Genomic DNA, 72,089 nt, shown 5'->3' on the forward strand with positions numbered 1-72,089 from the left:
TTACCTAGTTTATGTGCTTAAGTGTAACAAATATATTATAGTTTGTTACAAAAAACTCCAAAACTATTATGACAAAAGGTTAAAGGGTTATAGGCTTTTTTCTACATAAAATAATTGTACGAATGTACCCCACGTATTGGTATGGTAGGGGTACGTTCGTACAGTAAATGCGGTAAATTCGTACGCCATGGTGTAGATTCATACAGGGTAATTAAAAAGCCAATTAAAATCGTTAAATTTTTATTAATTATTACAAAAATATTTATTTATCAAAGAACTAACTTAATAATATGTGACTTGACTAATAGTCGATAACTCTTGAAAAGTAAAAATTAACAATTGCATCCCACGACACTCGCGCCCCACCCTTATGCTAACTTGTCTATGTGTGCGTAGACGATTCGAGAAATTATAAGACTCGGCTCGAAATAAAAACTGACGTGCTCCCACCTTGGGCTCTGGGGAGGGACTGAAAATTTATTGACAGCGATGTCGAATAATAAGTCAAAACCGTCAAATGATTTTCTCCATACTAAAAAGTATGGACGACGAATGCCAAAAAGTAAGCAATATTTAAATAAAAATTACTACAATATTATGTGATATAATAGAAATTTAACACGGTGAACTTATTATTTACACTTTTGTGTCCCCATTTAACCAAAAATACATGTATAAACTTGCAGCTAAATAGCTTAAAAAATGATAATAGAAAAGGTCGATTTCAGTGTTTGGAGTGATGTTGACAATGAATTTACTGAGTTATTAATACAAATTTTATAAATATCATGCGGTGAAACTTGAGATCTATCTATTAAGATACTGAATGTTTTTTTTCATCCATAATCAATGCTCCAGTTTTAAGATATTTCGAAAACAGTAAGCGCTATTTAGGCGTTCCGCAAGGACTGTCCTCTTAAGTTATTGTAATACTCATAACATCACACTGAATTTAAAAACAAAACGTTATGGTACGTTTGTGTGCACAGGGTATTTATACAATAGACGACCTCCGTGGTCGAGTAGTGTGTACACCGGTTTTCATGGGTACGCCACTCCGAGGTCCCGGGTTCGATTCCCGGCCGAGTCGATGTAGAAAGAGTTTAGTTTTCTATGTTGTCTTGGGTCTGAGTGTTTGTGGTACCGTCGTTACTTCTGATTTTCCATAACACAAGTACTTTAGCTACTTACATTGGGATCAGAGTAATGTATGTGATGTTGTCCAATATTTATTTATTTATTTATTTATTTATACAATGAGTTCCTAGATAAAAGCACAGGGAATAACTTGGCAGAGCACACTCTTTAAGTTAATTTAACTGATAAGAATAATTTCAGTAAGATCTCCTCGGTTAAAGTACATCAGATAAAGTAAAAAAAACGATTTTTGTATTTCTAGTTTTTATTCTACGACTTGGGATACTTTGTGCATTTCTTCATGCAGACCATGCATATCCAAGAGGGTTCTTCTGTGGTCGTCATCATTGTGGTAGGGGCTGGTGTAGTAGTGGTAGTGGTAGGCTTCGGTGGCTTACAGAAGTAGTACGGATCGAAATGGTGGGGGATAAACTCGTGTTCATGCCAGTTGTCTATAGGTATAAATGGTGGTGGTTCATCGACGTAAATAAGGGATGATGCATCTGAAATGATAATTAAAATAAAAAATTGTATATCTGTTCATGTTATAAGGAAAAACAAAAGAAAACCACAGGCAATCAAACGGACGTGACGTCACACCAGCGAAACGAAACACATAAATGATCTGGAGTTAAGACAAGTATGCGATCATCGACAATACGATTTTTTTTTATGAAATAGCTAGACGGACAGAGGCAAATGGGCTACTTGAAGTTGTCTGTGAAATGGTCACCACCGCCCATAGACATTGTTGCAGTGAGAAATTTTAATCATTCCCTACACCTCCAATACGCCACCGACCTTGGGAACTAAGTAGTCCCTTATACCTGTTAAGCTATCTCACTCACCCTCCAGACCGGATCACAACAATGTAAAGTATTCCTGCTTGGAGAATATATGATGAGTGAGTGGTACTACGATGTTTGTGGATTATAAGAAATACACGTTCAATTGCCTGTTAGTTTACTCAAGAGAGGATGTTGCCCATAGCAACCCCCAATAACAATAAGTACGACTGTTACTCATAGCAACACGAATTACTTATATCACAGGTACCCGACCAGACGGGCTTGTCCAAAGCCCTAACATCAAGTAAATGATAAAATGTTTTCGTGTCAGCCCTTAGCCTTGATGCAATTAAGGAATAGATCAAGAAGATGAGATCGACTCATGCAATAAATACGCTTCTGTGTTTGTCCTACATTCGTGGCAGTTTAACGGATCCCTGATCTTGTTCCTGAATCTTTTTCATAGCGATAATTTGTAACATTGGCTTTTTGTGGAAAAAAATTACGACTGTAAAGTACTTTATCTGTAAAAGTAGAAATAGAAAATCTGTAAATCTAGCGACATTTTAAATTTACTTATAAAACATGAACAAGATCATAAAAGTTACCGAGCTTGTTCTTAAGACGTTATTATTCTTTGCCATACTTTAGAAAAGATTTTTAAAAGAAATTGTATCCTAAATACCTACGATGACAGCATTTGAAGTATACGCATGACATTTTGAACATCTCAGTATTTTGAAAAAATAAATAAAAAGTCAAACTTAAAACGTTTTCACAACAATCAGAACTACGATTCAGCGATACGAGTAATAATCTGTACAGGAACCAATAAAAGGAATCGTAAAGCTGTACTGTTATATACTTCCTGTCAAAACAATTAACGTCAATCTACATTGTAAGGTATTGTCTTAACATTCGATCTTTAAAAATTACACAATATTTAAAATACTACATGTTCATAGAAAAAAAAATCTATCCGATCTTATATCTTGCTATCGATTATTATTTATCTGTGGTAAATAGGCTGGCAACACACGTCAGAGCCGTTTTTGGGCAGCGGCAGCTCGAAAAGATTTTCATCCAAGCTCTCGCTTGCATCACATAGCCCATTTGCAGTCTATCAATAAAATTAACTTTTTTGTCAACATAACCTTAAATGATTCGATTCTAGTAGATTAATATTTCAGATAGCTTAGCCAATTTTATTTGTATAATTAATTTAATTACATTTTATTTATAAAGATATTACATATTACATAATTTATAAATAATAAGCGATGATCTTTTTAACGAATTCTCGTCATGAAATAAATTATGATTGAAAATACAAAACACGAATGAGAAATGAGGTTCATTTACATAACGATGAATTCCATAACAAATACTTTACAATTAACAACTTCTTGATATATATTTTTATCCAATAAAATCGTATTTATATTTTCTCGCATCCGATTTACCTTTACAAAAGTTTAAATAAAATAAAATTGGAATTGCGATATGAAATATTAATCTACTAGAAATCAAAATTACCATGTTTTACATTTAATATTAGTAGAATTTAATAAAGACTAATTATTCAATTAAAATTGTTTGAAAAGATTAAAAATATATTATATTAAAGTATAAAACGTCGTAACCACAAATAACATTTTCTTACCCTCGTCATGTCTTCGTGGGGAGCAGTACAATGGACAGACCTTTATGCAGAACAACACTGGCTCTTGATTATCTGTGAAATTTAATTATTGCAACGTTATTATTGTATTTCCATAAAACGACGTTTATTTTAATTACCTACAATTTCATAATCCTTTAAACATCAATTTAAGTATGATAAAGGGGATAAGTTTGGAGCTTATCCCACGCTGCTCAATTTCGAGTCGATTGTTACCCATGAGGCAGAATCTCATCCAAGTTAAGCAAGTGTATCCGTGACGTTTTCATTCACCGCCGATTATAAGAATAATTATTTAACACAATATATGTAAAAAATTGCTTTACTTATATATATATATATAAACTGATACTCGTAATCTAGAATTATATCAGCCAATAAACATCTCAATCATTAATTATATTTATCATCGCAGAAATCTCAACCAATCGTTAATAATATTAGAAGTAACATATCGTCCTGTTCCGTAACATGTTGATATGTTACTCCGTACTTCCGTGATATGTTACTACTATTTTAGCATAAAAAGATCCGTGTCTGTTTATGCTAAAATGGTAGACAAAAATACTCAGTCTCGTCCTATACCTTCTCATCAATCTCTTTAGTATTTACAAATGAAATAAAATGATTTAATATAAATATATCTGTATTTACACTTGAGTGCGAGAACTACAAAAAATTATTTAATATTAAAAAAAAAAAACTAGTGTTTTTAAGCTTTTCTGAAATTTATTCCGCCCGCGTTTTAGGCTCAACGAATTCTAGATACGATGTGTTTTATATTACGTTTATCAAAGAAAAATATATGTATAATTTATTCTTGCCCGGAGTTACGAAATAAAATATGGTCTTGCCGTGACTTTGACTTTTATAGAGAGAAAAATACGCCTTTATGTGCGGACATTATAAAACAAGAGACAGAAAAATGATATCCTGAATTTTTTTCCTCTTAAGTATTTGATTAATATCTATCAAACATTTTTTGCGTAAAAAGTAAAAATCTGTAAGTCCAACTGCTGAACAAAGACCTTTTTCCCTTCAAGGTATTAGAACTCTTTCGACACGTTGCTCCAATGCAGGCAGGTGAATGCCTATGTAGCCAATATAGCTGCCCGTCTCGACTTCGTATGAGTAATCATACAAACGTCATGAGGAACTTCATGATTAAGAAATTTAGAAAAATGTATTCGATTGATGTTTAAATTCCAAGTTTAAAGTCAGCGTCTACTTTACGGAAGGAGTACCTATCTAAGAAATTCCAAGTCAGTCGGCAATATAGTTTCGAGATCTCGTGATATATGTAATTTCGAAACATACCGGTTTCCTCACAATGTTTTCTTTCACCGCACTAGATTAAATAAACATATGAACATGAACTCCGGTTTAAGCCCGCAAAGGTTATAGACTACATAACATCACGTCTGAGTCTGTTTGATGAGTTCAACGAGTTTTTAACCGCGTAGAGCACTATGTCCACTAGTAAATTAGTCTTGAATAATTCATAAATTTAACCTAAAGCTATTTTCCAAAAAATAACAAGATAGATCTGGTATAACAAAATCAAATACAAGTCTTTGGAACTTTCACAAACAATAAAGTTCTTCTGAAAATATAATAAACATTGTGTTGGTGTAAAAGTTACCTCCAAGCAAGAAAAATGCCCGAGCTAGCGATATCAAACTCAGATAAAGTATGCAAAAACTTGAGTACATTTTTGTTTTTTAAAAAATTTTTTTTACGATGAATTTTTTCCACTTCACGCACCTTTCACTTGAAAATAACGACAGCTTTCCTCGAATACGAGCCGCAGTCTTTATACAAAGGCACTTATCGACTTTTATACTTATTACGTATCGCGATAGCAATCTTCGATCAATACATTTTATTTATTTGAATTGTATAACTTTTATCTCAATCGTGAGAACAAAGATAAACGTATTTTTTTTAACTTTTTGTATGAGCTAATTATTTCAAAAGAAAGAATTATTTTCAAAAGAAAAATCTTTCAAGATACACACATTTAAAAAAAATCCTTTAAAACGACCTGTATTTATTTTATTTTTTAGGACAAAGTAAAGGAGTAGTTGTAAAAGCTCTCCAAACGTTTCATAAATCGTTGCTTAATCACATTAGCTACCATTGCCTCAGATGTACTTTCTCTTTTAGAATAAACAGCCTTTATTAAAGTTATCCATAAAAAATTGAGAAGATTCCCGCCAAATAAGATTTATAAAATAGGAAAAATAAACTTGTCAATTATATTTATTTATTTATTAACTCTTTATTGCACCCAAACATAAAACTAAAAATTACAATTTTGTTACACAAAAGTTGCATCGCTAAGCAGCGATCTCTTCCAGGCAACCTTTGGTCAGAGGACCATAATATTTACATACATGGGAAGGGTACAGTAATTTTAATTCAGTTTGCCTATAGTATAAATACATAATATAGTAGTACACAATACACAGATAACAATAAATATATATAATATAAATATACATATATGTATACTATAATAAATACATACCCAAATATATAATTATTTGGTATATATAATACATATGTATTTATTAAACTTATATATATGTATTTTGTTATATATTATTTGTATTATTTAAAGATTAATTTTTAGTTGTTTAAGAATAAAACATGCTTGTTTGCACCATCCCGTTTCCCACAGACAAATTCTTACTCTAAAGGGTTGTCTGTAAGAGATTGCTTTAAGCAATAAGACCGCCTTTGCACGCTTCTCTTTTTTGTTATATGTTCTTGTAATGTTATGTACACTGTATCTTTTGTCTTTTGTGTGCAATAAAGTGTTTATAAATAAATAAATAAATAAATAAATAAATACATACATTAAATATATGTAAGAAAAATAGGTGATATAACAAAACAAAAAATTAACAACGACGACTGCTTAGTATTAATAATAATAATAATAATAAAGTTGTTTAAATCTTATTCCTATAACGAAGACCCTAGGAAATCTAAATGATAAAGTAACATACATACTTATATATATTATACACTATGTTTTTTTAACTAAAGAATGAAATGTAATTCTTATAATAATTCTAACAAATACAAGCATTGCTTGGGAAGGCACAGGCCCCTAAGATATGGGGGTCTCCTAGTTAAGAGGTTCGGACCCTTTTCGTGTATGTAATGTATGGTAAACTAAACAATAAAATCAATATAAATAATATTATATACGTCTTCATTATATTGCAATAACATAATGAACACATTTGTTCTCCAAAAGTATCTGTTGGTATTCAGGTGGGGTAGGGAAATGGGATCTGTAGATAAGGGTGAGTAGCCACTCCTTACTGATATGTCTATTCTATATCAAAACTTAGATATCCAAATTAATCTAAACTATTTTTGAAGTAACAAGAATACTTTTAGGGGCAATTTCTTTATAATTTTAATTAAAAATAAAAATGTATCTGAAGGAACTGACTTCTGACGCATTTTTCATACTAGTTTAGAAGTGAGAGCTGTTTTATTAAGATTTCTAAGAATAAGGTTCACAATATACGTATTAAAGAAAACAAAAAATAAATAAATTACACTTACTTTCAATGACATTAATTTCATTCTTATTAGTAAACAAATCTTATTTCTAATATTTCAATGTTAATCAAAGAAACATAAAAGTAATATTCAATAGCAACAATGTCATAGCAATTCCTTTACCCATACGTAATGATGCCACAGATATTAAAACTAGGAAACATCGCCCATAATTTATGCACTGACCACCAGTTTTATTCACCAGTACATAGTTCCAGACTCCTTACATAAGACACTTATAGGAACTTGTTGTAGACGTTTTAAAACAACACGATAAAAAAGATTACACGAGACATATTCGGTATTTCATATAAAATTAATTAAATTAATATTATTATACGTTGTACTTATAAAGTATGACCAATGTTTAATATCTATGAAAGCATGCTTTTGTTAGTTAAGATTAAAGCCGCGAGATTAAAACCTTGCGGTAATGAATAACAAATATAATTTATATATATTTTTATTTGTTAGAATTATTGAATAACTACACCGAAATAAATACTTAACAGTACCATGTATACTGCTTATAATAAATATTTATCATTTTTTACTGATTTTGATTAACTTAACAAGCAATCATAAATTAACTAAAGCAATGGTAATTTGATTTTGAAATCTATAAAATGGTATAATATCAAATTTAAAAAAAAAATCAAATTTCGAAAGCACAGACATACAGTTTAATTTTATTTATTTCATTGTCAAAATAATGAGCAGTGCCTGGCAGATATAAAACATCGAAATTATTAGAGAGACGCAGGCGCATGGCGACCTTTCACCGCACCGAATTTGAACTTTCATAAGGCTTTATAAAGGCACAGATACTTACCAGACATTTAAATTGCATATGTGTACCGTATACAGATAAAAACAACTTCAAAACTTAAATTGTAATGCTGTCTGTTAATAAAAACAGGGAACACAAAAAAAATACAAATTAAATATAAAATACACCAAAAGCACGGACAACATGTCCTTAGAACTAAAAAATTAATAAAAAAAAAATCAAACTATCATAACGTGTGGCGACGCGTTGCTATTATTATGTTCCTTTTTGTAATAGTTTTTGTATAAGATATTAATAAGTGTTATGTACTCTAGTGTAGTCTATAAAAATAACATAAAATATTACATTTAATAAATAGTATAGTTTAATTTTAAAATTATACGTCACGAAGAAAATGGAGTCCCTGCAAAGGGCAGCTATAAATAGCTACAGAAAAGAAAAACGATCACTTACCCCGAAGGCCTTTTGGGATCATCATGAATATGAATAAGCTTTTCGATCTAAAAGGAGTGTTAAATAAAGCAAAAAGAGGATATATAAAAAAAGATTGTTATAATTTACTTTTATTTGCTTTTAATGCATTTTTATATTTTCATAGAATCGATATGGCCCAGTGGTTAGAACTCGTGAATATAGACCGGAGATTGCGGGTTCACATCCGAATGAGGACTGAGTTTTAATGTTCTTAATTTATACTTATAATTTCATCACGTGTTTGCCACTGGAGGAAATCATTGTGAGATCACCAGCATGTGTCAGGTGAAATAATGCCACATAAACCTCCACACAAATGGAATATGCAATTTAAAGTATTTACATAACTTGAAAAAATTAATCAAAAAGTTTACTTAACTTGCGATTTCGGTACGATAATATTAAGAACAAATAACTGTCGCGGGCTCTTAAATCTATTCACAGCCTTAATGTTGCGTATACATTTTATAGTCAATATTTATATTTAGATCTTGATATCAACAGTTTGTACAATAATTTAACGCTAACTCGGGTAATTTTCACTAAAATAAACAACAATAGACTGAAACTCGTGCGACATGACATATCCACCTTGAGACAAATTTACACTTTAGTGAATTAATTGTTATTTTACCTTGTAACATTATGGTTTGCTTGTTAATATATAAGAAACAAATTTATTTTTCTTTATTTGACATATTTTCGTTTGTATTTTGTTATTTTTAACATACCTATATGTATTATCCAAGTGTTTTCTGATATATTTTTGTTAACGTTAATATACTCGGTCGTTGCGGGCTGCACAAGTCCGGTCGTTGTGGCGATCTTTGGAGAGGGCCGATGTCCAGCAGTGGACGTCCTTCGGCTGAGATAGAGAGAGAATTTTATCTAAACAAAAAAATAATTATCAAAACCTAAAATGTATTCCTTTTACTATCTGTTAATTTGGTGTCAGTAGTCTGTGTAAATCGTACTTAAATCTACTATAAGTTAAATAACAAAAGAATTCGTATCTAAAAGCAATTTGATTACAATACAACCTGGCGGTAGGTTTTGTGCAAACCCGTCTGAGTATGTACTACCTACTCATCATGTATTCTACCGCCAAGCAGCAATGCTTTGTGTTGTTCTATTCTGGTTTAAATTATGAGTGAGTCAGTGTAACTACAGACACAAGGGGCATAACATCTTAGCTCCCAAGTCCCAACGTTGGTGGCGCAATTATATCTATGATTAATTTCTTGCAGTGCTTATTTCTATGGGTGGTGGTGACCACTTATCATCAGGTGGTCAATCTGCCTGTACGCTTACTCATATAATAAAAAAGAAATGTACATTAAATATTCCAAATAATAATAAAGTGACATGTTCAACTTATTTCCTCCGTGAATTTAAAATATTAGCTCTTTTGTGACGTACACGTATAAGACGAGGTAACTCGACTGCACTTCCCTTTGCCTTTGACGTGTACAAAACAATTTTCAGCAAAGTTAGGAACGAAGATGGAAGGCTGTAATTTTATCCTCAAGTAGACATTCGCATAAAATAAGCCATTTTATTTGCTCATTGCGACTAGGGACTACAACTTCATTCGCGTTCACTTAAAACATGTTTTGCCCCAGATATTTGCCCAGAAAAATATTATATTTATAATTATATATATTGATATTATATAAAAGACAGGTTCTTTGTTTATTTGTACCTATGGATATCCATAAGTTTAAAACAAATGTATATAACGAGGGGTCAGGCGTCAACTTGTTATCAGACATGATCATCATCATCATCAGCAGCCCACACTTGTCCACTGCTGGACATAGGCCTCTCCATTTGCACGCCACTGTGATCTATCTTCGGCTACTCGCATCCAGCTTCTGCCAGCCGTCTTGCGCAAATCGTCACTCCACCGAGCCTGAGGACGTCCTACACTACGTTTGCCGAGACGCGGTCTCCACTCTAGAACACGTTCATGATGATTTTCGAAATGAAAGTCTAATCGTTCCCGTTAGTAATATATTTTTCGATATTCACTTCAACTCGTCACGTGATCTTCGCAGAACGTTGCCATTGTATGATGATTCCTAATTAAACTTATTGATGCTTCGACATATGTATAATATATACATGTTCATAAAATAATATGTACATTCTCAATTTAGAAATAAATTAATTGATTACTTATTTAAATGTTTCTTTTTTTTTTATATTCTACAAACGTTCGTGTAATCGGTGTCATTTTTCAATTTTAGGTGTAGACTTAGAAGTTATTAGCGTGGAACGAGAAAATTATTTTTCCTTAGTTTATAAGCTAAGTTTATTTATATCTTCAAGGATTTGCTAATAGTAATATTAAACTTGTAAAAAATACCATTTCAATTTGTAATTTAGAAAACAAATTACTTATACAACATTTCTAATGATCTATCCAGCCTTAACTACTATATTACACAACTTATTGAAAATACCAAGTGTTTTATTTACATGTGTTTATTAAAATCACTAAAATAACTACCTAAATTTGTATATGAGACTAATCAATCAGCGTCTACCAAACCAGCGATCCGTACTCAACGTAAGCATCCGTCTTTTTTTCTTAACCGTATTTTTTATTTTTAGAATTCATAATTCTATTTATAAATTAATAAGTTTAATAATGGGTTTGTCACGTGGATATTCCACGTGACAAACCCTGTGAAAAGTTATTTGACGTGAAGGTATTGTGGATCAGGCGGAAAGTTTGTTGCATTACCATCAAACAATTAAGAAACTATTATTTATTTATTTATTTAACTCTTTATTGCACACCAAATATACAAAAAGATACAAAATATATTTTCTTTAAAAGAAAATTGGCCAAGCAAAAGGCGGTCTTATGGCTTATAAGCCATTTCTTCCAGACAACCTTTGGGTTAGAAGGATAATGTGTATGGAAGACGGCAATATGGTGGTGCAGTAAAAACTTACATTATGAAATAATAACGAATACAACTCAATAAATATAGCAAATACATAAATACAAAAAAATACTAATAAATAGAATATAAAGCAGATTATAGATATTTATAAATAAATCAACCGATTTCGATAAAAACAATGCAATAAAACTGATAGACACGTTATTTTAACATTCAAAAATCGTGAAATTCATTCAATGATCAAAATCAAAATATATTTTATTCAAGTAGGATTTTACAAGTACAATTTTCAATCGTCATTTTACAAAACTATATTAAGTGAAGCTACCACCGGTTCGGAATGTAACTCAGAATGAAACTCAGTAGATACTCTGTAGACTATATACTATAGACTTATAAATACGGTACTCATGGATTAAAATAATAAAAATTTGATTTCTGTCCCATTGTGTTGTGTCAAATCAAAGTGAGACTATGTGAGTGAAAAAAAGAAGGTATATCTGTGTTCGAGCACACACTTTCACATCTGCACAGATATAATGTCGGTTTAGCTGCCTTGGCCGGAATTTATTCAGGAGGACATTAAAATTTTAATCTTATTTAATACTAAAATAGGATATGTACCAATAATGCTTTTTAAAAAAAAACATTAACGACGGTGTACGATATTTTAATAATAACATGAAATAGTAAATCATCTACATCGTGGATGACGCACTTTGCAGTGTTCACTCTAACAATCTCGTATGAATAGTTCGACTATCTAGCATAGTCAAAAGGCACCTGGCATAACTTGGCACTTCTCTTCATTGGCCCAATGATGGATAGTTGGCAACACGATTGATTTAATATCCTCCTACCTGATATCACTTAAGCCTAAGAGTCTCTCAAACTTCGAACTAATGAGTTTCCAATTCGTTATCTGCATGTATTTACACAACACGATAAAACATCGTTACGATATTTGAATAGCCTTAGAATCAATTGAACTTTTGAATGTATATAAAAAAAATGCTATTTATATACCTACATAAATAGCATTTTTTTAAGTTTTTGTACGAAATACTCGCGTTTTAGTGGTTGGTTGTCAAGTGTTAGACATAAAAAAGCCTATGTCCTTAATTGGAATTCAAGCTTTCTTATATCAAATTCGGTTTAGTTAAAAGAGCAACATACAGTCAAAGCTACTTTCGCTTTTATAACCATAGTTTAGATATAACATTTACGCCTGTTATAAAACAACAGCTTTGTTGGTACAGTAGCTTTAAAGGCTACAGAAGCCGAGGTTCTAGGTTCAACATCCAGGTCTGCTAATTGAAAGGTAATCGTTTCCCCGTTCGAAAAATTCGTCATGTCAGGAACTCGGCAGTGCTTACACTCCAATGTCTGAGAAAACACTTAAAATTGTTGGTTTTGCGTCTGAGCCCTTTCATCGATCGTATCGGATTTTTTACGTGCGAATAGAGTGTGTTAGTGCAGTGGTATTTGCGTGCAAACTTGAGCACTATAATATGTACTGCGCAGTTTGCTCATCGATCATAAGTGCAGGATGATCATCAAGGTCACTCATATAATAGTCCAATTTATCTCATCGAATTAATATACTTCAGTTTAATAATAAACTTCCTCATTAACATGCTATGTCATGTCCAAATTCTAGTCAAATTTATCTATATTAACTTGTACTAAAATGGCTAATATGTTGGTTTTTATAAAATCGATTGAGATGTAAAATTACATATAAATAAAAGTTACCTTCCATTCTTTACGCTCCTCTTAAAACATTTATAAACAACCTTTTACGTGGCGGCCATATTAGCCTTAAGTTTACGCTACATAGTCTGCTAAATTGTATTGTCTCCAGCGTCGAAAGAATACATTACATTACACGTTCACTTCCCAAAGAAAACACAGTCAACTGATTTCAAAAGTAAGGTTAATTACCTCAAATTTACCTTTAAGATTTTATATATATCTGAGATTTACATTCATAATATGTAAGAATTATATAATCAACATTATCTAAGAATTTTACATTTAAACTTTTACGCTTTTAATATATTCAGTACCATTTATTTTAGTTGAGGCACCAACCTTGAGAACTAAGATGATATGTCTCTTGTGTCTGTAGTTACTATCGCTCACTCACCCTTCAAACCGGAACACACAAATACTGATTACTGCTTTTTAGCGGTAGAATATCTGATGAATGGGTGGTACGTACCCAGACGGGATTGCACAAGGCCCTACCACCAAGTAAACCAAGTAAATGTTGACTTAAATAGAATAGGATCTTCGAGACGCAAATACCTCGAGATAAAAACAAAAAAAGACTCATTTTTTATTAAAATAAAACATGTATGATGTTCAAATTTACTGTATGAATGAACGAGTATTTTATTTGATAAATTAAGGATTAATAATTAACTAATTGAAGGAATGCAGATTTCATCGTAAAATATAACACGTTTAAACACGAAAAAACCTGAAAGATAATAATACTTATTAACTCTCACTTCGAATGAAAATGTGACACTATATTTTTCGCTTTATTGGCAGAGAGAACCGTCAGTTTGTATCAGTGTAATCTACCTAGTGTTTAAAAAGTAACAATTTTTGCTGAAGAAGAGTTTTTCCAATATTAGCGGCCAAAACAATTTTTAGGGTAAATGAAGCCCGCCAAAACTACTTATCCCTTTTTCCACAGAGAATAAAATAAGTCAAAAGTCGATTAAAAAAAATTAACGTTCGATTACATTAACATACTTTAATTTTTATAACGGACATGCCAATTTAAATTTAAGAGATTATACTTTCCGATTCGATTGACTTTTGAAGTCACCATCAGACAATCTTTAGAATTGTGCGTAGATCTAGATACGAATAATTATGTATAACTTATTCTAAAGTTGATAAATGAAGTTATATGAAATCTCTCCTCTCTTTTCCGTCTATCTACACTGACCCTCGGCAATGTATAGCTAGTTTTTAATATGTACAAGATATATACAATTTAAGATATATATATATATTATATTTTTAAATATTGTCTTTAGTAAACAAAAGACAAAAGTATCAAATGCCTATTTATAACTTAAAACTACATGGTTACTGAATAACCCTTAAATGTTAAGTTACCATAATTGTTGACAAAAATTAAAGAGATTTAAGTTAAGTAAACAAAAGCAATTAAAGTAACTGAGTGGCTTAAATAACTGCATAACTTAAATCGCTCGGCTTTTAAGATATTCATGAAAACTTTAGTTATGTCATAATAGCTTATCTTGAAATTTAAATGTCATCTCAAGGTACTGGAAAACAGAGTACAGCTCATTATTTTAAATTGACTTAATTGATACTTCAATTTTACTTACAAAATATTCTTCTAAATTTGAAATAAGAAATAGCAATAGAAACATCTCTTTTTTATATTAAAAAAAAATATAACTCTTGTCTGAAAATAAATTTTGATGAAATGTTTTTTTATTTTTGCGAAGGAGTAACTTAATTGGCATTTAACTCTTCGTCAATTATTTAGAGAGACTGAGACTTATAATAAGCTTTGCCAATTAATTTTAATTGTTTATTAATTAACACTAATATATAAGACATATTTCTACATAAACACTATATGTTACGACAACATAGATGATAAAAATGCGTGAAGTTACATCTTCTTGACTTTAAGATGTATGTATAAATTTAATTATACTTCATTGACATAACTTTGCACTTGAAGTGTTGAAAAAGAGCAAATACTAAATTTCTTGTCTGTTCTTCTTGGCAAAATTTACATTCCGAACAGCCTAAATATTTATATAATTCATTTAAATTACGATTGAAAATTGCTAGTAAAAGCGTACCTTAATAAAGAATAATTTGACTTGATTACATTTGATTTGACTTATAATTTTTATTTAAAAATACCTTTTTTTTAAACTTTTAAAATAATCTAATACTCAAAGAATACATAAATACATAATCAGCCTGTAAATTTCCCACTGCTGGGCTAAGGCCTCCTCTCCCGTTTGAGGAGAAGGTATGGAGCATATTCCACCACGCTGCTCCAATGCGGGTTGGTGGAATACACATGTGGCAGAATTTCGTTGAAATTAGACACATGTAGGTTTCCTCACGATGTTTTCCTTCACCGCCGAGCACGAGATGAATTATAAACACAAATTAAGCACATGAAAACTCAGTGGTGCCTGCCTGGGTTTGAACCCGAAATCATCGGTTAAGATGCACGCGTTCTAACCACTGGGCCATCTCGGCTCTTACTCAAAGAATATTTCCTCCAAACGTTAACTGGATAAAAGTAAAATACGGAATACCGATACTAATTATAACAATACCCCCAAAAACTGCCTCTAAATACCGGCACATACATTTCCTTCACCGTCAAGCATGAGATCATAAATAAGAAAGTAGTGCCTGAAAATTAATCGGTTAAAATTCACATATTATAGCAACCGGGCCTTCACGGCTAACAGCGATTTTTTGATAGTATTGCTTTTTTAATATAAGTAATGTAATTATTGTATTTTTAATACCAGTGTTCATGTTGTACTTGTTTTTTTATCAAGTTTGTGGTTACTTTTCAAGCAGTACGTTAGTACTCACTTCACTCAAAATGGGTAAGTTTATTTGTTGAATATTTTGAATAATTATAACTGTGTGAAATTCCAAGGCCACGCTAATTTAATTTTGTTTTTGTGTTTAAAAAACCTGTCAGTCTGTTGTCTTTGTAATTGTTGATTTTGTTAATTAAGGAAATTGTCAGAATAAAATAGGAATGAAAAATTATAAACTTTGTAATTATTAGTTTTGACAGTTTCGGTTAAAATAATTTTGAGCAAAAGGCATTCAAGAAGATATCAAAGGCCCTGATTTGTTGTTGAATATTGTTATTTTTTTTTAGCAAAGCGAAGCAACTTTCCTGTCCTTCATAACTCTGAGAAGTGAGAAAACCAACTACAAGCTACCATAAAACATGAAATACGTAAAAGACATAAAAAAATAGAAAATAGAGTAACTGAAACAGAAACAGTTCGAAAAATCGAAAATACGTGTTCAGGCTGCGCTAACATATTTACAAATTATTTAGAAAATGATCTCAGAAATGAGAATTTTTCGCGCCTATTATATGAAGATTCTATTAATATAATATACCACAATTCTACTCGGTACAATTTACTATACTGCTACTCCCCTTCTAAATACTTATTAATTTTCGCAATTAATATATTCTAATCGCTACACTCAAGATTACTACCAAGAAGTTTCATTGTAATGCCACCCTCCTCCTAAAAGTTTTTTTTAATGTTATGAGTATTTGTAATGTTTATTCATAAATCAAACACAAAAAATATTGACAGCTGCAGCATTTTTCGCATTTAAATTTTTTATAATTCCTTATTCCGTACAAAATGTCTTAATTCTAAAATCAAATATAGTTGTAAATTTAATTTTATTTATTTAAATATACACTATACTTGGTCTACTAAATTACTTATCTTGATAAAGTAATACTATCGGAAATTACTGGCTATCGATAGCACAAAACTGTCGATACTATCGATAGTTTAGGTTAAAAGTAATGGTATATGCAAAACTATCAATAGTATCAATAGTATTACTCATGGGGAGCTATCGATATTATCGATACTATCGATAATATCGCTTACACCTTAACTTTCGATAGTCTATCGATAGTCTATCGATATGCAACACTAACATATATATACGTAAATATTATTGTATTTACGTCAACATATATCTTGGTCAATGTAATATATCTCTATTACCTTAATACATGTGTATGTAATATAAACTAAAAGTCAATAAAATAATATTGTTATTACCGAACTTAGATGTCACTGACTGAAAATTCTAATATCCGATTACAAATACTTGTCCGATATGATTTAAGTGATTGGCAAGGCTAATGGTATTCCATATGTAACGTTTATCAAATTAACGTTTGGAGGGAATATTCTTCGAGATTCTTCGAGATATATTATTCTTCGTAAAGAAAATTGACAGATGATTTGATTATTCTATACCACCAAAATTCCTAATTAATACAGTAACATTGCACTGACCAATGATAGAAGTTATACGGTTCTACAGTATAACTTCTAAGAAGCCGTAGCTAGCAATTTTCAAATGATCTATTTTTAGAATTCAATGATTAGTTTGAAGCCAGAGAGGAATACGCCATGTATGTCTATGAAGTTATTATTGGCACAATTCATTTGTTTTACTATAAATTAATACTACTAGTTAACTAAAATCTACGGTGAACAATTTCAAGTAAGTATTCAATTTAAATATTTTAAATATCACGTATATGATCAATCATATAAATTTTAAAAATATTGACATACACGTAAAGATCAAAATGGCGGACGATCATTAAGTTTTCATGTGCTTAATTTGTGGTATAATGAATATCATGCTCAACGGTGAAGGAAAAAATGTTAAGGAAACGCGTGCTGTCTCGCGATGCCACCGTCTAACTTTAACATCAATTCCATCGCGTACAAATAGAATCGACAACTCTTTTCAATGTCGCACACGTTTTCCTCTCCTCTTACAACTTAGGTTCCCTCAAACGAGGCGTGAAGAGGCACCTTGCCGGGGATGGCTAGGGCGACTAGGGCAATTCATTCTCCCTGACTGTACTGACCTGGTCTTCGCGTTTGGACTCCACTAACACTAACACTCAGGTGGAGTGGACTCATAGTCATATGCCTACCTTTGATAAAATTCTGTCACATGTGCAGCTACAAAACTGCATTGGAGCTGCGTAGCGAAATATACTTCACTTGAAAATGAAAGGAAGTCTTAGCCCAGTAGTAGATCATTTACCGTTGTTACTTTAATTTACTTTATGTGAATACCATCCGATTTTTGAACTTCTATCATCTAGTCTTCAATCCGTTGCCCACTCATATGCAATGCACGGATGTCTCAGTGTATACATGTTTGAGTGTGTGTATTTATAGCGTCGATGTTACTTCCGCTTAAACCCGTATGTATATTTGGACTTCACAGAAACAACTTGATCGATTCTCGTTGACATTGCAATTGGTTATTATTAAAAATATATTATAAAAAATATACAAATAAAAGTAATATAATAAAAACAAAGTATCGTTTATAAAATTAATATGATTTTCTTATTGTTATATCCGAATATAGCAACGGAGTATACGCCACGCACACACGAGTTAAAGAAGAAATACGTATATCAAAGATTAGAATGTCATAAAAGCTACTAAACTTTAATTCCAGCGTGGATATTTTATTCAAGAGTCTGTCGCTATCAATGAACAATCCACCAGGGTTTCTCTTTGAAATTACACAGATATTCAGCGTAACTGCAATACCACATAGATATCATTATACTGTCCCCTAAGCTTACTCCGTTAATTACGAAGTTTTAGTCACCGATATTAAGTCCTCCGGTTGAAGTAAATGGCCTTTGTGCTAATGATCGTTACTAAAAGTAGATAGTTATTATATTAATAAAAAAGGGAAATTATATTTAACTAACATTACCGTATTTTTAGATTTTGAAACAGATTAATTACTCAGTTTCTTGCCGGTTCTTCTCGGTGGAATCTACATTCCGAACCGATGGTAGCTTTACTTTAAATAGTTTGTTAAATGACGATTCAAAAGTGCTTGTAAAAGCCTACTTGAATAAAGTATGTTTTGATTTTGATTTTGAAACAATGCATACATTATTATTAAAAAAAAAATATTTTAATGTTTTATCACGAGTTCAAAGATAAAAACAATTATTAATTTTAATGTAATAACAATAAAAAAGCCTTTTTTAACCTTAACATACATATAAATGTAAATTAGAATTATTTATTTAGAATTATTCTGTCAATGACAATTTTAATATACATAACACAATTATGTCTGTTAGTATTGACGTGTTCCAAATCAATTGTGATCTAGTGTTGTAAAAAAAACATGAAAATATCTTATAGCCCATGATTTGTGGAGCATTGTGTAAGAAGGGATACCATGAATAACCATAACAATATCACAACATAAATGTTTGAGAGAAATAACGACAAACATTGTATAAACACGAGAATTAATATTAAACTTGTAACACCAAGAATTTCGACTTAATAAAGTTAAAGATCCTTCCTGACACGGGGTAATCAATTGCATAGCAAATATCTGCAAACCAATTTATATTAACCAATAAATTTAAACTTGATGTTATAGAATATTAATAAAGTACACTTATTATATTATTGACGTTTTTCCAAATGCCAAGAAACTAGAATTAAGCAAATAAATAATGTTTTATTTTAAATATATATTCCGAAGCTGTAAAAAAAAATTGTTGTGCTGTGATTATTTTTCTTAGTTGTCTTATATAAGAATCAACGAAAAAACTTTAACTCCAAGCTCTGTCATAAAATGTCATCAAACTTAATCTAAGTATTTAACAGATTGAACAAATGCAACGAAGTGCTAGACAAAGTTCAAAGTCAACGTTTATCAAATCTCACTATTTACAAGGATATATATATATATACATGTCTAATAACTTTTCCAATGTGTTCGCTTGTCGAGTCAGAATCATTTGACGCTCGGCGGAGCGCGACAGATCTCTGATGGAATGCGCGCCCGGCCGTAATAATCGACATTACTTACGATATTAACAACCTTATTCGGTAAACACATTTGTATCCGAATGAGGATATATTCAACTTAATTTATTTAACTATTGGAAAAACTTTTTATTGTAATTTTTTTTTATAATAAAATATTTATAATTATTTTAGACTATTTTGCTTTCGCTCTGAATTCTGTATTGATATATTATATTAATTAATTCAATGACAAGAAATAAAATTGTTATTAAATATCCCGCCCAATTACAGAAAAACAGTTTAAATAACTTTTTATTAAATCGTATATAATAGAGACACAGAAATAAAAGGAAATTGTCGCCTGGAAGAGGCATAACGCTTATTCGTTATTTGACGACGTAAGTCGCGTGAAAAGACCTTCGTTCGAAAAATATGTTAGTTACGTCTCATATTCAATAGTGTGAGTGTCAATGAACATAGAAATAGGAAGAGATTACACTAGTCAATAATATTTACATTATTCTAATGAGAATATTACCAATCGACCAAAAAGTGCCCCAAATGAAAGGGATTAAAAGACACGACTCTTACTTAAAATTTAAAAAAGGACAAGACAAATGTTCTACAAGCAGATTCGTGGAACTAAATTCAATAAAGACATCCCTGTTACGGCAGCCATAAATAATTTTATAAGACTGGCAACTGTGCTGGCAATATTATAACAAAAAAGTATATGCGCAAACATAGATGTAATCTTTCTTCTCTCATTCTCATAAGCCTATGGAACGATCTTACACGAACGTTCTTTCCGAGGCATAGTAGTGCAAATAACTATGCCTCGGATAAAAAAAACATTCAACTTCCAAACTCCGCTCTGCTACTGCGAGTTTCCCGAAAAACCCAATAATTTTAAATGGTCATTAAAAGTTATACGGCACAAAAAAGTTTTCACTCCTATTTAACAGGTTAAGGTTATAGGTTAACCTATATATTATGGAATACACTTATCGATATCGATAATTCAATAAAAGTGAAACTACAATAATAATTCTTTCGAAAGAATTCCAAGACAATAAAATAAAATAACTACATTTTCGAAATTTATTTTTTTAGAAACCAGCTTTTACCACATAATATAAAATATAAAGTAGCTTTCAGTGACGAACGACACAAGATGATATCCATAAAACAGTAAAGCCCTTATTTTGCTAACTTAATTAAATATTCAAGGGCACTCTGATCTGAGCCTTGTTAATTGATCACGAGATACTTGAATCTTTTGGATTGTAGCAAAATTTGCCAACTCTAAATTTTTCAACACTCGATAAAACAATTTGATTAAATTGAAATTGAAATATAATGTCCCTAGGAAGATAATCATTGCAATGAAATTAGAAATATATTAGTAACATAATTATTTGATTTAAAAGAAATTCGACATGCTGATAGCGAATAAATTAGTCAAAGTATATAATTGTAATATATTATGCACAAATCTTAGAATTTCCTTTGGTATCTCGGACAAAAAATACATTCGATAAACTTCCACAAAAACGAAAAAATATGAGAAGGAAATGTTTCATTCTGAGTTTTTCACGTGATCGTGCGCAGAAAAGTTTTTTTTTGTTTTGTCAATATTACATTACAGGACGGACTGGTTGATACAATAACATTTATATTCGCCAAATATTAAAAAATAAATAAAAAGAAAAGAATATTGCACTACATCACATACATTACTCTGATCCCAATGTAAGTAGCTAAAGCACTTGTGTTATGGAAATCAGAAGTAACGACAGTATCAGAAACACCCAGACCCAAGACAACATAGAAAACTAATGAACTTTTTCTACATCACCTCGGCCGGGAATCGAACCCGGGACCTCGGAGTGGCGTACCCATGAAAACCGGTGTACACACTACTCGACCAAGGAGGTCGTCAAAAAATGAAAACATTAAAAGGAAGATTCTTTTTTTCCGACAAGACCAGAAAACCGCGTTAAAGAACCCTTTTAGATTATACTCCATATTTTTCTCAATGAGCCTTTTGTTCTGCAACGGAACAATCGTAGGAGCCTAACTGACAACTATTATATATTCGGCATTAACTGCGTCAATAATAATGTCATTCAGCACAATTGGAGCACATTCCACCACGATGCTCCAATGCGGGCTGGTGGAATGCACATGTGGCAGACTTTCATTAAAATTAGACACATGCAGGTTTCCTCACGGTGTTTTCCTTCATCGCCGAGCACGAGAGGAATTATAAAAACAAATTAAGCGCATGAAAATTCAGTGGTACTTAGCTAGGTTTGAACCCGAAATCATCGGTTAAGATGCACGCGTTCTAACCACTGGGCCATCTCGGCTCTATTACATTATGCTAGGAAGAAATATCAAATAAAATATTCGAATACTAACCAATTATCAGATATTCTACAGCCAAACAGCAGTACTCAGTATTGTTGTGTTCCGGTTTAAAGGGTGAGTGAGCCAGTGTAACAGGCCCAAGGGATATAACATTTTAGTTTTTAAACCAAGGTTAGTGGAGCAAAAAATTATTAATATTTCTTAGAGCGCCATTGTCTATGAGTGGTGGTGACCGTTGACCGTTTACCATCAGGTAGTCCATTTACTCATTCACGTATATCATATCTACAGACTTTCAATAGAGCAGCAATTTAAATATAATTTACATATCTTATCAAGGAGGAGAGAAACCTTTTTCTAAAAGTTGGAGACTTTTACGAGCTATTAATATGACTAAATTAAAATCAGGAGAGCCGTTTGAAAGAAAAATACAAATCCTACTATATAAATCGTTTCTCAAAAGCAACCTATTATAATCTGTTAGATGAAGTTTATCTTGACGATCAACCCTTTAAACGCAGAGCCACTTAAACATTCAAACTTATTGATTATTTTGACTTGCTGTCCGTCGACAAAGGAACAATGGATTGACGTTTTGTTTTAGATGGAATGTGAAGCATTCAACATTTGAGCTGCCTATAATTCAGAGTGGTGCTGCACTCCGATTCCATAGCCATAAACTCTCTAGCTCAAGGTAAAAAAAAATATATTCATTTGTTTTTGGAATGCCAGCACAAAAACGTCCAGTCGTTATTTGACTCACAGGCTTGCAATATAATACAAACTTGTGCAAAATTTTTAAATTTATTGAATATGTTACTGAATAAATCAATGTCAATATCTTTTGATGTATTTCATAATTATTCTATTTAAAGAAGACTTATTCAATAAGTATCACACTCATATCAACACTATTGAAAAATATATTGTTGGTAAAAATAACAAAAGGGCCATCAGACTGCCCAAATATAGGACGGTAAGTAAAGCAGAACGAATATTATAGTAACAGTGTGTAATAATACCCGAAATTATGAAACATAAGTCCCAAACTAATTTTTGGGTACCCATTTGAATTAATTAAACGACAAGAAATTGTCATTCCCGTTATTTTGATAAAATATTCATGAACCCAAACCAAACTGAAATCCATTTATGAATACAAAATATAAACTGTGGATTATTTTATTTTTTAAAACAACCTATATATACAAAAGCTTATGTACGCTTTCATAAAAACTGTAATCCGTGGCTGAAAATATCTGCGCTATTTTTTATTTTTGGTTAGAGTGGACTACGTCCGACTTTTTTACCCGCGTAGAAATCAAATCAATTGCACTTTAGATTTTTTTCTTAAAACAAGATTCTTTAGACTAGACGAGTGGTACGTTACAGTGTCAAAAAATGCGTAATGTGCTACGTGCCCAGCAGGCAGCCGTGGCATTTCGTAACAGAATTGTAACATAATGATGTTGCCACACTGCCGTTTTAAAATGCTTTTGAGCAATGATTATTAATGGGTGTTTTCTCGCAAATTCATTTTTTGCCGACACTATTAAAATATTTTATCATATTATTTAATTTATTTAAGTATTCGTCGGGGTTAAGCATGCATTGAACGGCGAACGGATCGTCTCGTTATTTAGTCAAAATGATAACATTTAAAATATTTAGATTACGTTCAAATAATACGAGTTAACCAGCTTACAAGAACACTTGAACCGTAACTTTACTACAAGTCTATCAAGCCAACAAGACCTCGCCACTGGTACGTACAATGGATTCTACTGATACGAACTGTGGAGCCTTTTATAAGTTCTTCCACTCTCCTTTTAATATAAAATTAAACTTACTACCATAAAATTGAAATATTCTGCATCATATAAAGACTACATCACGATATTCCACCACGCTGCCCCAATGCGAGCTGGATACACGTGGTTGATTCTCATCCACCACGTGCAGGTTTTCTGACGATGTTTTCCTGCATCGTCGAGCACGGAATTTGAATTTTAAATACAAAATAAGCACATGAAAACACATAGTTGTAGAGTTCTGTTATGCTGAAGCAGGTGATGGAATAAGATCTAATTGGTCTCTTTGAGAATAAAGGTCTTTACCCAAAAGTGGTTCATTTATTTTGGTAGTTATGGAAAAAAGGAAGTAATTCCTTTTACCTATATGGTATATTAATTATTAATGAGAAAGTGTTCGTTTGTTTGGTTGTTACGCTTTCACGTCTTAACTACTCAACCGAACATCATGAAAATTATCGTTCACGTTGCCAGGGGTGCAAACAAGGACGAAGGGTAAAGCTGCTGCATAAGTCGCGGGTAAAATTACGGGTTCGAAGTATTTAAAAAATATATGGTAAAAATATGCGTTCCCTTATTTCTTTCATAATGTCGAAGTTCCGAAGTTGCTGTCAGAACTGTCATGTCAATTTTTCTGCTTAAACAGGTAAATGAAGGGATGTTTTCTTGACAGTACTAATACATTTTTTAATTTTCTTTATTTCTGTGCACAGGATATTCTTTTTTTTATTCTTATATGAAAGATAATACGTAATGCTATGAGGTAAAAATCCTTGTATCATAGTGACCGATTTTATGTATGACAATGGAGACGGAACCACATACATCACAGATGTGTGCTCAAACCTATTTCCATAATCCTCGCAATTTGATGAGATGCCAAATACGACACGACTAGAATAAAATTTCGCGCTTTCCAAATATATACTTCCAACTTCTAGAATCAAAGCTGTCTAATTTCTGTCTATAAAAAAGTCAAAACGTGCTCATTGGATCATCATCAGCCCATATTTGTCCACTGCTGGACATAGGCCTCTCCAAATGCACGCCACTGTGGTCTTTCTTCGGCAACTCGCATCCAGCTCCTGCCAGGCGTCTTGCGTAAATCGTCACTCCACCGTGCCTGAGGACGTCGTACACTACGTTTGCCGAGACGCGGTCTCTAGAACGCGTTTTCCCCAACAGTTATCCGTTCAACGACAAATGTGGCAAGCCCACTGCCACTTCAGCTTACTAATCCGGTGGCATATGTCGATGACTTTGGTTCTCTGATGGATCACCTCATTTCTGATGCGATCCCTCAGAGAAACGCCGAACATAACCCTTTCCATAGCACGCTGAGCGACTTTAAACTAGTGGACCAGCCTTGTCGTGAGTGTCCACGTTTCGGCTCCGTATCTCATGACGGGTAGGACGCACTGGTTGAAGACTTTCGTCTTAAGGCACTGTGGGATCGACGATGTAAAGATTGGACGTAACTTCCCAAATGCTGCCCAACCTAGCCGAATTCTTCTATTCACCTCGTTCTCAAAGTTGTTTCTACCTAATCGCAATGTCTGCCCGAGGTAGACATATTTTTGAAAACGAGGACGGTACCCTGTATCGTAATCGGTTCCGGTAGAACATGTTCATTGAACATGACCTTGGTTTTATCCAAGTTCATCCGTAGGCCGATGCGCATAGAAGAATCAGCCAGCTCATTCAGCATTTTTTGTAGGTCCTGCAGCGTTTCTGCCGTGATGACGATGTCGTCTGCGAATCTCAAGTGAGAGATGTATTCGCCATTGATGTTGATGCCACGTCCTTTCCAGTTCCACGTCTTGAACATGTCCTCCATTGCATTAGTGAACAATTTGGGGGAAATAACGTCCCCTTATCTCACTCCTCGATGCAATGGTATGGGATTTGTTTGCTGATTCTGTACTTGGACGGACATGGTGGCGGCTTTGTAGAGACATCTCATCACTTGGATGAATCGCCAATCAACTTGGCAACGCTACAAAATATCGTGCCTTCTTCCCTGAGAATTCGAACTACATTATCGAGGTTCTGGTTTACGTCTGGTTTACGTATTGGAAATCAGCAAGGAAACCAAGAACTGATAGGATTATGAAAATAGTTCGTTAAGTTGATTATATACATAAAATAAGAAGTATAATTAATTCATATTAAGAATAAAATTAAATCTTTTTAATTAGTAAGTGAATGACTTTGTGGTGCTACATGGTGGTAGGGCTTTGTCTAAGGTAGGCCAAGTACCACCCATTCATCAGATACTCTACTGCTAAACAACAGTGCACAGTATTGTTGTGTTCTAGTTTGAAGGGTGAGTGAGCCAGTGTAACTACAGGCACAAGGGATATAGCATCTTAGTTCCCAAGGTTGGTGGCGCATTAGCGAAGTAAGGGATGGTTGATATTTCTAACAGTGCCAATGTCTATAGGCGGTGGTCACCACTTACCATCGGGTGGCCTATCCACTTAATACGGCCACCTATTACATTAAAAAAAAAATGTTATTTTTAATTTTCCTTTACATTATGAACTATACAACTATTTAGTTGATAACAACAAATATTGTTATTATGGTGATGGTGGCGGTTTGTTGTTTTAATTTTAAGATACAGTCCTAAGTAAGTAATGTACGAATTATTAGATTATTTATTCCTTATAACCTTTACTCATGTAAATAACCTTAAAAGTAATAAACAACAGTAAAATGTAAGTTATATTCTGTAAAACGAAACACAACATCAAGCATTTACCCTAAAAATTGTTTTGGCCGCAAATATTGGAAAAACTTTTCTTCGACAAAAAATGTTATTTTTTAAAAATACTACATAGATTATACTGATACAAACTGACAGCTCACTCTGGCAATAAAGCGAAAAACATAGTGTTCAAATTTTTCACTCGAAGTGAGATTTAATAAGTATTATTTTCTTTGATGCATTTTCGTGTTTAAACATGTTATATTTTAGGATAAAATTTGTATTCCTTCATTAAACTCGTTTATTCATACTGTAAATTTGAACATCCTAAATAGAGCCTTTTTTTGTTTTTATCACGAGGTATTTCCGTCTCGAAGACATCCTATCCTATTTAAGTTAAATTTTACTTCATTTACTTGGTGGTAGGGCTTTGGGCAAGCACGTCTGGATAGTTACCCACTCATCAGATATTCTACCGCAAAACAATAGTACTCAGTATTGTTGTTTTCTGGTTTGAAGGGTCAATGAGCCAGTGAAATACAGACACAAGGAACATAACGTAGTTCCCAAGGTTGGTAGCGCATTAACGATGTAAGGAATGATTAATATTTCTTACAGCGCCATCGTCTATGGGCGATAGTGACCACTTACCATCAGATGACCCATTTCCTCATCCGCCAACATATATCATAAAATAAAAAATAAATAGGTAACCTATATAAATGTCCCACAACTAGACAAACACCTCCTCTCCTTATAAGGAATTGAAATGAATGAATGAAATTGAATTAAACGATTTGAAATGTTATATTTGTCAAAAATACTTTTATGAATGTTTACATGCAATATAAATAAAGTTTCTTTTCGTATCACAATCATTATAATGATTAACACTTTTTTATTACAAAACATAAAAAAAAGCAAAAATCAATTTATTATTTATATAAACCAATACACACAATACAAATACATACAAGACAATAGATGAAAAACCATCTGTAACTAATATCGTGCAATAATGTTACCTACCTTTTAACAGCCGACTTCAAAAAGAAGTTAATCAAGTCGGCTGTATCGGAATGTGAACCTCATTTGATTAACCTTTTTATTTGATACAGGCCGTACATAGAAATTTGTTCCATTTCAATTTAAAAAGGAAATTTCTTAATTTGAATGAACCCGATAGCAACTGATGGTATATTATAAATTTAAATATTGATATTTTTATAATTATCTATATCTTTGATATCTAACTCTAGACATGTATATATAAAGGTTTGAATAAATTGATTTCCATCTAAATTAGAAAATAATTAGTATAAGAATGGAACTTAGTAAAAATTATACATCATAGAAAAATTAAAATTAATTAACATAAACCGATTTTAATTTATTCTCATTAAATTCTCATATATATATTGCAAATCTGTCCACATATGTGTTGTCGCTACGATTTTTGAAGCGGGCAACATTAAAAAAAAAAGAAAGCATTGGCGGGCAATTTAAGCTCTCTTCTGGATACGCTGGAACCGGGAACATTGTTTTAACATTATCTTACATTACTGTATTGTTTTACTTTAATTGCTTAACTTAACCAATAAAGAAATACGTTATTAATTAATTTCGAGAGTAATACATACAACTCATATAAATACACCGTACAAATAACTAGCAGCAGTTAATTAACAAATAACTTTCTTTTACATGGTGATGGAATTATAAACGAGAAAACACTAAACGAAAAAACTCCCTTTTTTGATGTCAGTTTTATATTTCCTAGTTTGAATTTTAAATAAATATATTTACAAAATAAAAACCACGTGTAATGGTGAAAGCGCCATCTATGGAAAACTTTGATAATTACGTCAAACATTGATATAAACCTACAAATGGCTGTAGCGTGCAAAAAGGTTTTGAAAGATGTCTATGAAATACAATTTTTTCTAAAAAAACTCATACTTAATATAATAACTTATATTGAGTAGCATTATAATTGAATACAATATATATTTCATTTTCACTTTCTTAATTGTTCTGTAATCGTGTTTGTTCTGGTTCTCTTTAATTAATCGTGAATAATGTTATTTACTTTATATACAGAGTTGCCAACCGTACAATTTCTCAGGACATGTCCTAGTTTTTATGAAGTGTCTTAGAAAGTCATAGATAGTTTTAAACAGCGTCCTGGGTTTTTATAAAACCCTGATGTATTTGAAAATTCGAACGCCATTTTTGCTTATGATACGGGGCTCAATCGTCGCGAGTGATCGTGCTGCACGGGCTCAAATATTAATATCACATAAAATATTATCAATAGAATTTCATTAACCTATTTTCGCTACAAATTAAATCAACTATACAGCTTTCTTCTCGCTACTCTATTGCTGCGTCCTGTTTTAAATTGAATTGTCCTGATTGAGTGCTAGTTTTTGGGGTTGACAACCCTATTTATATAAATGGTTAAAATTTTATATCATTTTTAAAATGTATTTTTTTATTCATTTTCGGAAAGCTAATTAAACGATTATATTTTTTAAAATAATCTGCAGAACAAGTTTCATAATGTTTATTTTGTTTTTCAGGCATATTTGAGAGAAAAAAATTAAAAAAATATTGAAATAATATCGTTTTCCGTCTCGCATTTTTAAGTTTGGACCGATAATTATTGTTTAAATATTGAAAAATATTCAGTGTTTAATCGTTTTTATAAATCAGAAGAAAAAAGTAAATTTTAATCGAAACTTTTTTTTTAATAAATTTTTGAAGTTGCAATTTTGACTTATTTTGAAAAAATCTAAAAAACGTGATAACTCAAAAATGGTTCACTTTTGCATCATGCATATGGGAGTTAAAATTATCGCAAATAATCAGTCCCCTATCACTTCCTAACGGGAATACGTCGAATTACCAATAACCCTGTATAAAAATATCTCGCTCTGGAAACAATATGGTGTCTGAAATCGAAAACATGTTATAGTAAAATCGTTTAAAAAGTCTTATATTTATAAAAACATGTAAGAGAGATGTTTGCTGAAAGCTAAAGAAAATTAAATGTATATTTTTAGGATTAAAACAACCCTATCAAATGATTTCATCAAAATCCGCATAGCATTGAGTAACCGTTTATTTTTGAATCGCCTTAATTTTCATTTTTTATTAATAACTCAATTGTTATTATTGTAATGTTCAACAAGCTCAAAGGACTCCGGCTAATGGAGTTAAAAACACGCGCCCGAAAAACAGTCACGCGCTCGGACACGCGCCACTGAGGCACGCCCCGGACGCACGTCTCGGACACGCGTTTCGGATCCTTGCTAAATCACGGCCCTAGTGTTCGGCAATATAGTACTTATTTTGTACTAAAAAGACTATATTTTTATTAAAAACATTGTCAACATCTTAAATTAAATAATAATTTAACAAAAAATCTATAATATAATTCAAAAATATAAAACCACGTAGATTTAAATTGAGATTATTCAGTGATTAGAACACGTGAATTTAGACCGATGATTGCGGATTCAAGTCCAGTCAAGCACCTGGATAATCAAGTGTACTTAAATTTTGATTATAATTCATCTCGTTCTCAGTGCTCGTAATACATCGTAAAGATGCTTATGTGTGGGATGAAAATCTGCAACATTTTTATCGATGAAAACACATTGCAACGTCGTGGCAGTAGTACAAAATTCACAGGCACTCTATTTTTCCTTATGATCGAGATTTTAAATGTAACTTCGCTCCCCTTCATTCTCGTTCGTTAAGCAGTGTTACTTCTTCATTGTTCTCTTTATGTCAAAGTATCATATCGTGACCCCATTGGACTACCTCTCGACATTTTATCACGTAAATGAGACGTTTTCCTGCAACGTTCCACTTAATAAATGGAATAAACGGGCTATAGACTTATCATACAATTTCCTAGGTACGGTTAGTCTTAGTATATTTGACTCAATCACGGAACTTATCTTGTTTGTAACTTAATATTATAAACGTATGAAGTATATTTAAATAACAAAACCACCTAAAAAGTTTCATCCTCTTATTTCAATTTAGATTCTTCCCATCAAATCGCATTGGAGCAGCGTGGTGGAATAAGCTCCAAACCTTTTCCTCAAAAGGAAGAGGATGCCTTAACCCATCAGTGAGACATTTACAGGCTGTTACTATTTAATTTAATACGTTATCATAATTATATATATATATTCTTAATTTTTAACGGTGCCTTTAAATTTTAACAACTATAAATCGTTACCAAATTAGAACTAAACTTTTAATTCCATAAGAGATACTCGTGCGAATATTCCACAGCAAGATATATCATATTAATCTAACCACTTACAGCCCTATTATATGAATTTCTAACTAATTTCCACCTACATTTCTGCCGAAAGGTAAACCGTATGGGTTCAGTAAGGTACTGTACCCAAATAATTACAAATAAAATGTATTGCACTGTGATAGTAGACCAAGAATGTTGTGTGCCAATTTTGAGAACGTATAATTTTGGTAATGTTTGCTATTGCAACTCCGTGGGCCATCTCTGGTCTTCATCATCAGATCGACTTAGCTAAATTGCCCGTTCCGGAAGCGAATCACTGCCAAAAAAAACCGAAATAGCTTCAAGTTTGTCTATAAAATTTTAAGACTTTCCTCGGATCCTATTATCAGATGCTGATAACCTGGGAATTATATCCTTTCAAATAAAAAGAAAAGAATTCGGAAAAATCGGTTCAGGCATCTTTGAGGGATCGGGGAAAATATATAAAAAAAAACCGACGAATTGAGAACCTTCTCACTTAGTTTGTTACCCTTTCATGGCTTAACTGCTTAGCTAATCAAAAAAAATTAGTAAAGTATATACGGTGTGAGGGGTACAGTTAAGGACCTATCTAGTACCTAAGATAAAAAAAACCCCACCACCTCCTTCTTTTTTTTCTCCTAGCACTTTTACAAGGGGCCCCCAAACTCCGACATTTTTTTCTGTTTTACTGTCTTTAATTTATGTTACTACTTATTTTATTTGTCTTTTTAGTAATGTATGTGCAATATTCTAAAAATTTGCTCCTATGGTACCTACAAATCGTTTGCGCGCTTAATTATACAATTTACTTGCCTTTCTGTGTCGTATTTCGTTATGTATTTGAGCATTCTGCTAATAAATGCAGTTTCGGCTCTGGAGAATCGTCATCACAGGAGCAAGTCGAGCTTTCCTTACATTTAAACCGGTGGAGATATTGCCCATATCCACCGTGACCTGTCATAACTGGATTTAAGTGCAGCGTTATTTTTAATTTCCTAACTATTGTACGCCTTTTCTACATTTGGGAAGATTTTTTTTGTCACCCCAGCTGTTTCTGCGTTTTGATATCTGTCATTCCATTTTTGTATCGTTTTTTGCCTCAACGTCCACTTCATATATAACAGAGGGCAACTGTAGTATGTCTGGGCTGCGGACTTACTTCCCCACACTCCTGCGTGTACTTTCACCCAACAGTATTCGGTGCATATGCCGCTTTTCGCCAGGTCACGTATATTCTTCTTTATTTCTACTGCTATCCAGTTCGTGATTATTTGGTCCACTAACGTTTGCAGCGCCGATCTTGAGTCACTAATGATCCTCACAGATTTTTTTCTTAATTTGGCCGCTAGGTTCGTCGCCTGATAGAGCGCGTACAGCTCCGCCTGGTACACTGCCCCACCACCTCTTACACTCAACCAGGTACAATACAGTTAAGTAACATAACCGTATTCTGATAAGAAACTTTTTAGAGTGATTACCACCCAAGTGGTTAAGTACCACCCACTCATGATTTTGTTTGTGTTTGAAGGATGAGAGAGAAGCATTGTTATTACAAACACAAGGGACATGACATCGTTATCGTAAACTTTAGAATGTCTATGGGCAATAGTAACCTGTTTGCTAGTCTGGCAACCTTATATAAATAAATAACCGAACTTCACCTAATATAGCTGAAGCGATTTATACAACACAAATCGGAATATGACTAACAAAAAGTGAATAAATATTTAGGAGCTTCCTTTATCCAAACAACTGGCTAGAACAAATAAAATAAAATAAAAAAACAAAAGCGCGCGAAACCGAATTAAGCCGCCATTATTTTTTTCTTTTTGAGCGCAGACAGTAAGGTCGATATTGGCGCGACTTTTAATTTGTTAAAAGAGTTCCTTTTGTTTTATTTGGATTTGTAAGCTCAACTGAGTAAGTAGTTTACTTCGATATCTATGATTTGGTGATTTATATATGTTAAGATAAATTCTAAGTTAAAACTATTTTTTGTTTCTAACAGTATTTATAACGGGATATTTACCATGTTTTTATTTTTATTTGATGGAGCTCGATATTTCGATATTATCTACGAATGTCTTGTTCACGAGTCTCGTTATAAAAACTGTTAGTAATAAAAATAACCATGTTAATTTAAAATCTTATATTTTTGGTTTGTTAATAAATTGTTTAAAGTAATTTAAATTCTTGTCTTTTTTAATCTATTTCAGTTTTGTACGCTAAATATATTATATCTAATTAAAAAGCACTCCATAAAGGACTCTGTGGCGTATATAATAGTCATATTTAAGTAAAAGAAAGATTAAACTTATACTTTTATCTTATTCCATTACATATTTAATTTATGGACAGATATGTGCATAAGAATGATTCCTTAATATTTGTAGATTAAATAAAAATCTTTCCATAAGTTGTACTGACCGATTTTTACAATGGCTCTATTGACAAGTGAGGATAACCAACTAGGCACACAAGTGAATTTTCCTTTACTCTTCTAAGTAGTCCGGAACGATCACATAACCGGAAATAATTCAGGCAGGACCAAGGATTTAAGTGTTTATCTAGACACGGTAGTGTAAACACTACCATTTTGCAAACTGAGAGCTAGCTAGTGAGAATTTCTTGACAAAAACCTCCTTGTTGCTTTTTATTGAACCCACTCTCCATTTGTTCCAGTGACTAGAAGCGGCTGCCTTATACATAATCCAATAACTCAACAGATAATTACTCATAAGTATCAGCATAATATTGTCTGAAAATAGAGAGTTCATCCATTTCAACGTCGGTTAAAACAGACAAATCTATGTAATTTTTCATTCATTTCATTTTAACATCCTAAACAATAGTCTATCAGGGAACGAATCAAGTATTGATTCATCGCACGTAATGAGCTTTCCTACTGACAAGCGCGTAATTAAAAACTGTTTCAAAATACGTCGGCAAACGTTTTAATTCATTAAATGAAATTTGATTTCCGGGTAAGCGGAATATAATCTGATTGCGTTCGACTCGCGTTTTAATGATATTTTGTTTTGGTTTGTGAAACTGTTATTACGCATATAAAATGCAATTTCCGTCTGTTTTTCTGTCCTTTTTCATCTCTTCCTATGTAATTAACTATAGTATGCTATGACACACACATATGCAACACAACGAAATAATATTTAATGTATTAAGGTGACTATTATATTAAAGAATAGCAACCCGTCCCGACTTCGCACGGATCAAATTTATTAATAAATAAAGCGATATGATATAATTATAATGTATACCCAATAGCACTCAGGAATAACGTGACTTTCTACCAGTAAATAAAATTTTAAAATTGGATCATAGTTTCCGGAGCACACAGCCTATAAATAAAAAAACTAATTAAACCTCTTTATAATTTTAGTTTATATATTTATTAAAGAGCAAATATAATATCAGAATATATCAATGGTTTAATAATTGACTTAGTTTATATGATACATGTGTTCATGTAATTCATTTCCAGTGTTCATCTATGCAGTAAAATAGCTCGTCTAGTTAGGTACCACCCACTCATCAGATATTCTACTGCTAAACAGCAACATTTAGTATTGCTATCGTCCACTTTAAAGAGTGCCTGAGCCAGTTTAAGTATAGACAGACAAGGGACATAAAACCTTTGTACCCAATGTTGGTGGTGCTTTAGAGATATAAGCAATGTTTATTTTTGTTTCTGCTCCGATTTCTATGAGCGATGGTAACCTCTTTTCATTAGATCTGTTTACCCGCCAACCAATAACAACTTTCCTTTTAACAAAAGAAAAGTGAGGGAACTGTCACATGTACATATGTACAAAAGAATAGCATGGTAGAAATAAATAAATAAACTTTATAGTATGAATTCATTTGATTTATTAATAAATTGTACCTGTGCGAAGCCGGGGCGGATCACTAGTCATATACACAAACCCTTCTAACTTTTTCTATTAGCGAAAGCCGCATCAAAATCCGTTGGTTGACTTTATAAAACAAAAAAACAAAAAGCGACTTAATATTTAAAGATTTGTAAATTATAATTAAATTATCTCGGTGAAAAAATCTACTAATTAAAAAATTTGCTAATAAAAACTTGATTTTTCTCAGCTCTTGTAGTAACCGCGATCAATAACAATACATTATCGGAGCCAATTCTACCGCTAATAAAGTATTTATCTGAGCTTCTAGTCGTTAAAGAAATGTGTTTGTTAATTGTGAATAGTTGAATACGTAATTGGCATTTTCAAACCAGTCTTTCCGAGCGGTAACAGTCTGCTTCACCAGACATCCGATCTACATTTCCTATTATTCCTTTTGTTGCATTAAGTCTCTCTCTTTAAAGGTTCTGTATGAAAAGAAACTTTTTATGTCTAAAAAATATAACGTAAGTGGACAGAGCGACCTTTAGTCGTGTGCCTTTTACCCACGCTTAGAGGTCAATTTATACTGGTAGTGTTTACGAGCGACCGGAAACACTGATACTGAGTGAGTGAGCCAGTATAATTACACATAATGTCATCAGACATTTGACCTAAGATGTTCTAACATGTTTAGCTTCAAATGTGAAAATGTTTCACACCAACTTTCATCCCTAATTTCAGTTTCCCTCTGTCAGATGATTAAAAAACGCTCTTAACATTTTGTGTTTTAATCAAAAACAGTCGATCAAACACCGATAATAATAATAATTCTAACATAAATTTTTTTATTACAATCAATTCAATACAAACTTTCCCCTATTAAACCCTCTTAAGAGATGAATTCTGCAACATCCTTCCGTATTGCTCACCAACGTTCGTTAAATCCAGTATAAGTCAGACGTTTATTTAAATAAACATCGGAAAGCTTAATAAACGACATGACATGACAGGTAACATCTCATCAGTAACATCGATCCAAAGATTGCTAGGTTATTGACAATAGAAATGTACGTATTCCCGCTGAACTTCCACCTCCATTAATTCTCAAATGGGTAATATTTATTTGCTGTATTAGATTTTTAACAATAAAAATATATAATGTGTATTGAATAAAGAGAATTTTGACAAAGTTTAAATTCAGTTAATTTAACTTACTCGGTAATTTCCTTCTGCTATGATAAGAAAGATATATTCCTTCCACAGTGGCTTTTACAACTTGGTGGTAGGACTTTGGCAAGTCCACCTGGTAGGTGTCACCCATTTATCAGATATTCTTCCATCAAATAACAATAGTTAGTGTTTTTGGGTTCTGGTTTAAGTCTGTCTATGTACTACAAACACAAAGGACATAACATCATTGTTCCCAAGGTTGGAGACGCATTGGTGTTTTTTAAGGAATGATTAATATTTCTGACGGCTCTAATGTCTATGGGCGGCGATGATCACTTCCTATCAGGTGGCCCATTTGCCTACCTTTCAACTTACGACATAAAAAAACAGGTGAACACCCGTTCCAGTATATTCACATAGCAAAGATCATTATGACCGTAAATCTTTCAAATCAAATGTATTCGTAATAAATTACGTTAAGAATTCAGAACTTACGATAAATAAAATGATGTATGTTTTCTAGAATTTCTAGAAGATTCGAAATCGTTTTGTTTTGTAAAACTATAAATATATCAATTACCTTTATTGTATCTCTTTTAAAACGCAATCGCAATAAAATAACTCAAAACGCATATTTTTTTCTTGCCGTTAGTAGACTTTTTACAATCAATAAAATAATTACAGTTTGTTACAGCTATTAAATATTTTGAGTTTGGAAGAACATCCTTTTACCAAATTGACAACTTATACTTTAGGAAAACGCAAGGTTTAATCTTATTTATTTATAGTTAATTAAAAAAAGGTTAGACAAATTATATCAATTTATTTTTCATATTAAAAACGAATATTAAAATCTACACGTACTTTCATATTACAAAAATGATTACAAAATAATATTTTACGGTATAAACCTTGCAGACCGTAAAACATTATTTATAACGTTTTAAAAATGCAGCAATTAAAAAAGTCACTTCATTCGAAAATTAAAAAAAGAATTCTATGAAGCATCAGCGTAATTTTACTATAAAAAAAAACAGTCGTACAAAAATAGTAAAACCATATTCACTTCATTTTTATTCTTTATAAAAAAACAGTATAGTGCTTTTATAAAAGTAAGATTATACAAGTAATATTTAATCTCTGTGTGTATTCTGTTAAAAGGAACAACAAATCTGAGACCAATCTGCTTCATAATATTGCATGACAGAGATAGAGAAACTAGTCATATGAACGCACTGTTATTAGCGCGAGATAGATATATTTTTCTCGATACCTTTTCCCAAATGAAAGTGACAAACATTGCTCTTTGCCGTTGTACAAAAGCTGATAGATAATTTTCGAGTATTTATTTTAATATGTAATATAAATACCTACTTACAAACTCATACATAAAAATACACCTGAAGACTATTTTTTTTTATTAAATATAAATCTAATAAATAACAAATACATTTGAAAATTGAGTTCAGATATAACAGTTAATCCTTCATTTTATTTAATATAAATAAAAATAATAAATAAGTGAATATCATTGATAATAATTACACATAAGAAATATATTTTTAAGAGAAGATATGTTAAGAAAATAAAGCAGACAGCATCCAGATGAAGTGATTATTTGTAACTTAAATTGAATCCTCAAAAAACCCTCCTAGTTTCGACCCCATTAGACTAAGTTAGTTTTAAGTAAAGTAAACGTACTCCTATCCGATATAACGTACTATGTTCAAAAGATACACTAACTTAACGACGTCGAACTTCACAACTAAGTTAGTAAGTAATGGAGTAATGTTACTTTAACAAAACTTACTCTCTATTACGTATTAAGGATTTTAAAATAAATTCTTTGGCAGAATACCAACGTCTGTTCCTAAAATTAGATCTATGTGTGAACTGTTATGTGAACGTGAGGTCTATGGCGATTATTTGAGGAATGACTTGTGATCCCTCTCAGAAAATGTGTTTTGTATGTGTCAAGTAGTAATACCTTAAATCGACAGGTATAAAGTTCAATTTCGCTTAACAAATCCTTATTCCGAAGTGAGATACCTTCCAAAGTTTCAAAGCATTTGACGTTTCCTTTGTAATGAAATTGCTGAAACTGTGTGCTATCAACGTTTCAACTATTTAGCGCCGCGACTAGTAATGAAATATGATTTCGTTCATAAATCTTAATATAAATACGTAAGATATTTAGATAATTTCTCGATAACGATTAACGATAACTCTACAAAAAATTTAAGCGTGTGACAAGATGTTATAATTTTACATATATACATATAATGTACATCAAGAAATGTACAAGTTGTTATACATTTCTTGGCGTATCTGTTCATTATATTTCAAAGAGGATTATCAAGATATAGACATAAGGCGATAACAGTCTACCTGAATACAGTACATAAAGCTAGGTACAGAGGCCGGCAGCTCGTTTCCCGGTACTACATAAACCTGAGTATTGATTTTTACAATTTACGCAGATAGCTATTAGTTTACATACAAGCCCGAGCGTAAAACAATGAACTCAGCCAGGTTTTATTTTTGCACGCTAATTACGTTTGGAGCGCGCTCCACGTTTTCCGTACAAATTTCCAAAGCATAGCCTAAATGGGTCCGCTTTGTTTACATACGAGCTAGGCTTCGCCGCGACTAATTGCTCTGTGTCGGCACCTTGAGACAGTTGGAATTCACCTGAATCGGCAGATGCGTCGCAGCTGTCGACCGGGCCAGTCCTCTCGTCCCGCGCGTCCCCTCGCCCCGCAGACTCGCGCAATCGCGGCTAACAGTTTTATTTTCCCGAATAAACTTTATCAAACAAAGCGTGCGTGCCCCGCGCCCTGCATCTGCTCGCCCAGCTGTTACTCTTGCAGCTGGCCACGTTGTCTCGCTCTATCCCGCACAATATCGGCGGAGTCGAACGAGACGAACGTCACCTAGTGTAATCGCATCGAGACCCTTCAATTCCCTGTGCACGGCCCATTCGCAGTCCGTATCCCGACGCCGGCGGGCAAACTGCTAGCGATTATGACGAGCAAGCGTAAGCGCGAACGCGAGAATGAAGCTGAGCGGCCCGTTAAGCGTCAGCGGCGTCGCAAGCGTTCTCGCAGCGAACCGCTAATGAATGATCCTGATAATGCTGAGAAGCGTCAAGCGCTTAAACGTTTATTTGGACGGATTTGTTCAGTGGAAATGGATAATGAGCACCACAATTCGGATAATTTGTTTGACAACATGAATGATCACGAGAGCCAGGATGCTTACGGAGACGAAAACGACGACCCTCTGCTTGATTCGGTACCTGTGGATATGGATCCTGAACAACTAGGATTCTTGGTGTGCGCTCAGGAGACGCTGCGATTCTTGCACGGCCGTGGGATCCCCATCGAACACCCGGTATTCTCAAGGCTGCGCTCACGCCTTCTCCGTGGGATCGGCGAGATGGCGATGGCCTGAGTATTGCTTGGCCCAGAGCCCGCACGAAACTAAACCTTCTCCTAGCTTCACTTTCGAACATTTTTCACTACAGTGGTTATTTATTCAGTGTAATATGTATGTATATCGGTGTGATCTTCCTATACAAAGAACTATTCTATTTCCTTACTAAGGGGCTCTGGTTAGTGCTTAAGGTGTTTAAGTGTAAAGTTGATTGTTGTTAACGCAACAGGTGGCCCGAAAGGGTACTCTAGTCATTAATACTAGTCAATAATGAAATATATTTGTTAAACAAAAAAAAAACTATTGATATATTGTATGTAATAAATTCGTCCACAAAAATGGTCTTTATTATTTCTAATCCGAATCGATCAAAAATATAAATTAGTATTTAAAAATAAAATTCATCTATCAATTCAATTTGTTTTATTTAATATTCCAGTAATACTACATACTTAAGTATAAAATGTTATGTTGATACTCTTTGAGAGACTCGTAAACCTAAGAATCAATTCAATAATTATTTTCACTGCTATAATAATATACTGTAATTATAATTATATAATTAAACAATAAAAAGAATAAAACATACACATTATATATTTGTTTAATTTCTATGTTTTTAATAAAATCCTAAAATCATTACCAAAATATTATTGTAAACACTAAAGGTTTACAAATTATGGACTGTCATGTAAAAAAAAACATACAACAAATAATTATAGCTTCAGCCAACAAATAAGTATACATTTCTATATTTCTTATAACTTTACGAAAATTAAATTATACCATCTGTTTTATATGAGCAGTTTCTATAAGTTTAATTTATGTTTAGACATAAAGGAACATTTTTAATTCCCTTTTACGTGCTAAGTATCTGTGGAAATTATACTGGCTGTGCGCTGTTTGTTTTTAATAACTAAAAAAAATTACATTACAATAAAGATTACATTATATGTCAAACAAATACCCGAATAGTTACAAAAAACTTATATTTATATACAGAAATTCGAAATTTGAAAATCATATAATTTCATTTTGGTTTGTAGTTCAAGCATCGCATGTAAAGTACACTCTGTTTCTTTGTTCCGTTTTTTTTAACGAACGATTGGAAAAATGGTTTATGCGCTGTAGGCGATTCAATTTCTGCTTGTTATTTTCAAATATTTGAATTTTTCATGTAAATATCGATTGCAGTTAGACAGATATCTTCATTGTCTTACATGAGATTAGGAAATAATATCAATACTTTTTGACAGTTGTGTTTTTTTTAACAGTCAGAAAAGGAGACACAATGATGAAAAACAATATTCGGTACTTTTTAAAATATAATAAATGAATAATGAATCTCATTTTGACTCTATATTTTTTTTCGTACTTTCAAGGACGTCCATTCTATCTTTGTTAATTATTTAATTAAGTAATTTTATTTTTACAAAACTTAATAGAAAAAGATAGCCGTTTCAAATATGGTACACTTAATTCAAATTGAGTACACTTAATCTAACCTGAGATAATTTATATTTTTATTTTATTAAACTATAAGGCAAAGGTCACGGGTGTTATACATCACTAACAGTTGATACTCCAGTTTATTATTTAAAGATAATAATTTGAGAGATTTCGGGTTGTAACAGCGCTCAGCGCTTCTTCAGCGGATAACAGTATGGCTTTAAGACGGATGCAGAGGTCAGAAGCCTTTTCAATATTGTACCATTCTTTGTAGGTTTCCGCATTTATGTGCTATTTGTAAATACCTTTTGACTCGGCGTAATAAAAAGTTTATTAAGGCATAATAAAACAATTTAATTTTCATATACCAAGTGTACGTAACATCACAGACACATATAAGAAACTGAAATGAATATTCATCGTATGAATATATTTATATACAGTCATAATTCTTTTTATACTAGATTTTACCGGGCTCGGGTTGTTATATATATATATACTATGTATATGTTATATGTATACTATATAAATAGGTAGAATAAGTTGGATCGTGTTTAAAAATAACGAACAAGCAAATCAGTTTACACATAATTTAAGTTAAAAATAATCAGACCTTTGTCTATTTCAAATGGGGTTTTTTTAAACTAATTATCGGATGCGACTCGCACGCTAGCTTTTTATCCGTTGATAGCACTACCACAGAAAACTTCAAACACAACTATACACAGCCTCAACTCCGGAAACCGGATGAACGATACATGAACAAATAATACGAACAAGTATTTATAAATATTGTATTACTTTTATATGTAAAAACGTAAAAAAGGCAAAGCCGAAATGTAAATCGCAGAGTCCAAATAAAATTTTACAAAAAATATATATTTATCGTTTTCTATTTAAAGTCTCTAGAACTTATAAATTTATATGTTATATAATTACAATTGTACTGTGTCGTTAGTACTTTAGTTTCTTCTATTGTTTTTTAGTAACATATGCCGTTATAATTCATCCTAAGATTTACCTGTTAGTGTTATTTAAAGCTTATTGTATTCTATAATAAACGCTCTTTACTGCTTGTAGATCTATTCACTCATGAAGGCGCGCCCCTCCACTTTTAATATTACTATTAATGATTACTATTAAAAAATAGGATTAATAGAATATGTATGATTATGGAGTTATATTAATTTAAAAAAGGATACTAAAGGCTGTTGATACTTCTAACAATTCTTAAAATGAAAGTCTTACTAAAGGTAAATAAATGTTTATTAATACAAAATGTCAGCAAATATACTTTGAAATAAAATTAAAATTAGTATAAAATATCTTAATCTAGACACTAGACATGCTTTGGCGTTAAGTATAATTACTAATATCTTAAAATAATAATATAAATGTATAATTGTATTGACATATTCATAATTTTAAAGAAAATAAACATTGTAAAACATAATTATGTATTTAGGTAAATAATATAAGAATTTACTATTAGTATATTTCATTGAAAATACTCATTTATATATATGTACTATTATTATAATTATAATTAAAAATATAAACAAAAATCTAGACTATTGTTATGATTTATCTAAATAATAGCATTATACTCGGTTCTTTTAATAAGAAAATGAATACTTTCTTTTTATACAAATTAGTCAGATATTCATTCCTAAATAGATCAGATAAATAATAGTTACTAAGTCTAATGCAATAGATAAAATTTTGATTATATGTAGAGGGTCTTAAAAATCATTCACTAGCAGATGGCCTCACTATCTGCGAATATATTACTTTAATAAAAATAAAGAGCGCGGAAAAAATTACAAGGCGTAAATTACAAATAATAAAACGTCCCCATAAACCCCGTGAAAGAATTATATAAAACTTTGGTATAACTTCTGAAGTAACCGCGCTATATACAAACACCAGTTACGTAAAGATAAACCCTTCTATTTTGAGGCAGCTTATTATAAAATATCACTTAATAATTAAAAATATTTGTATGTCTATTTATGTACTTAAATTATTTAATTGCAATGAATTATTAATAAATATAAGCCTATTAAAGTTGATTGCTGACCGTGAACTAAACTGAACTCTAGGTAAAAGAGTGTTTTAAATCAATAGAACCAGTATTGAACACAAAACAATTTTAACTTCACAACTAACTCGCGTATGATATATCACTTCCACGAAAAGCATATTCAATGATTAACCTGTTAATCTCATCTGTGCTTAACATATTAATACTATTTGCGTATGACACTTCCGTTTCTAATTGTTGTTCACCCGATTTTGTTTGATTTTGATAATGATTTTTGGAGTATATTGTTTTGAGAATATTGTAGAGTTTGTGTGCGTTGGGTCTCGTTGAAGGGCATGTTTCACTATTTGATACAGTCGTCACTTCCGGGATCATCCTGAAACAAGATTTGTAATTTTTTTTTACTGACTACTCTATTTGGACATGCTAGCCCCATCGAAACCGTAATTGAAAAAAGTCAAAAGAGAGTCCGTGACGAGACTACTACTAAAACATATGACTGTGTATGGTTACCGCAGTTATGGAAGTCGGAATACAGAGAATATTATTCAGCTTGTATAAATGTATTTCTATCTCATCAGTGACAGCCTTTGTGCATAATTCTCGGTATAATTTCTTAATATATTTTACACATTTTAAAACATTTTACGGACATCACTAATTCGTAAATAAGTATAAATTTATATCTTAATTTTTTTTTTCTATAATACTGTTAAATGTTTATGATAATGACATCTGTATCCTGTAGTATAACTTATTAATACACAATTTCATCCCTAAAAAAATTAAATTACTACAAATGATACCAAAAACCCTATATTTAAATTAAGAGTACAGCAAAAATAATACTCGCAATTAACTGCTTTTTTGTCATAATTTAAAATAAAGAATACATTGAAGTACTTTCAAAAATTATATATATTGTTCCTTGTTGAATGTTCCGTATATATAAACATATATACGGAACATTCAATGCTAATCATACTCTCACTTGAACGTTTTTCCTCGTAAGTTATATCGAACTATGGATTGATATCAAATCGAATATGTATGAGCGCCACCGACGCATCGTGCAACAAAGTATGCCCAATCATTAACATGTCTAACAACACTACAACTACAATATGACAGTATTTAAAAATAATTAAAATTGACATAAATATAATATCTTAATTTGAAAAAAAAAACATAAAGTACTTGTTATAAACAAAAACCTTAAAACTTATTAATCTAAATGAAACAATATTCGTAGCCTTGGAAATACCCCATTGTTTAAGGCTAATTTAAAGTTTGTTACGGACACATTTTTTTGAACGACATCGCGACTAAAATATTTTAAATCATCTTAATTTCATACTTAAAACTATATTATTACAAAACACAACGTTTTAAATACAAACTATATAATAAAAAAATGTATTTTTTTCATAAAAATATTTATTTGAATGTGATAAGCTGTAATCAGCTTTTCTGAATTTATAATATTCTTTAACTTCCGGAAGTAATTTTCGAATCTTTGTTTAACCTTTGAAGTATTGAGATTATACGACCATATTATACGTCAAGACATTACATAAGTCAATATATTAAATTTGAATCGATTTGTTGGTATTAAAATTATTTAATAAAAAAGTAAAACATTATTTGTAAAGATTTAACGGAGACGAGTATCCGGTTATACAATAATAAACACACTTAAACATAATAAATACATGTAATCTATCCCACGGATGGATAGAACGGGGTAGGGGGTACTGTAGATATTATATTACACAGAAAGTTACGCAACTTTCGTAAACTATAGACCGGCTTTAGTTTTTATCATGGATCCTATACAAAGTTGGTATAGTCTTTAATGGTATACTTTAGGTAAAATATTACATGAAACTATAGATGTATGATATCAAACAAAATTAACATAGGTTTATTATATATGAATGGCAACATAATCTATGAACCATGGTGGCTGTAGTTCTAATTAAAAGTTTAAATTGGTTCCCCTTTTGGACGCTTGTTCAGAGCCCTAATTCATCTAATGTTTGTAAATCGAATGTATTTTGATGTTCGCAATTATGTTTCCACATATCTTATAACTGTCAATAATCATTATAAATACTTATGGTGCTTAATAAATGAATATATTCACTTGCACCATAAGTACTTATGTCAAACACAAAACGTCATCAATTTTAAGTAAAAATTACAAATATGGCGTTATATTTTAAATAAAAAAGAAACCATTATTTAAAATAAATTTATGAAACCTTAATTAATATAAATATTTACTTATTTCATATTACAACTTTAAAACAATTAAATTTAAAACCTTAATATGTTACTAATGCACGTTGTATTTAAATTATAAACTGCGAACGAACAATTCAAACGATTAAAATTCCATAAAACACATGTCAAGGAAACCTGTTAAGGTATTCTGTGCCCCGAAAATAGAAGAAATAACCCACCTGCAGTCGCCCCTCGGCTATATCTTGAGCAAACCTTACAATTACACCTTATATTGCGAAAAAACACTCCACAACTCTCTCGAGCTATTAATCGTACAGGAACTTTCGACAAAATGCCCGACTACGACCGACCGGCAGTCATTCACGATCCTTTTTTCAAATACTTAACAATTACACTTATTAAAGACATTAAACCTTATTCCGTTCAATTAAAGATCATTTTGTAATAAACTAAAATAACTAAGGGGTGCATCTGGGAGCCGTCTGGCCCTATTTGTGTGATTTACCCCAACATGTGGTGTAGTGGGGTTTGAATCCGCTCTGAGCTCGGATAAATGTAGTGCTGGCTTCAAAAATGAATGATATTGCAACGGATTTTAGTTTTACAACGATAGTGCACAGATAAAAAATGCTGCGTAACCGAATCACAGATGAAAAAAGCGTATTCGTGAGGCGGAACAAATTCAATTGTATTTTTTTTATTTTTGTTTAGAGAAATAACACAATGGTATTACTCACAGAATTTAGTCGAGGCACCTTGTCTAAGTTGAACTTTGTTATTATTTGATTTTTTGTAATATAAATTGTAAATAGCAATTTAAATATATATATAAAATAATGGTAGATTAATAATAACATTTACGTTCACTAAAATTATAAACGTTTTATTTTCGAATTATAGTCCATATTTCAAATTGAATTCTATTATATTTTAAAAAGGTCGAATACTGTAAAATGTTAGTAGGTACAGTAAACTAATATACAGTTTAAAGAGTATCACAATTTTACTAGAACATCATTGATCACAGTGAACACTATTTCAACTCATAATCTTACAATTGTTTTCTTTTTTAATCTGTTTACCGATAATCTTATTTATAATGTTATTTAATTCTAGTTTTAGACGATTAAGTATGTGTTTAAAAAAAAATTGTGAATTATGAAGAAAAAATATAGTTTGTCTTTGTTTGGAAGAAGTGTAAATTTTAAATATAGACTCAATTGAGTCTATATTTAAAATAGTTATGAACCTCATAATTGTGAACCTCTTGAAAATAATTTGATTTGATTTTATTTATATCATAATAATTTAAAGAGATCCACATCAAAAAAGGTACAGTTATAATAATTGGCCGGTCAGAAATTAGTTACGAGTGCAGATGTTTTGGAACAAAAGCAGGAACTGCAGAGTAAGCCTACAGGCCTTTATTAGGCTAGGTATGCAAAAATACATATTGCGCGCCTCATATATTTTTATTTTTTACGGCTTAAATGCGCAAACGTCGGGACAGCCTTCATGCCAGCCAACTTAGATAGCACGTCTTGTATTCTAACAAATATTTTTCTCAACACAAATGTATTGTACAAAAGGAAAAACGGATATTAAATTAATGGTCCATAAGCCAACCTTAGGAAGTGCAGGAAAAAACGTTTGTAAATCGAATCAAAAACAAGGTTAACAAAAACATTTGACTATACACACACCACATATAAATAATTCGCATATATAGTATTTAATGGTATATGAAATACACATGATTCTGTAAGACGTCACTTCGTATGTCACTCGTGAAATGTTGACAGCTAACTACCGTGATACGCCATTTTGATACCTGTGTCCTATATATTTTACAACTATTATAGTAAATGTCGAATATCGCATTCTGTCATTCCACACTCGTTTCCTGCGATGAGTTTCGAGTTTCTTCCTAGAGAATACCTTTGCTGTAATTTTTATGAAAACTGGTAATCGGTAAAGGATTTTTTATTTAAATAACCATAATTTATGCATATTACATCAACGATATAACTTCCTTGAAATTATTTATTCAACTCGCGTGAAGTCGAGATGATTCGCCATTTAATTATAAAAATAAATAAGTTACACAAACACAGTTTGACATTGAAAATTATAATTATCTCGTATACCTAACGGAAATTTGTCAAAGCAATTTGCACAAGCTTAAGACAACGACAACGGAGTGCCGTAATTAAATAAAACAATAAATGTCATATGTTCTTATCAACTTTGCACAAAAGACAATAAGAGACCAACTTGTTATAACCAATAAAATGTTATCATTCGGTCGCAAACTGCGCAAGCGACGAGCCGTGTTGTTATAAAAAACCAAGCCGGAAAAACCGTGACGAGAAATATCATTAGAACTTGAAGTGACGTTGTGTATAAATAAATTCTACCAGTAATATATGTGTTCTTGCGAATTATAGTTAATATTTGTGTATTGACAATGGAATATTTATAAATATGAAGTTCGAAAAATAGACTCTATATCATACAATTGTGATTTTCAAGACGATCTTTCCTAAAATGGTAATTTTTAATACTTTTTTTTTAATTTACACGATTTAATAAAACAGCTGTTTTTATGTTTCCCACATGACTATTACAACCTATCATGTTAAAGTGCAAATAAAACACGCACAAAAATATCACTAGAATTTGTTTAGCGGATGAGTCAATTTTTGTACAAATCGCTGTTTTAAATTCTCGCAGACACAATTTCGACCTGTTTCTAACCTGTTTCGATATTATTTATATACCACACTTATTCATCCGATGCTTAGCTTTATAAAATTCAACTTGCTATTAAAATGAATAGAACTCAAGCAAAATATATACTAATATTACAAATGCGAATGTAACTCTGTCTGTAGCCTTCACCTTCAAATGTAATATGGATTTCGTTTGTATCTCGGGGACAGAATTAGGCTACTTTTTTAGTGACGGTTTATGTGCTATAAAGTTATATAAATTTTACGCAGGTAAAGCCGCAGGTTCAACTAGTAAAGCAAACAAAATCTAATCTAAAGCGAAAAACTATTTACAATACAAACGGAATATTTTAATTCAAGCATTCCTGCAACCATTTCAAGCGGACACGATTTGTTTTATTTATCACTAGCTGCGCCCGCGACTTCGTACGCGTCGAATTTAGCAAAAAGTTATTTTTCAGTTCGCAGATTTTTCAGTTTACAATTATTGATTCTGTATTAGGCAGCTTTTGTTATATTAAGTCGTTGGTGAGAGGCGCCCGACGTGACAGCGGAGTAGTGGCATGAGCGAGGATTTTCGCGGTACTGGAAAGTATTTGGACATATTTTATATTGTATATATATATATATATAATTCTAAAATAAAAGTAACCTAATTTACTCCTTATAAAATTAGCTATCTGCCAGTGAAAGTTCCGTCAAAATCGGTCCATCTGTTCCAGATATTAGCCGGAACAAACTGAAAGAAAGACAGACAATAATTGTAAAAAAAAATATTTTGGTATATGTATGTACCGTATTTACATCCATATGCATTTAGTAAAAAGCGATTATTTTACTATTACAAACAGACACTCCAATTTTATTATACGTATAGGTTTAATTTTATAAATATAGTTAACGTCTTATACTGAGTGAATATTAGCTCTGTTATGATCTTTACTTTATTATTGATGTGTAACACATTTCCTTTCGGTTTCCTGCAATCCTTGGTAGTGATATCGTGAAAAGGGACGGAAGTGTGTAACAGGAAGCCAGGGAAACGCGCGCTTTTAGATTTGACCAATGAGCGCGCTCGGTGCTCTGGTAGGCTGTCAGTGCCAACCCATTTCTCGAGAGGATATAGATGTTGCTTATTACCAAGGTCAAATGTTAGTCATCATATGCAATAACGCTCATCTTATTTATTATTGATCATTACCTCATTGGTATAGTTGTAAGTAATACAGTTGCTGATATTGAGGTTCAAATTCCGAGTATTATATAAAAATATTAGCCGTACCTCAGAAAGCTTGTATAACTTATAATTATATCACTGATCTCTCTCAGGTCGTAACAGATTGGACCGGTAATCTGACCGAACCATCGGTAAGGACACAGATATGTCACTTGTGTTTACACACACACATAAACACTATGATATGTCCAACGCGGTTTGCTTTACCGTTGAGAATGGCCACCATTACGAAGTCAGTCAGAAGGAAATGATTAATTAAACGCGTGACACAATAACAATTATTTAATTAATTGAAATCGTTCTTAAAATAAAAGATTTGAGTATACAAAAATATTTTTTGTAAATAATCTTAAAGTATTCTATAATATAAATAAGACGCGCATTATCCTACTGTATTTTATTTCAATAAATTCCTTTTCCAGAGCACATTTGAACCCTAATCAAATGTGGACTTACTCGAGCGTGGACATCCCAGCGAGTAGAGTCAGTCGAGCGGAGAGAATAAGGATATACGTGTCAGAGTGCGTTGTCTGTTTTTGTATATTATTTTTCATTGTGTGTGTAGGCTTACTTCTGTACTTGTTTTTCCATTTGTATAACACTGTGACAAACACACGGAAAGCAGTTGAAACTTTGATCGAAAGTTAAATTCGAATTGTATTCTTACATTTTAATATTATCGTGAGAGTTGTCACTTGATCTTGTTCTTTAAGTATATAATATGATGTATTGTATTCATTCTAATCATTTAATTATAATTTTAGTATCGTGATATTGTAATAAATCCTGTTTATAATTGTAAATAAATAAATTGCTATTTGTAATAGGAGCTGTTCCTTTACATCTTGCTTACTGTAATACAGTTTTCTGTAAATAATTGTATTATATTTATAAGCCTCATTACAAACAAATAAATCAAGAACCGTATCTAATTAAAATGTTGACGAACAATAAAATGTAATATTAATTTACAGTTTCACATATTTTCCTTTTCAAGTTAGAATTTCCGTCACTAATTGTATATGTTACGGTCAGAATTCTATCCCGGTCAAAATTAGTTTTGACTGAAAAAAATATTTAATAAAAGAAAAACCGAAAAATAACAGAAAATGTGCTGAAAAAACTAATTCGAAATCAATGGCGAGTTTTTAAGAGTGAGAATTTTTTTTAAAATGTTATCGTTGTAGTGATATATTAGTACAAGTACCACAGACTATTAAAAATATTCGCAGGTGACACGCTTACTTGACCTAAGTTGTCTTTAGTCTTTTGAGGCATTGCCAGGCGAAAGCAATTTTGACCAGAAAATAGTTTTAACAGTAACATATATACTGAATTGAGGAGCAAAATAAAAACAATAACATGAAGTTGTTTATGGATGAAAACAATGACCATTGAGTTATTTTAAAACAAATAAATATAATAATTCAAGATTTATACTCTTATTCCAATCTATGTATTGGATTGGAATTAATTACCGTGTTTTTTAATCTGTGAGATGAATTCACAATTACGAAACCCTTTTTTATCTATTGACGGAGGATTTTGCTACACAAAATTAGTATAATGAATTTATATTTATAGATTTTTACGTTAAAGTTGCTATAAAAGTTTTTTTTTTTGTTCAATTCTCTTTGTTGTTTTATGACGCGTGCCTCTAAATATATATATATACAAATACATATATCAGATAAGGTAAGTAAGACGGCTGGCAGGAGCTGGATGCGAGTTGCCGAAGAAAGACCACAGTGGCGTGCATTTGGAGAGGCCTATGTCCAGCAGTGGACGAATGAGGGCTGATGTGTGTGTGTGTGTGATAAGGTAAGTATAACATTTACTAACATTATATTACATTTTCTATAATGTTCTTACTAATATTGAAAATCTGTGAAATTAAAACAAAATAATTTATGGACATCGTGATGGCAAATATTTTTTATTTTCTATTATCCATTCACAAGAAACGCTAACTTAAATTTATTATGGTGAAACTGCAGCCGTCGCAAAATTCAGTCATTGACCCGGTTCTTGTTTAATTCGTATTAAGTTACAACGTTTTTTTAATAATTATATTATTTACAACATTAACATTTTATTAAATGAAAACATGATCTATATATAAAACTAAACAGACATAACAGTTCAGCAACTTTATTCATCTCTTTGATAACCGATGTTCCTTTTTTTGGTAGCTAGGATTGGAATAAGAGTAAAAATGTCTATATTGATTAAGGTCGAATGTCGACTTGCGAAAACAAGTTATTTCGTACTGAAATAGGATTTATTTATATCGATTCTATTTGGAGCTAAGTTAAAAAGGCAAAAAACAAATGACTTTCGATTCGAAAGTTCTAGAACAGTTCTAGAACATTGGCGGTAAAGGAAAATAAAACATTTTAGGCGTCGAATAAAATTTAAACATATGTGTCTATGAAATGTGAATACAAATCTTGACATAGTTATTAAGATTATTAGTATGAAACACTTTTTATCTGATTTAGTTTTAAACTTAATACTAAATTATTTACGAAAACAAAAAAGAATGCCTTTTCATTTTCAAGAAATAGTAAGTTTCATAAGTACTTTTAACATTAAATTTAATTTATTTCATGGAAAATAGTTTGATTGCTGTTAATCAAAAATGCAAGGAATGATTGCATTCGATTCTGCACTCACGTTCACAAAGTTCTCCTATTGTTAATTTCAATTAAGCTAACACCAAATAATCGTGCTCGTACAGCTCAAAAGAGCAAACTCCAATGGAACATAATTGCATATTTATTTAACACTTTATTGTATAATGGGTAATAATATCCAGATAAACTGATGTTAGGGGATGTCTTATTCCTCTCTCTCTCTAAAATCGGAAATGAGGAACATTTTTATGGGAGGTCAGCAACTGCGCAGGACATATATCACAGGTTAGTTCGCAAACACATCAATCTTATAATTCAATGAGATCCGACATGACTGATTACTTGCTTTTCTTTTCTATCTTTTGAGTATTAAGATTCTATGTAAGCTAATCAAAAAAATAATTTGAACCTAGAACATCAGGACCTCCTGTCTTATGATCTACCAAAAAGAACAATGAAGTCGTACCATGTATATAGGTATCTGATAGGAATTATATGAAAATACAAAAATCATAACAGGTAGTCGGGTACATAAAGACAAAATATTAATTACAGCGGACAAAAGAAAAAAACTGATAGAATCTATGTTTCGTATAAAATGTACAAACATATTATTTATTTAAATTAATAATCTTGTCATGAATTCAATACGAACTTCTATAGATTTCATGTATTTCTAAATGCGACACACAAAGCCATAACAAGCAATAAAACACTACAGGAATATTTCCGACATGTGATAAAAATAATCATGTCATAAAAACTACTAATAAAGATTACGCCGTTGATTGCGTTACAAAATCAAAATACATTATATTCAAGCATATGCATATTAATACTAATAGAAAATGAGCATACTTAATAATAATTGTATTATCAAAAGGTACAAAAGCGTGGACAAAATTTCAACTTAAAACGGTTCATTGGAACTGCTTTAAAATTCAATTGCACGATTTGACCTGTAAATACCAAAGTTTGTAGAACTATCTGAATAGAGTCAAATGATGGAATGGAGAGTAAAATATTGATTGTTTTAATAGACAAGAGAAAATTTTGTCCAATCAGAAGGAGTAAAGATAATTACGGTACCAAGTTTTCAGAATATCACATATCATATCATATCATAATTGCCTAATGCATTTCACCTTGGACATGTTCGTTTCTATATATTTTTTTTTATGATATCGGTAGGCGGACCGCAAAATAGGTCACCTGATGGTAAGTGGTCACTACCGCCCATAGACAATGGCGTTATAATAAATATTAACCATTCCTTACATCATCAATGCGCCACCAACCTCGGGAACTAAGATATTATGTCCCTTGTGCCTGTAGTTACACTGGCTCACTCACCCTTCAAACCGTAACACAACAATACTGAGTACTGCTGCTTGGCAGTAGAATATCTGATGAGTGGGTGTTACCTACCCAGACGGGCTTGCACAAAGTATTCAGTCAAAAAGCCATTTTGATTTACATTATAAAGATAGCAAATGAAAAGATTAACTACTGAGTTTCTCACTGAGTCTCATCCAGAACTTGTGGTATTATAGGATTAAATTCAATTTGCAAAATAGTTCGAGTAACATATAACATATACTGTAAAATTGTAACAGTCTATGTCAGATGCTACTCGAATAAAATATATTATGATTATGAAACCCGAGACATCCAACAACGATGGGCCGTCGAAATCACAGAAATCGCTGGTTTCACGTAGGAGACAGCAATATCAAAAAGAGTAATGGAAACTTAGTCTTATACTGCCTATGGAAGCCTTATGACTCATCAAAGACTTTTGATGATAAGAGATATCTACTGCTGCTCCGGTTGTTTTGTTATAATTTGCTCTGTATATACAATACGCTTTGCAAGAAAAGGACATTCGAGTATTAATTATTTACAATGATATGAATGATAGGACTTATAGGAAATATAATTACTATTTTTTTTTCTTCAGAATAATAAGTTTTCTTTATATAAATCAAAAGAAATAAATATCATTATTATTATAGTAGTTGAGTCGTTTGAATATTTTAATAAAGTTTTTAGACTTTGTATTAAAAATGGCATATCTTTTCGTGAAGTAAAAAATAATCCAAATGATTGTTTCTTTTACCAAACAGTTAGGCGAACGGTCAAATGTGCCACCTGATGTTAAGTGGTCACCTCTACTCACAAACATTGGTACCTTAAGAAATATTAGCCATTCATTACAATGCGCAGCCAACGTAAGACTAACTAAAATGTTAAGTCTCTAGTGCCTGTAGTTACACTGGCTCACTGAGCCTTCACACCGGAACACAACAATACTAAGTATTGCGGTTTGACTGTAGAATATGAGTAGTCGGCACCTAAACGTACTTACACAAACCCCTACTATTAAGTAAATAACCTAAAAGCCTGCATTTTAAATATAAAGTATGTACACAATTTTAAACATAAATTGAAAATGAATTATCATAGAATGTCTACCTTGTGTATCTTTAGTCAGTACTGAGTTGCAAAACACTAGATTTTATGGTTTAAGTAAGGTATAAATATAACCTTTAGTAGACATACGTCAGTGTTACGCATGCGTAAAGTTGTAAGTGCATATACATTTTTTTTTTTTTGCATTAACAGCCTGTAAAGTTCCCACTGCTGGGCTAAGTCCTAATCTTCTTTTTGAGGAGAAGGTTTGGAGGATATTCCACCACGCTGCTCCAATGCGGGTTGGTGGATAAAAATGTGGCAGAATTTTGTTGAAATTAGACACATGCAGGTTTCCTCACGATGTTTTCCTTCACCGCCGAGCACGAGATGAATTATAAACACAAATTAAGCACATGGAAATTCAGTGGTGCTTGCCTGAGTTTGAACCCGAAATCATCGGTTAAGATGACGCGTTCTAACCACTGGGCCATCTCGGCTCTTATACATACTTGTTTATAATTAATTAACATTTTAAATTTCGCAGAACAAAAAACTATGTTGGTTGCAGAGTTTTCAATCATAAATGCATCCTTGGTAACTTTGCACTGTAAATTAGCTTTTAAAATACCAACATCTACTGTGTATAAATCTTTTTATGGAAGAAACATAGACAGAAAAAGAATTGTGCGATTTTATCTGACGTTTTAATATGTTTATTAATATTAAAAGGTTTTATTTAACCTGTAAGCTACATTTTGAAGAATAATAAATGAAAAAAAAAACGATTTATATAAATGATTATAAAATTTTGCAAAAATATATAAGTATGTTACATATATATGTAGATAAAAAATATCACACTGTTCATCATCGACTTCACGCAGATCTCCAACCAAATTACCTCGGCGGAGACGACGAAAACATTCTCCCCCTCCATAAGCGTCGCCAGGACTAGGACAACCACTCTCTACCCCGGAAACTTCCGTAGGAGCGTTCCCGTGATGACTGATGATGGGTATTCCGGTGCGCTCGGCACAAATAACAAATATCTCCAATCCGCCATCTTGAAAATAAAAATAAATGTATTTCTTTTGCGATGATATCTTGACTTATCCGATTACACCCCTTTTTATACCTTACCTATTTTTTTAAATATGCGATTTAATAAATTAATAGACAAAGTTAAAAACAAATGGATAATCCTATTATAGAAACGAATACCGTGCCCAGGAAGGATTTATTGACTTTGCAGAGTCGGGAACTTGGTGTTATAAGTTTACCTTTACTTTTCGTGTTTATACAATGATTGTTACACTATTTGCTGTTAACCAATTATGTATCGGTAAGAATGCATCGTTATCACGTTTGCATCGTCATAATTAACTTATTTTCTGTCAACTTTAATTATGATAGAACTAATCTTTACCAAACAATACAATGTCACAAATACATTCAGCATAGATGAAGATTCTATATAAACACCAAAAACAAAAAATGACCTTAAATTAATCCTTGCGAAACGAATGACATGCGAATGTCATTGGATCCCAGAATTATTTCTCATGTTTCTTATTTTATTAAATTGAAATTTAATCATACTAAAATCATAAAGGCGAAGGTTTACATGGATGGACGCTTGATACTCAATCAGGCCAGAACGTATGAAATTTGGTACAGAGATAGATAATAGCTTGGAATAACACATCGGTTACCTTTAATCCTATCTTGAATCCTACCTACCTATTACCATCCTCTCATACGGGAAAACTAGAACTAGTAGATATAAATATATATTAAAAGTAGTCTAGTTATATGAATGTCGAGGCAGTAACCAAATACTTCGGAAATTTCCACTGCAAAAAGTCAATACCTTTTTTCTTACGACTAGTATGAGTGAGTGACCTATTGTTATTACAGACATAAAATATATTTTATATTCTGTAATGTGATTCAAAAATAAAAGCCCGTTAACACAATAAAACTCGTGTTAAATTAGTACAATTTTATTATATATTATATTATATATAAATAATATTGAACCGCCTGTCTGTGAATTTAGAATAACTACGTTTTTCCACAAGTAACCAAATTTTTTGTTTGCTATTTAATATTCTCACGGCTAAATTTCGACATTCAACCAATTTTAATAAAATTTGCTACAGACAAGTTTGAAACCCATGTACAAACATATTTTAATAATTCACCAGTAAAAGCTATAAGTTGGGTTATATACTATATGCATATAGGCAGGCTGGCTAATTGTTCGGTAATTTAAGTGGTCACCACCGTACATACACATTAATCATGTATTTCATGGCTAATGCTCTAGGAACATTATTTATTATTTGTGATGAGAAAGGTAAAAAATGAGGAGTATGTGATGAGTTCGACGGCACGATAAATACAGTATTATATTTTACGAACGTGTCATTGGTATGACAGACTTATTGAATTAATATTCATAATTGTTAGTTGGAGCTTAAATTACTTGACTTTGACCTTACTAGTATGTTTCAATCACATCGCGAACTAACGATACATTTAAGTATAAATGGTATTGTCTGTGGTAATTTTTTATGGAACTCCGCTATAAAATCCGTATCTATGGTAATGTACTTTTTGAAATGTATGTTTTTCAGTCTTCTCCTTACAATGGATATACTTGTGTAACATAGATTATTTATGTAACTAGTTAGATACGCATTAAATACAGATCTATATTAAATCCATAATTAATTTAAGCTACTTAATTGGAATAAGGATTAATGTTGTATTGCTTAAAATCGCTTCGAAAATAAGCCATTATTTCTCGTAAAAAGTAAAGGTTAAAAAATGGTTTTGGGTGTACAATACTGTAGTACATTCTTTTAATCTATCTCGTAGGGTTCAGCCAGCGTTTGCAATGTAAGCGCAAATAAAGTGTTTATTTACGAAATCACCTTAGAAACTTTTAAAATTAATTTTATCAATGTTTCTCTATTAGTGCATATAAACCTTCCTCTTGAATCAATCTATCTATTGAAAATAATTTATGCTATGTAATGATTATAAGTATGTAGATCAAAATCTTTGATCACCGAATCGGATTTTATTATTTATAGTTAATAACCTAGGAATAATTTTACTTATTTTAACGCTTTCCTGTGGGAGTTATATCTCGAAGAAGGACGGAACTGTATCAGCCGGGGAATTGCGCGCTAATTGATTTAACCAATGAGCGCGCACGGTGCTAGAGATGACCTTTATAGGGCACCAACACATTTTCGGTGAGTATATAATGATAATATTATTCAATACCAAGGTGAGATTTCTGATGCTACATATCTGTGTTATTTTATGTTTGATCAAAATCAAAATCAAAATATACTTTACTCAAGTAGGCTTTTACAAGCAGTTTTGAATCGTCATTTAATCGTCTATATTAAGTAAAGCTACCACCGTTTCGGAATGTAGATTCTACCGAGAAGAACCGACAAGAAACTCAGCAGGTACTCTTTTACAACATCTTTTGAATTTGGTGATTTGTTAGGTTAATTATACTCGCCCCCTTTAATGTGAATTTACTCTGACTACTGTAACCAAAATCAATTTTCATTTAAAGGCATTTGCAATAGAATCAAATCAAATATATTTTATTCAAGTAAACTTTACTATAAAGCATTTTTGAATCGTTATTATTTAAATCTACGAGGAAGATATAGCGATAAATTCGCACAGATATTGATTTTTGAATTATTTTTGTTACAAACTACTTAATTATGCTTATAAGAATTGATTAACTGTACTTATAACAGTTACGTTTTAGTTCATGTATTGTACTTTATTGTTGTATTCCTACTTTTGATTTCTATTAATAGATTATTCTAGCAGGTTGTGTTGTGATAGCAACCGCGATCGATGGCTTTGTGTAGCCTGAGAGGTCTTGTAAGGAGAACACGAGTCGGGCAGATCGTAACGTATATATTGGAGATCCGTTAATTTACGTAGAGACGGAAATCCAAAACATCACTATTTAAGACGAAAATAAAAATGAAATGGTTTTTATAATAATATCATTTAGACCAAGAAAATCACTAATGAGGTTCTTTAAATTATTTCGCGTTCAATTAGTCTTGTGAAATTACGTTTAAGAACTAATTGTAAAAAGTCGACTTGAATAAAGTATATTTTGATAAGGTTTTGCTTATGTGCTAATGCGATAGGCATAATTGTAGCTCCTGCTTTACATTATATAATGAAGCGTTTCCAAGCATTTAATAATAATTAAAATGATATTCCTCGACGTAAATAATGTAAATGTTTTTCTCACTAAAATGTACATTGCTCGTTACTACGCAGGATAGCATCATTCCGCAATCAATAATCCTTGGAATACGTTTTAAAATAGCTCTTTGATATCGTACCTACTTATATAACATTCAAGCTTTGAGTTACTAAGAATTTTTTACTATTTTATTTGCTTTATACTTTCTCGGTATTGGAATAGGATTAAAGGAACTATTTTCAAGTCCTAATAGCTAATAGCTCTTTAATTATTATTATTTACCTAATGGACTTGTTTAAATCTTCGAGAAAAGTACAATAAGAGATACATTGTGTAGATATATAAGCAATTCGAAACGTATGTCCTATTATATAATAACGTGCGTCAAAATATTACAAATAATAGTACAACAAACATAATTAACAATCACAATTCTCAAAATAAGTGATACGATTTTTAGGGTTCCGTAACCAAATGGCAAAAAACGGAACCCTTATAGATTCGTCATGTCATGTCTGTCTGTCTGTCCGTCCGTATGTCACAGCACCTTTTTCCGAAACTATGAGAACTATACTGTTGAAACTTGGTAAGTAGATGTATTCTGTGAACCGTATTAAGATTTTGACACAAAAATAGAAAAAAAAACAATAAATTTTGGGGTTCCCCATACTTAGAACTGAAACTCAAGAACTTTTTTTCATCAAACTCATACGTTTGGGGTATCTATGGATAGGTCTTCAAAAATACTATGGAGGTTTCTAATATCATTTTTTTCTTAACTAAATAGTTTGCGCGAGAGACACTTCCAAAGTAGTAAAATGTGTGTTCCCTCCCCCCCCGTAACTTCGAAAATAAGAGAATGATTAAACTAAAAAAAATATATGATGTACATTACCATGCAAACTTCCACCGAAATTTGGTTTGAACGAAATCTAGTAAGTGGTTTTTTTAATACGTCATAAATCGTATACGTTTGGCGGTAGAATATCTGTTGAGTGTAACTACCCACACCCCCAGCTTGCTCAAAGCGCTACCACCGAGTAAATATATAATTTGTAATGAACAAAAGATTCTTTGTAGAGATCTTGACTTAAAAAGTGCTAACTTCTGAAACTATTATAAATATGACAAATATTTTATAATTATTACTATATTTTAAAAATAATATTATAATTATTATAAAATATATTATTATTATTATAATATATATAATAATATATATTTTAAAAATAATCATGTTTAATAAATAATTATTTCATTAAAAGCAGCGACAAGGTTTAGATGTAAATAATAAAGTAATTTGTAATTTATCCTTCTATTATAAATATCCTTCAATCAATTGCAGACTTTAGGTATTAATTAACCTTATTTTTCCTTTTCAATATAATATAGATGTATTATGTGTTATCGATGTGAAATATATACTGGCGCGTCTTGGGGGCAAGGCGGACTCATATGCCGTGACGACAATAGGCGGAAAACTCTTGCGCTTTGCCGGCACAAAGCTGTTATATGACAAGGTTCCTTCTCTCCGCTACAGCTCTCCATGTGAGCGTGACGCGTATATTATTTACTACGATACATCATACAATTTATTATAATAATATCAAGTAATATGTTTATTTTATTAAAGGAAGTATGATATTGTATATCTTTTTCTTTTTTTTTAATTAAAAATTATTCCAATAATTCAACAATCATAATTAATATATATGACGACTGATTTTCTCAAAATATATTACAATTATACATTTTTATGAGAATAGGAAGCAGTGTTAGGTTACTAGTTACTCAAGTGCATAACAGAAAAACCTTTTAATTAGATTTCTGATTTCATAGTTGAGTTAGATAGAATAATACTCGCAGTCGCAAGGGACAACTTTTAAGATACCGGGGTAGACGGCACAGTGACGTCTTAAGAAGTTGCTTATACTTGTCATGTCATGCCAGTCTCTAGAGAATATGTGAGTTGGTACTTGAGGTGACTATCAGATAGTTGAGTTGCTCGTCTACGATATATAAAAATGATTGTGAAATATATTATGAAGGGGCCACTTAATAATGACGTCACTGGATTTACGACAAAAATGCCGTAAGCTAATGTTTCTTATTTTACACTTTTTGAATGTTTTGCCTAAACATTATTATTTTATTTGAATAATCAATTAAATCTATAAAATAAAAGACGCGTTGTCCGTTCTTTTGTCCGTATTCTATTATTTTAATGACTTTAGTTTTTATGACATGTATTTATTTCAAAGATGCTTTACAATAGAATATGTAATAAATATGTACACAGAATCTTGTTACACTGTATTGACTAATTTATACCGAACTTGTGGTGACAAAAATTTTTATTTTTAGAATATTGTATTCCAAAAGTAAAAATTACAATAACGCTATTCTACAAATTTCAATATATGTATATTTTTAAAATTGTCTATGCACAAATATTCCGAGTATGCACGTAGATATATCAAAACAAACCAAAACTGGTTTATCTAAGCTCTGTCTTGGTCAGAACATTGTTTACCGAGTCAGTGACTCCCAGATAACAACAATACTTCACTTGACTTACTTTTATATAACAATGTAAGCATAAATACTGCACTACACTACACAAACTTAGTAAAATCATTTCGTTATAAAATAAAATATTCAGTCGAATTTAATTAGCTTGACAAGCTGTTCATTATGCTAATTACACATCGTTAAAAATTTACGAGATGATAATATTTTTCAAGTATGTAAATTGAACTAAACATTTTGAATTTTATAATACACACACAAGCACACACATACACACATGATTCGTTGAATCATGAAAATCCAATATTCTATTCAAAAGTTATACATTAATTATTATATGTCTGTATTGAATATCGCACTACAAACGAACTTAACAAACGAGACCATTTTATTATCATGGTGTGCGTACAAATACGCTTGGCACTCACAAACGTCACCTTACTAGTGTGCGTGTATAATAGCAAAAACTGGACAATCATTTTTTTTTTAAATATTTTTAATCAAAAGTGTAAAGTGGTCTGACATAACTTTGTAATAAAAATACTGGGAAGAGTAACAACTGAGTATATTCCCGTCGTTTCTCGGTAGAATAATTCCGAACCAGTGACGTAAATTGACAATTCGAAAGTGCTTGTTAAAGCCTACTCGAATAATGTATATTTTGATTTCGATTACAAGACAAGATTGTTTTTTTTTTTAATTTAATTAGGAGAAGGATACAATATAGGAGCTTGAAATATATTTTTGTTATTTATTACATTTAAACTAATCATTAGTTTGTTCGGAACTACTCGATCAGATACTTTCCAAAATCTGTCTAAATCCATTATACTAAAAGTCATTACAAATTTTTAAATCGTTATCTTCTTCATTTACCTTCATTTGAGAAAAAGAATAACTACTGAGTTTCTGTTAGTTATACATTCAATTTAATCCCGTTACGTGACGATTCGAAAGTGATTATGCTTGTGCCTACTTGAAAAAAGAATATTTGTTGACATATATTTACAGTAATTAAGTGTAAAAAGTCCACTGATGAAAAATGTAGCTCAAAAATCAACACAAGGGATTGGAAAAGTGTAAAAATAAAATTAGTATAAGTTAATACATTTTATTATGAATATTTTCATATAAGTATTTACCATTGTTTTTTTTTTAATATCTATATAACAATACCAATCAATAAACCAACAGTACCTTTTTTCAAAAATAATTTATAAAAAAATTACCTAAACATTAACCAAATTCGAACACATAGACTGTTGATAAAAAAATCCAAGAATATAGGTATTTTCATTTATTTTTAAAGATTTCATAAAAATGACAAAATAATTTCTTAAGAAAAACTGATTTTAATTTCATTCACGTGACGTATGAACATTACAATATACAATAATTTCCTTATCGAGGAGTTTTCTTTCAATATTAGTATTACAATAATATTGTGTATATTCATAATAATATAAAACTTATTAAAAGAAAAATTGTTGATCATTGCATAAACATAAGCAGTAAAAGTAAACTTACACGTTACGTTAATTTCCGACTTCATAAAATCGATACTTCCTGGAGCACGGTATTCATTTCTATAATAAGATTCCACAGCTATTTTTAACTTGGCCTTTTAATAAATTTAAAACTCATGTCAACAAAGATTAATTATAAACGTCGATTTAATATTAGTTGATTTTCAGGCTGTATATATATGTAAATAAAATTAAATACATTTAATTGACATAAACTCAGTAGTTATAATAGTTGTTACTGAGTTTCTTGCCAGTGTTGGTTGAATATACACTCTGAAAATATTGTATTATTACATTTTATTCAATACTGTGGCACGGCGATTCCAAAGTTCATTTATGAGCCCACTTGAATAAAGATTACTTTGATAAGTTATTACGTTTATCACAACTAAAAACGCTAATTCTATTTAAACTCGTATTCAATATCAAATAACTACACTAAAGGCCTGGGAAACACATATTCAATGGAGGAGGTTTCAAGCTTTTTCCACCAAACATCGATACGATTTGGTGGATACACGGGTCACAAAATTTCATCCGGCAAGTACAAGTTTCCTCAAGATGTTTTCACTAAGCACACTTAAAAACTTCATGGTGTAAACTTAATATTTTCCCAGCAGTGCGATTCTGTTAGATTTCACTTCGCATCTCACGCGTGAAATGTTGACAACCGATTTACGGCGATAAATTATATAATAATTATAGTCAAAATCGTATATCACATACTGACATTTCAAACTCGTGTTCGGCTGAGTTTCGAGTATATTCTTACAGAATACCTCTGTTGATTTTAATACATTTTGATTTCATATTCTTCATTTAAGAATCACGTCTAACCGAGCCATTAGTACACATAAAAAAATACATTAATCATTACGTACAATTTATATACTCTGGGACAAGGATAACTATTAACGATATTTTAAATTTAACTGAAATATTTATTTATTATATTTATATATATTATTCATAAGAGTGTAATAATTTCCATATATTTGTGAACACAACTCTACAAAGTAGTAAAATAAATAAATTGTTTAACTAATATGAAAAATATTAATTAAATATGCAATATATTCTGTACTTTTATCCCGTGTATAATTGTATTCTTGTATTGTCTTTTATACAGAGTAATGAAATATTTACATATTTAAACTTATGAAATAATTTTACAGATTGTTATGGCAACATAGGGAATGTTGCCACTATGTTAGGTTTCAGAAAGCATACAAATCCACGATGGTAAGGATATCGAAAGCCTACGTCATAACTTGTTAAGTTGTTAACTTATTCGCTTACGGAGACTATGATGGAGCTCTGTTCTACTCTACCGAAACCACACGGATCCAGTATCCTTCTCTCTTATCCGACGTAAGATCCAACGTATGCATTGCAATTCGTACAATAGTGTTCAGCGTTATTGCAAGTGTCCACGCAATAAGGAAGACACACACACGGCCAGCAACTGTAAATGCAATAATTCAATATTATAATTAAACATTCAATCATGATTTGCAGAGTAATTAGTTTTAATTTTATTTATATATGAAGACCTAAGTGTTAATAATTCTTATTTAAATAAATGTTATAATGACTTGCATGTGTCATTTTTGTCCGTAAAAATCTGATCAGTTTCACTTGTTGTTTGAACAATTGTTTTGAATGCTTTAATGTTTCGTAAGGTCGATAAACAAGAAACAATTAAAAGATCACCCGTCTTTCTCATTCTTCTGTTCTTTTCGAGTGTATCCGGCGAAAGCAATTGAAATTTGACAAATATATAGTTAGTTGACCTAAATATGTATAGTATGTATGAATAAACAGATTCTGTTGATGTTGGAGTGAAAATTTGAAAAATAAAAATATATACAAGAAAATCAACAAACAACAAAAAACTATCATATAAAACACAGTTAGGTATTTTCGTTTATTTTAAAATGTCAAAGTGTTAAGTTTTCAAATACACAATAATCTCTAACACAAAGGTGAACACTGTAATCAGAAAATACCGAGTTTAAATATATTCTATATTAAAACTGTTCTATTCGCCTTATCGCCGGCATAGAAAATAATATATTTGAAATGTTTTCTTTCATTTTGAGAGTAATGATTAATAATATAATAATAATCTCATACAACAACGGCACTAATATGTACTTTTATTTATAAATACAATAAAAAAAATATTATGGCACTTACCCAAGAATACATAACATCAGCGCAAGCAAATGTGTTCTCAAAGATGGAGTTCTTTCAACCCTGGTTATTATTTGTTGGTTACATGATCTACATACGTATGGCGAAGGATTTGGGCTCATACTGTTTGCAATAACGACAGCTGGGTATATTGTGGTGCTAGAGGGATGAACCACTGTGACTTGTGGCTGACTTGATATTGGGTAGCCAGGATAACTTTGTCCAGTTCTTGGATCATTGTAATTTGGTCCAGGTGGACCAGGATAGTTAGGTCCATCTGGGAGACCAGGGTACGGCGGAGGGTCTTGAGATGGCCGTACATAAGGTTGCGAATCGACTGTCGGATCTTTCACTGTAATTATAAGAAACTCAAATTAAAATAATCATGATTTATTTTGATTTTGTAATTATGAGAACTTATGTTTTTAGACACCTTTATAAATAACACTATGGTTCTTAATTAAGTTTATTATATGTATAATTTAATTATATTAATTTTAAATTACCAGACATTTTATAATACATACATATATTGATATATTGTAACAAAATATTTTAAAGTGAACGATAAGGAATGATATCAAATAACACTGATAATATTATGACTAAGACACTAAGCTAAAAAAGTTTTGAAATAATAAAATATTCTAGTATGACACATCGATAAATTTACATCACCTATAATATTTACTATCTTTGAATAGTTGATGGAACAGCTTCTAATTATTATAATAATATCTCAATCAACAATCTCTAAATAAAATGAATTATAAGGTAAGTTTACATAACCAAAAATTAATCTTTTTAAATACCTTCGACACAAAATTAGTTTTTAACTAAATAACAAATATTAAGTTAAATATTAATTCGTCACTGTTTACACACAAGTTCAAACAATTACACAATATTACACGAAATAAAAAAAAAAAATGAAACTAGTTGACAATCGTTTTCAAAATTTGTGATGAAATAATCAAATATTTTGACCACTTACTTTTTTTTTATTTTAAAACACTCTGAAACACGAATCGTCTTTTATCGAACAAACTTTCAATATAACTGATAAAGAACTAGTTTTTATCAGTTATATTGAAAACATGAACACGTCACAATGGTTCCACGGAAAGGAGATTAGGTAATATCGATATTTGATAAAAAATAATCGCGCGAAAGAATTTTCTTTAAAAGTATGTTTTTATTTTTATACTGTTTTATTTTTATATTATCGATAGTCGGACGGGAAAATGGGCCACCCGATGGCAAGTCGTCACCACCGCCCAAAGACTTTAGCGCTGTAAGAAATATTAAACATTCCTTAAAATGGCAAATGCGCCATCAACCTATGGACCTGGCTTACTTCAAACCGGAACACAACAATACTAATTATATTGCTGTGTGGCGGTGTTATATCCACTTAGTGGGTGTATCAATAGTGCTTGCACAGAGCCCTACCATCAGGTATTAAAATTGTCAAAATATGGACTTCGAAAAATAGCAAAGTTTTTTTGTACATCTACATAGATTTCATCACTTAAAAGTATCTGATTCGGTACGACTTTGTATTTTCTTCTTATGACCCTAATCAAAATATTATTAATATAGTAGAATTATTGAAATCAGCTCTTAATTTTTGAAAAATGTATTGATATTATATTTCAAAACAATTAAACTGTTTACGCAACAAGCGATAAAAAAAAGAAGAAAACATAGCACTTCTGAATATGAAAAATATGGGCGTTGAAACGATGCATCAGGATGCAGCCACCCCGAACCCACCCTGAACGTAGTACTTCAGGATATAAATACAGGTTTTGTGTAAAACGTCTGTTTTCCTCGATTTATATGAAACTCATAACGCTCGTTAACGTTCAATAAATAGGAGAGGTCAAGTAGATTCAGACTGTGTAGTAATATAAGTAGAAATTCATAATTGTAGAGTATTTTGTTTACAAGACTTTATAATATGAAATGCCTGTACATTTCTACAGGAATTTGTAAAGTTTAAGCGGATTATTTCTATTTCTCTCAAGAAATTCCCAGTACCAGCCCGAGGTTGGGAAGCTCTTTGTCTTGTCCATTGGAATCTCATATCTTGGACTCTTGCACTATATAATGCTATTTTTTAAAGTTTAACTTGTGTTTTCAAAATACCAGTGATGATGTCTTCCAAACCCATTTCAAACACGGTGGCCGTTCTTAAAAGAAACTAGGTTACTATGCATATTCTATTATAGTGCACCGGTGCACTTTCATAAACAAACTTTTATGTGCAGCAGTATCGGACAATGAGAGTTAGGTAATAGAGAAACCTGTCAACCTATGAGTGTACACAATATTGCACTTTAATATATCCTGCGTAAAAGATTGGACATGGCTGAAATCGACAAGGCGACATCATAAAATTAAGATTGCTAACTTAAATAAAATATTTTAATTCTAATATTTTCTAAAATTATAGAATGGAACTTATTAATAGTTTGATAAATAAAGAAATCTTTAGTAATATTATAAACATGACGTATTTATTTTAACGCGCTTATCTAACAAGCCGATAAAAAATAAATGTTTTTATTTTTCATACTCCAATGATTGGGGAAGGTATACGACACAATGCTACGTAAGAGGACAGAGTTGGAGCGGAGCAGCTATACGTTTAATAAATTCCAATTATTTTCATTGCATAACGAATAAGCTTTTAATTCCTAAATTTAGTATTATACATCTATATCCAATTTTTTTCTTCTGTATTCGACTGTAAATTAAATAACGTAAACTTCCTTAACAATCTGAAAGAGCAATAATACGATTTATATTGCTTAAGACAAAGTTGAGTAGAAAGGATTTCCTGTCGCGAAGATATCGAATAAATACAGATACGACTATATTCTATAAGATGTGACGTGTTTTCACACAGTAAAGCCATTCTGTAAGGAAAGACACTCAATGATTGAACTTATCGTAAAATGTCGTAACGACCATTGTGATGCGCCATTTTGATACGTGTAACATTTACCTTTCGTTTATAATTTCAGTCAATATGGCGAATCAATTTTTTAAGATCTCACGTCTTTTTACCGGAGACCTCCGTGGTCGAGTAGTGTGTACACTGATTTTCATGGGTACGCCACTCCGAGGTCCCGGGTTCGATTCCCTACCGAGTCCATATAGAAAAAGTTCATTAGTTTTCTATGTTGTCTTGGGTCTGGGTATAGTGGTACCGTCGTTACTTCTGATTTTCCATAACACAAGTGCTTTAGCTACTTATATTCGGATCAGAGTAATGTATGTGATGTTGTCCAATATTTATTTTATTTATTTATTATATAAACATTTTACAAAAACTCGAAATGTTATTCTAAAAAATAACCCAAAAGGTTAATAAATACAGTAAACTTGCAATTAGAGGATAAAAATATATACAGAACCAACGACTTCACGAAGTATTGACTTACTGATTAGTGTATACTTGATAAAAAATTGTATATTAACTAAATAACTCAAAGCATTACGTTTACTCACATTAAACCGTAAATGTGTTATAAAGATAAGAATTAGGTAATTACAAAACCTGTTTCCCTTTATCTTTTCGAATAATTATTCACTTTTTATCGAACGATATAACATTGGATCAAATTAAATTGTTATTAATGAAACAAAATTATATTAAATATGATCGAGGATAGGTTCTATACGTTTTTCTTCATTTTAGTAATACAATAGTTATAAAAAAAATTCAAAATATACTTAGATATCGTCTCCCATAGCAGCTTTATAGAATAAAAGAGAAATAAAATTAAAATTATAAACATGTCTTATTATTCTTCTTATTTCACAGTCCCTTCAAGAAGCCTTGCGTAATGCCTTGCTTTTTTATCTTTAAAAGCAAAGTGGCTAAGTACTACCCGATAGTGAGTAACCAACATAGATATTGGTACTGTATGAAATATTAATCATACCTTATATCGCCCATGCGCCAACAAACTTCAGTACACAGTAGTGTTGCGTTTTTGGAAACTAAGAATTTATGCCCCTTGTGCCTGTGGCTCACCTCACCCTTCAAACCGGACCACAGCAATAACAACTACTGCTGTTTGGCGGTACAATATCTGTCGAGTGGGTGGTATCTACCCAGACGTGCTTACACAAAGCCCTGCCATCAAGTAAGTGAGTAATATAATAAAAATCAACCTTGGGAACTAGATGTTAAATATTTTCTACCTGTACTTCTTTTACATAGGCTCATAAAAATACTAAATAGTACTGTTAAGTATGAATCGTAAGTAACGTATTCCAGGACACTCCAGAGGAGCTGTAATTTATAAATTGTAAATAAAGTAACATAACATCATTTTAGCAGTATATACAGCTTGTAGATATAAAATATGAATAAAAAGATTTTTATTTTTTTATTTAAATTTAATCAGAATTCTTATCCTACGAAGTAAAATTTCAAAGGTGTTTCAGTTCGTATACAATACATTTTTATGATATATTTCAAACTTATGTTGATTTTACCCAGGATCCCAGTTAAAGTAACATCGAGGTCAATAGGCAAGATGTGTTTTATGTAGAAGCTTGTTATTATTTTTTTTTTACAATTAATTTATTTTCACATGTATATTTGATTCTTTGGAGTGACATATGAAGCAAACTCGTTCAAGTTTAAAAAAAATAAAACTAATTAAAAAAATCATAATTTATGAATTTAATCCGCCAGGATAATTTACAAAATACATTAGTACATTTTTAATTAAAAATGTTTATTCGAGGAATACCGTGAAATGATGTTATTCTGTTCCCGGTATTAGATTATGAACTGAGTCTATTCAAAGAACTAGAACGAAACTAAATTTATTTAAAGATAACATTTTATATAAAATTACATAGTATAAAACAAAGTCGGTAACCGGTGTCTGTCCCTATGTATGCTTAGATCTTAAAAATTACACAATGGATTTTGATGCAATATTTTTTTAAAGGTTTGTATGTATAAAACATGCAAAATATAGTAGGGAAACACTGATAATTTAGAGGTTTCTAAATTGATGTCGTAAATAAACACATTTTTTGCGCCTACATTGCATACGCAAATACGCAATAACGTACTACAGTATTGTACACCTTAAAAAGGTCTTCAAAAAAGTCCGCGATGGTATATGTACAGACATAACAATACACAATAGTTATTGTCGGACATCCCTAAGAGATAGCTCTTAGGGATAACCCACAATAACTATTTTTTATCCTTTACTTTTTACGAGAAATAATGGCTTATTTTCGAAGCCAGCCCTACTTTCACCAGTGGAGGCAATAAGACGAGGTGTTATACTTTTAATATAATATCAATTCTAAATCGTATAAAGCTGAAGATATCTTACAGGAGGTTACGGTGTACATACAATTATAGAATATAACATCATTATTTATATAAAACCAAAAAGACCTAATATTATCTGTAAAATAACAATGATGACCAAAAATTAGTGACTTTTTTACGGTACTTTACTGTATGAAATTGTCTATAAACCATAAAAACATCGTTTTTATTTTTAAACAAATTAGTAAATGATAAAATAAATTAGAAAAAAATATATATTTCATTTAACAATGAGGATGATATTAACGTTTTATACGACAACAAACGTCTACAGACGTCATAACAATTACTTTGCTATTGTGTCTAGTTCGCTGTCCCTGAAAGTATTAATTAATCTTAATGTATAATAATGAGAATCAAGATCTATTTACCAAACGCCCACACCTTTTATTCAATCCCGCGCCAATTATTACAGTCGTTTCAGAGAAACTAAAGTACAAATATAGCTCATTCAATACAGAACAGGGGTCTTCAAACTAGAGCCCGCAGACAGAGGTCCCCCTAGCACTTCCGACAGGCGGTAGCGAGCTGGACACACCCGTTATTGACACGAAAATTTGAGCGTTATTCGAATAATGAGTTCGTATGATGAGTTAGCTCGGACCTGCACTGCTATTCTGTCAGAACTCACTTCGTATCTAACTAGTGAAATGTCCAAAAAACTTTTCTTAAAAGTGATATTTATTTTCGTCTATCTCTGACTATCGCGATATTGTTCTGTAGTGAGTTTTGAGTTATTCTACATATTATAGAAATCATTAAATTAAGAAAACCATTGGATCAGACAACCAAGTCTTTATATTAAGTTTATGTGTTTAGTTATCACGTATTCAAGTATTTCTAATTAGCCTAAAGGCTGACGGGTAGAATACATTCTCTACCTGTTATTAATAATAATTAATTAGTACGTAGTCCGTCTACGTACTGACTAGAATAATTTAACCAATTAAATTATAAAAAAAGAATCGAAAAATAATTATTAAATAAAACTATCAAATTACATATTTATCTGATTTGTTTATATGATATTTTAAGGAATTGATGTCGTCAAGATACTTAATTTAACCAATATGTATTCGAAATGTTCACGATTGCCTGATAAGTTTCATAAATCATCTTTATGGCAGATTTCTGTGAAAGCCAAAAATTGTATGTAAAATAACAATAATATTATACTTTATGTAATAACACACTGTAACGATTTTGAAAGTATTAGAATTTAATTAAAAACGAATAATCCTCAAAGAATTATTTTAAATAGCTGTCGTCCTAATAAATAGATTAAACTATGAATGTATTAATACTACGTAAACATAACATAAAATTTGCATTTAAAGAATACCACGTAAGTTACATAAGAGCATTTTATTTCTTAAACATTTCAATTCAAACAGTCAGCCATCGTTTCAATGATTAAAAGTAAAGTGGATACACACAAATAAACACGCACGCACACACAAAACCTGTGTGCATTTTCACAAAATCTGAAAGAAAACAAAAAGATTAGTAGTAGAGCTTTGTGCAAACCCGTCAGGATGGTACCATTAATGAGACATTCTTCCGCCAAAATCATTAATTATTATTGCAGTGTTCCGGTTTGAAGGGTGATTTAACCAGTGTAACTACAGGCACAAGCAACATGACATCTTAGCTTCCAAGGTTGGTGGCGCATTGGCGATGTAAGGAATGGTTAATATGTCATGAGCGGTGATCATGACTTGCCATCATGTAACCCATTTGTAAGTCCGTTTAAAAGATATCTGATA

The 72,089-nt window shown here is 31.4% G+C and overlaps 3 protein-coding genes across 3 annotated transcripts; 1 reads left to right on the top strand and 2 right to left on the bottom strand.

Moving 5' to 3' along the window:
- Positions 1 to 1,384: 1,384 nt before the first annotated feature.
- LOC113400490 (uncharacterized) lies at positions 1,385 to 39,079 on the bottom strand. The gene is made up of 4 exons (XM_064217578.1): positions 39,062 to 39,079; positions 38,928 to 39,015; positions 3,589 to 3,660; positions 1,385 to 1,640 (listed from the first exon to the last, which is right to left on the bottom strand). Exons 1-4 carry the CDS (start codon positions 39,077 to 39,079, stop codon positions 1,408 to 1,410), a joined length of 411 nt encoding a protein of 136 aa, XP_064073648.1. The 3' UTR covers positions 1,385 to 1,407.
- Positions 38,917 to 40,010, top strand: LOC113400489 (uncharacterized). Its single transcript, XM_026640067.2, has one exon. The coding sequence runs from the start codon at positions 39,261 to 39,263 to the stop codon at positions 39,687 to 39,689; it is 429 nt and encodes a 142-aa protein (XP_026495852.1). The 5' UTR covers positions 38,917 to 39,260; the 3' UTR covers positions 39,690 to 40,010.
- A 24,055-nt stretch (positions 40,011 to 64,065) lies between these two features.
- LOC113400358 (lipopolysaccharide-induced tumor necrosis factor-alpha factor homolog) lies at positions 64,066 to 66,060 on the bottom strand. Its single transcript, XM_026639907.2, has 3 exons — positions 65,941 to 66,060; positions 64,950 to 65,298; positions 64,066 to 64,215 (listed from the first exon to the last, which is right to left on the bottom strand). Coding segments are annotated over exons 1-3 (453 nt in total). The 5' UTR covers positions 65,942 to 66,060; the 3' UTR covers positions 64,066 to 64,112.
- Positions 66,061 to 72,089: the final 6,029 nt, after the last annotated feature.

This window comes from Vanessa tameamea, chromosome 17 (genome assembly GCF_037043105.1).
Source record: "Vanessa tameamea isolate UH-Manoa-2023 chromosome 17, ilVanTame1 primary haplotype, whole genome shotgun sequence".
Taxonomy (NCBI): domain Eukaryota; kingdom Metazoa; phylum Arthropoda; class Insecta; order Lepidoptera; family Nymphalidae; genus Vanessa; species Vanessa tameamea.

Bases quoted from the DNA above. Each gene is read 5' to 3' on its own strand.
- LOC113400490 (XM_064217578.1), bottom strand. The intron at 3,661-38,927 runs GTGAATTCCAAC...TAAATTTCACAG, and splicing joins CGACGCATCTGCCGATTCAG to ATAATCAAGAGCCAGTGTTG. The intron at 1,641-3,588 runs GTAAGAAAATGT...TTATCATTTCAG, and splicing joins CCCACGAAGACATGACGAGG to ATGCATCATCCCTTATTTAC.
- LOC113400489 (XM_026640067.2), top strand. From the start codon at position 39,261: ATGACGAGCAAGCGTAAGCGCGAACGCGAGAATGAAGCTGAGCGGCCC.
- LOC113400358 (XM_026639907.2), bottom strand. The intron at 64,216-64,949 runs GTAAGTGCCATA...TTGCATTTACAG, and splicing joins CTGATGTTATGTATTCTTGG to TTGCTGGCCGTGTGTGTGTC.